Raw genomic sequence first — 54,192 nt, 5'->3', positions numbered from 1 at the left:
AGCCAGTTGCCACCACACATCTAGTACTGGTGTTCACAGTGAATCGTATCGCCCTATGCCTCAACATGCTGTCTATCCACCCGGCAATTGTAGGATCTACATCATGAGCGGCTAGCGCTCGGCCTATGCTAGTGAAAGAGGTTTTGTCGAAGGCGCCTTCGATATCAATAAAAGCACCTAAGGTTGATTGTTTACGTGATAATCCTTTCATTGCGAGAGATGTTACGCAATAGAGTGCGGATTCGGTTGATCTGCCCTGAGTATAGGCGTGTTGGTTGTCATGTAGCGGTTTTTGTATGAGGGCATTTTCCCTAATATCCCTATCGCAGAGTCTCTCTAGAGTCTTCAACAAAAATGATGTGAGACTGATTGGCCGGGCCGGGCTTAGGGATAAATACCACTTTTACCTCCCTCCACTGGAGCGGTATGTATTTGTAGGCCAGGCATGCCCTATAGATAGCAGTTAAATGCGCTGCTAGCGGCCCCATACCGCTCCATTGTAGCAGTCCTGGGAAGATCCCGTCCAGGCCTCCTGATTTAAATGGAAGTTGCGCATAAACTATTAAAAATCCATTGATATTATCAGCCCTTTTCGACCACACTCCCCTTACTACCTCGTTTATCGGAATACTGGGCTCGGCCGGCATCTCGTGTAATTTCTATTAAGACGGTCAAATGGAAAGCAAAGCAAAATTGACGTCGAAGAAATCAAGAGTCATTAACAGAACACATCGGCGGTAGAAAGGAAATTGTATTATACCGCCACTTAGGGCCATATTATATATGTCGTAGATGTATTGTCAAAGCCGTGACAACATTATAACTGTCGATACGATAACGATTATAACAATTAAAATAAACTACCGTTTTATTATAATATCACTATAGTTGGGCCATTACAAACGAGAGAACTGAGTCATAAAACATTACGTCAAAGGGATGTGACAATGCCGCACAATTCGTTATCGATAAAGGGATGCCCTTCGGACCCAGGTAGCTGATGACTAATGCAATAAGGTCAAATGAAGGTGTTTGTGAAAATTGTGTTATAATTGTCATTAGACTTTCATAAGCGAACCATGGACGCATTATTCTCCAACATAACTTTGTTAAAATTAAAGGGCGATATTAACGCCCAAACTCGTACCTACGGTTATTCATAATGTGTTAACAGTGTTTAATGAATTGAAAAGTGACCCGGTAAAGATATCTTCTCTAAATTTAAATAAACCACGAGATATTTCGGCGCTTCTTTGTAGAGTTTGTTCGAGAACTGTAGTCAAGAAATAAATACTTGAATCTGGCCATCCATCTAGGTACACCAACAGAAACATATGTAAAACCATAAACAGTTACAAGTATCGACAATTTCGATGTTTGTTTGTTGCAACGCGCTATTTATTCATTTTATGATAATGGGGAATACCCAACAGTGACTAAGATATTAGAAAAAATTTAAAGTACAAATGCCTGAATTTAAGTGCGGCAAGTCATCATTGAAAAATATATTAAATTAAATAGGTTACAAATTTAAAAACAACATGGATGGCCGAAAATACCTAATGGAACGAATTGATATTGTCTGCGCTAGACTGGAGTTTTTAGGAAACCTTGATACATTAAAGAAGACAGACGATACCCGTCCTCGGTTTTATCTGGACGAAACCTGGGTCAATCAAAACTAGTGCAGAAAACGAATGTGGCTTGGAGAAAATGATCGAGATGGCTTTAAAAATCAACCAGTGGGGAAAGGACAACGTTTGATTGTAGGAATGTCACGCCAGCTCCGCTAAGATAGGCTTTGTACCAGAGCTGTGAAATCCAAAGACATATATGGCGTGATTTAAGGACTTTTTACGAGTTTTGGAGGAACCATCCATTATCATTTTAGATAATGCCAGCTACCATTCCAAGAAATTAGAACCCATACCGACAATATCTTGGAAAAAAAGTGGGACACAGGAATGGCTCCAACAGAAAAACATTCTCTTTGCAAATGCCGACATAAAAGAAGAATTAATATTTAAAGTACAAAGAACAAAGCAATACAAAAAAGATTTATGCTATTGACCAACTGGCAATTGGGCATGGTCACGAAGTTATTCGGCTGCCACAGTATTGCTGCCAATATAATCCTATTGAATTTATATGGGCACAAGTAAAAGGGCGAAGTATGCCACTTCAAAAAACAATACTTTCAAAGTAGCAGACGTCGACATCCTTTTACATGAAGCTATCGGGAATGTATCCAAAGAGGACTGGGTAAAATGTGTGAGGCATGCAGAGGAGGAACAGGATCCCGATTTAGCCAAGGCCATTTTAAGAAATCAGAGAATACAGCCCATAATAATAAATTTACATTAAGATGTCAGCGATAGCAGCTCAGACGATGACATAGACGTAGATTAATATTTTAAGTTGGTCTTTGATTCTGTTTAAAATTTGTTTTATTTATAACTATATTAAGTTGTATAACATTTAATACATTGTATGTTTTAAAAGCAGATATTAAAAATACACCCCTATTGCCAAAAGAAAAAAAAATAAAAATACACCCTAAAAATATTTTGCATTATTTAATAAACCTTTCCTTAATTACCTTTACCTGCTAATGACCATCGACAAATCCCTTCTTTGTTGCACACAACACTAGCAGTGCGAGGAAGAGATCTGATAAAAATGATCTATGACTCAGTTCGCACGTTTGTAATGGCCCAACTATAGTGAAATTATAATATCACGACTTAAACCATATACACCGTTAAGGCATTTTACCTCGCTTGTTGTTTTGACTTCGTTTGTGGACATAGACCATTTTTCCTTAGCTATTGTGAAATGTTAGCAGATAAAACAGTATCTGGCCAGACCAACCATGTCGAAAAATTTCAATCGGAAGTATCTATAAGTAACCCTGCATGATTAACAAAAGAGTACACAGGTACAATAAGCTAGTCAGAAAAGTCGAACTTTTAATCAATTCAAATTCAAATATTTTTATTTAACATAGGATTTAAAATCACTTATTGAACGTCAAAAACTACCACCCATTCAAAAGAGACTGCCTCAGACCTGAGAAGAATGGGCGCAAGAAACTCAGCGGGATTTTTTTTGTGGTTTAATTGGTGGACAAACCATGCAAAATAGTCTCTGGTGCCCTGAGTGTGTAAAACAGATACATTTTATAATCGTGGACAACTGTGGGCGCTTCAGTCAAGTAAGGGAGAAGAAGGGTGTTTACACGTGTTTATTTCAGAAGAGCAAGTAAGTAGGTAATAAAAACATATATTCTATATTTAGAGTAAATTAGATAAGTATTTAAATTGTTATTTTTACACTCTTTCTTCTGCATAACAATTATATGTTGGACTCCTCCTAGTATCGGAATAATGAGTCTCGAAATCTTGAGCGATTGCAAATTCCGCAATCATGTGGAAGGAAAGGCAAATTGGCTTCGAAGAAGCTGGGCGTCATAAATAGAGCACGGCAATACTTAAAGCCCGCCCACATTCTAGCGCTCTACAAATCCCAGGTCCGTCCTCATATGGAGTATTGCTGTCATCTCTGGTCTGGCGCACCCCAGTATCTGCTCGATCAATTAGACCGTGTGCAACGCAGAGCAACTTGAATTGTCCAAGACCCAGTGCTCTGTCAACGGCTGTATCACTGGAGTTGCGTAGAGACGTGTCTTCTACCGCATTTATCAGCGGGGAATGTTCCGAAAAGCTGTTACACCTGATTCCTGCCGCCGAATAGCACCTTCGCAAAACACGTCACAAATTAGGACTGCACTTTTCCCGGGGCGTAAAAAGAATTGGGGAGTCCCAGGCCCATGGGTGTCGTAAGAGGCGACTAAGGGCTTTTTAGAAGTGGGAGAGTCACGCTACCGTCTTTTGACGTCAGCACAATCGGGCCAGACTCGTCCGGGTTTATTACCACACTCGCACAGAATACCGGCGTGAAGTAGCGGCTTAGTGCCGCTATGTTTCACATAGGTTAGTGTCGAGGACCGGTGGCCATTCCCCCCAACCCCTTCACCCGAATATGACAGCGGTACTCAAAAAGATTTTACCCCAGGAGGGTACCGGCTCTACCAGAGTTGGAGAATCCCTCCCCGGGCACTCTAGCTCGGGCTGCCCTTCGTATTCTGAAGAGGGCACAGAACCGCGCATGACCAAGGACAAACGAGGCAGTATCACCACGGCACCCCGCTCCACACTCAACGTGGACTTTTGCAATATCAGGGGAATTCACTCCAATTTAAACGCCGTCCACCACCACCTTGAGACGGCGCAGCCGGCCTTGTGTTTCCTTACTGAGACGCAGATATCTCGACCTAGCGATACGTCATATTTAACGTACCCCGGGTACAAAATTGAGCACAATTTTTTGCCTCATGCCGGTGTATGTGTGTACGTTAGGGAGGATATCTGCTGTCGCCGTCTCGGAAATTTTGAGGGTAGGGACCTGTCCACTCTCTGGCTCCGCGTAGATTTAGAGGACCGCGTCCGCATGTGTCTACAGGTCCCATAGTGGTAACGCAGAAACCGATCACCTCATGGGCTGCGTTCAAGCGGCAATTGACGACGTACTTGCACAGATCCCCTCCGCTGAAATCGTAGTCTTGGGTGATTTCAACGGGCACAATGCCGAATGGCTTGGATCACGTACCACAGACTACGCAGGGCGATCTGTTTTTTCAATTTTGCATTAGCGTATGGTCTGTCCCAATTGGTTGAGTCGCCAACGCGGCTCCCGGATGTGGATAGCCACATGCCGTCCTTATTGGATCTTCTGCTGACTACACATCCCGATGGTTACCAGGTCTTTGTCGACGCCCCTCTCGGAACGTCCGACCATTTCCTGGTTAGGAGTGTAGTGCCTATCCGACGCCAACGTTGCAGACCACCAGCGACCCGCCGCGTTTGGCACTACAAGTCAGCAGATTGGGATAGGATGCGTTCCTTTTTTGCATCCTACCCTTGGGGCAGGGTTTGTTTCCCTTCGGATGATCCTAGTGCCGTTGCAGTAGCCGATGTGATACTACAGGGTATGGATATTTTTATACCAAACTCTGTAGTACCCATCGGTGGTAGATCACAGACCTGGTTCGATGCGTCAGTTAAAGCAGCATCTGACTGCAAAAAACAGGCGTATCGAACTTGGGTTGCGGCGCTGGGCACAAAGGATCCGAACTGCACAGTTCTTAAGAGGAAATACAACCGTGCCTCCAGATTTTTTAAGCGGCAAATCGCCCGTGCAAAGTCAAAACACGTCGTCAAAATCGGCGAGCAGCTTTCCAGTTACCCGACCGGAACACGCAAGTTCTGGTCGTTGTCGAAAGCTGCTCTTGGTAACTTCAGCCAGCCGTCCATGCCGCCGTTGCACATGAGGAATGACACCCTGGCCCATACGGCAATAGAGAAAGCCGATCTCTTGTGCACTCTTTTCGGCTCCAACTCGACTCTTGACGACAACGGAAAAACACCGCCGACCATCCCGTGGTGTCAGAGCTCTATGCCTGAAGTACAGTTCAGACAGAAAACTGTTAAGCGAGCTCTGTTTTCGTTGGACGTCAGAAAGTCGAGCGGGCCGGATGGCATTTCTCCAATCGTGCTTAGAACGTGTGCCCCGAGTTGACGCCGGTGCTAACGCGTTTATTCCGGCACTCTTATTCTAAAGGCGTAGTCCCTGACTCATGGAAGTCAGCCCTTGTCCATCCGATCCAAAAAAAAGGAGACAGTTCGGATCCGGCAAACTACAGGCCTATTGCTATTACCTCCCTGCTCTCCAAAATCATGGAGAGCATAATTAGCCGTTAGCTCTTGGTATATCTAGAGGGTCACCAGTTGATCAACGACCGACAATACGGGTTTCACCATGGTCGGTCGGCAGGTGATCTTCTGGTATACCTATATAGCGAAGGCCTTTGATCGTGTATGGCACAAGGCGCTCCTCTCCAAACTTCCATCATTTGGGCTTCCCGAGAGCTTGTGCAAGTGGACCTCCAGCTTCCTCACTGGGCGCAGCATACAGGTCGTTGTCGACGGATATTGCTCGAACCCGAAGCCCGTGAATGCTGGAGTGCCCCAAGGCTGTGTGCTGTCTCCCACGCAGTTTTTTCTGCATATCAATGATATGTTGGACACCTCCAACATTCATTGCTATGCAGACGATAGCACTGGTGATGCCGTATACACTGGCCATGCAGGTCTCTCTCGGGCGACCAGTGCCGGGAGAAACTTGTGTCTTCTATCGAGTCCTCTCTTGAGAAGGTCGCGGAATGGGGTAAATTGAACCTTGTCCAATTTAACCCCCAGAAGACTCAAGTTTGCGCGTTTACCACAAAAAAAACCCCATTTGTCGTATCACCGCTCTTCGAGAACACTACTCTTAAAGCCGCGTCTAGTATCGGAATACTGGGTCTCGAAATCTCGAGCGATTGCCAATTTCGTGGTCATCTGGAAGGCAAAGCCAAATTGTCTTCAAAGAAACTGGGCGTCATTAATAGAGCACGGCAATACTTCAAGCCGGCCCACATACTAGCGCTCTACAAAGCACAGGTCCGGCCACACATGGAGTATTGCTGTCATCTCTGGTCTGGCGCACCCCAGTATCAGCTCGATCCATTTGACCGCGTGCAACGCAGAGCAGCTCGAATTGTCGGGGACCCAGTGCTCTGTGAACGGCTGGATCACTTGGCGTTGCGTAGAGGCGTCGCTTCATTGTGTGTCTTCTACCGCATTTATCACGGGGAGTGTTCCGAAGAGCTGTTTAACCTGATTCCTGCCGCCGAATTCCACCTTCGTACGACACGCCACAAGTTAGGATATCATCCTCACCATCTGGATGTGTGGCGGTTCTCCACAGTGCGGTTTTCAAGGAGCTTTCTTCCACGTACTACAAAGCTGTGGAATGAGCTTCCTTGTGCGGTGTTTCAGGGACGATACGACATGGGTACCTTCAAAAAAAGCGCGTACACCTTCCTTAAAGGCCGGCAACGCTCCTGTGATTCCTCCGGTGTTGCAAGAGATTGTGGGCGGCGGTGATCACTTAACAACAGGTGACCCGTACGCTCGTTTGTCCTCCTATTCCATAAAAAAAAAATAGGATATCATCCCCACCATTGGATGTGTGGCGGTCCTCCACAGTGCGGTTCTGTAGGAACTTTCTTCGATATGACTATGATACATACGACATAATGTGGGTGGCGGTGATCACTTAACACCAGATGACGCGTACGCTCATTTGTCCTCCTTTTTCCATAAAAAAAACTAAGATTAGTTTAAGTTATCGCTTCTGTCGGGCGTACCAAGACGTACACGTTTTTTTTTAATAAACAGGATGTCCCAAAACGAAACGGTATCCTGGCACCGGGGGAAAAGTCCTCTTATGATGAGTCCTCTAGTACCAACCATTTTATTTAAAAATTAAAATATTTCCACGCGGAGTTGAATTTTTCGGCATTGTGACTGAATGTTTCGAATGAATTTTGTATTGTTATAGCTTTTAATGCTGTTGCGGCCTCGCAAGAAGCCAAACTAGTTATCCTACTAATATTATAAATGCTAAAGTTTGTGTGTATGTTTGTTACGTCTTCACGCAAAAACTACTAAATGGATTTTAATGAAACTTTATAATAATATAGCTTACACATCAGAATAACACATAGGCTACAATTTATAAAGATATGGTGTATATTATCAAAAAACGTCGAACAGTTTGCTGTGTCAGCTAGTTGGCAGCATTACAATACGGAAACATATTATGTTTTCTTTAAGAAAAATAAGTAAGTTTCATCTTTAAACGTGCTATAAATTTACTAAACCTTAAATTTTACTAAAAAATAATACACTAAGTTGAGCAGGCAAGTTTCATTGAGATCCTAAAATGCTATCACATGTACTGTAATACAATAATAATGCAGTCGTGTGAGTAAACTAACTTGTAGCGACGTTTCTATTGTTATAAAGAGATGGTAATGGTATGGTACTCATAAGGAGACTGATATTGACGCCTATGACTCGGCCATTTTGTTAGTTTATTTAATATATTTTGTCAGTTCATGTTACTTCGTTTTTTACTGTACGCATTGTTCGTATTTTGGTATTCTGGGCTCCCCTTTGAATAGGCTATGCTTTGTTATTTTTTAATATATACAAAAATTATCGTAAAGATTCGATAGACAACTGGTATTTTTAATTCCTCGAAATAAATTCACTTTGTGCTAAGAAAAATGGTTTTACATTTCAACGATAAATATCGCGCCAAAAAGGGAGCCGATCGTGACGACTGACGTCTTAATAACATAAACAAGTCCAGTGTAATCCTTATTGATTTTTATAAAAATGAAAATGACCTTTCATAGTCCGTATCGAAGTGTTAATATTCTATGGTATCAATAGTGTGTTGCTAAAAAGTAAAAACATGTTTCTACTATAGTGACGTCACAAAATGATGGTGGGTGTTTTCGGTAACATGACATACAGATAGTCAAACTATGATTTTAAATTTGAAAATTTAAATCATTCCTATATTTTTATAACAAATTCCGATTGAATTCGTATTTCGTATGGTAAAAACTATAAATAACAAACCACAACTTAATTTTGATAGAAAATGTAACTAACCCAGCTTGTTTAGTCAACTCAGCAAAATACACCATAAATGGACTGTCTAGACCAGACATGCTTTAGATGAATTTGAGTAGTAGTCAATTCTCAAAATCGAACTTTTTATCAATTCTAAAATTTAGATACCTAGGTAGGTATTAAAATAAAATGAAACACCAATTCTTAAGACGTGTTGTTGCATTTTAAAATGCATTTATTTTATAAGTTTTAAAACTAATTAGTAATTGTTATATTATTAAGCTACCTTAGGGTTAAACACTTCAAGTTACATTATATTGACATAGTGGCACATTGAGATGTTGTGTCGTTGATAATTACTACACTCAAGCTCGTCACAGAACGTTGCCATATCATGGCATATTGCGGTGACATATCATGTTTGTTTTCTCATCCTTTCGAACATATCTTGCCTATTTAAGTTGACTAGTATTAAATTTCTCTTTGGTTCCATAGCTTTCCGTTGCAGTCTTTTGTTATATGTTGTCACAGCCTTAAATGGCTTTAATCCTTTTGCTTTAACAACTTTTGCTTTAATCCTTTATGTTTTTGTAATTACATGTCAATTTCAACTTGATTACTTCATGTGTTTTTGAGTAAAATGGCCTCGACAAACATATCTTAATATTTTTTATATTTAAATCTTGTAAATGTGTAGACAGAATATAGGAGCTGATTAATTATAGGTTCATATAGGGCTAAGCTCATTCCACAGGGATATATTTACGCAGTATTTATTTTGGGGCTGTGTTCTGATTGATCCAGTCAACATCTTCATGAAAGCGAGGGTCACTCATAAGCAGGGATGTGCGTTTGTAAAAGTAATAATAGCCTGGTGCCACTGAAATAAAGAATTTACTTTATTATTTATATTTTATTTTTATGCCTAAACAAAAAGATTATTCTTTCAGCCTTTGAGAGCTTCTCTTTCTTGCACTTGCAACCAAACTATGAAGAAAATTTGCTCCAGAATTGTTTTAAATTTTAAGGTAACAGTCACAGTAGGTACTTCTTCAAGAAAGATGTTCTCCCTCTTTAGAAAGATTGACATTCCAGTACCCTGTACCCACAAGTCAGATGGTATTGTGGTAGGCCTACTGAGCAATGGAGTGTACAATAAATCTGGAAAACATTACATATTTCTTTAGTGTCTGGGTAGTGGGAATGTTTTAATATATAAAATGAGTGGGTGCCAGCAGTGCTGACTACGTATATTTCTGAGTATTATTATTCAAATGACTGAAGTTTTGTGTTTGCGACTTGACTCATGGAGTGAAACAGACACTACACAGAAACATGCCAAAGTACATCAAAATCTCATTCAAACCCATTTCCAGTCTACGAAAAGAAAGAAATAATGTTTATTGACATCATTATACATTTTGATTATAGTTCTAAAAGTTATACAATTCTAATTATGATCAAATGACGCCAATGCACCCCCCAGTCAGCATAGTATGGTTTTGAAAGAATCCACAAAGCTGGTCTTCCGTGGAAAACCAGAGAGTGCTACTAACACACAGTCCTATCACACTAAGGTTTACAAACTATTCATTCTCTATGAGCACAGAGCACAAAAAATAATAAAACTAGGATCTAAAATTAAAACTAAGGCCACTTGCTTTAGTGCACAGTCCATTAGAGTGCACATCATAGATAAAACCTTTAAAAACAATAATTAAACATAAATATTTATGCACAGGCTTGGCACACCAAAAACTTTATTACATGTATAAACAGTACACTAAACCATGATTCACATTAATTTGAAAGTTTTCTGTATATATTGTACCGTTTCACATCAGCCTGTCAATTCCTTATGCAGTAGACATTCAAATAAATACTTTTGGTGAAACATTATTAATGATGTTACAGAGGGAGATATTCAAGTGGGCCCCATGTCTAACAGTTGTTACCAGACATATAATTGTTAACATCATATGAAATAATAAAAACCTTTGCAGCATTATTGTTTCATTTTTTTTAATGAGGATGAGATGAGCATGATGTTCAAATGATGGTAATTGATACACTCTGTCCATTACAATGCAGTGCCATTCAGGAATCTTCAAAAAACCCAATCATTCTGAGTGGCATTACAATTGTGCTTGTCACCTTGAGACATAAGATGCTTAGTCTCATTTACCCAGTAATTTACTACCACTAGCTATGGCACCCTTCAGACTGGAACACAATAATGCTTACACATTACTGTTTCACAGCAGAAATAGCAATTGTGGCCATCTAGCCAGCATCCTATGCAAAGGAGCCTCCAACTGGTAAATTTAATTTATTAGCATTTAAATTAAGAATCATTTACTTACTGCATCTATGCACAATAAACAATGTCATGACAAGGGGTCTTGTAATGGATTCAGATTCATCCCATTTTTCAACAATCCAAGCTGACTGTAAGGCAATTGAAACTAGAAAGTAAGCCAATGTCACTCCAGCAGCAACTTTAAATTTGCGCACCAATACCTCAATCAGTCCTGCCTGAAAATTTATTATCTTAGGTACGCGAAAAATAATTAAAATTCACCCAGAGTCCATATAATATTATGATTGCAAGTAATAATACCTACTATTATAACTTACTTGGAATAAATATGTTGAAAAAAATGAAATACTTATAGATGTTATTGCAAGAATGAGGCACAAATCCTGAAAGCTAAAATTTTAAAAATCAATTATATTATTATGTTAATACTGAAGTATTTATTCTATCCAATAATTTTTATCTTACAAAAACAGAAGAAGTAATCCACCACGAGTCTTGGGAAACAAACTCCAACAGTTAAATAATAAATCACAGCACATAAAAAGCATTTGAAATGCTAAACATATTGAATATTTTGGAACTGACACTTTCATCTTAATTTCTTCCGCAATTAGTTAATCAATAAATAGGATTGAGAGGAATTAATAGGTAGGTTCCTGTTTCATATAATATCATAAAATAATAATTATTATTCTGAGGCAAAAACGAAATAAATGATAAAATCAATATCGAATCAAAACCACTATCCGGCGACCGGCAACCACAGAATGCAAAATGCTAATATCAATAATCAATTTATCAAAGAGGATGCAGGCTAGCAAACACTAAGAAAAAAGCGATTCACTGATCACTCGATTGTATGAAACGTGCAGTTACCCCCATAATAAGTTACTCTATGTCAATCAATCAATGACTGCACCAGCAGTCATTGATTGATTGACAGATGACGGCTATAATCTTGTAAAAAACAGAGATAGCCCAAAATCCACTACGTTCTAAGCAACTGTTCGCTTTCAAACTTAGCCTTAGGGTCTTCGTCGCCAATCACCATACTGAAATCCTCCAAACAGGATGTAAATACTATGTAATAAGGGATGAGACTGCCTTAGTAAACATAGAGATATAGTTTAGTGTGAACTTAGAACGTGAAACTTGCAATCATTTGACTTAATATGTCTGAAATAGTAGTATTTTTTTAAATTTATTAACGGCTTTGGACACAAGTCGTAATTAGCACTCCCACCGTTCACAAATCAAAGAACAAAGTTCAAAGACGGTTCACACAATTTTATTCCATTGTACTTAACAAAAGTTTACATTATATCTTTAGCCTAAAAACAGTGGCAGTTATAGAAAGTAATCTCAAATTGAGGGGATATGACAAAGGAAGACTTTATTAAAGTTTGTGTGATCAACACTAGTTGATCCCACAAACTTGTGTCTTAGACTCGACTAAACTTTGCCTCGATATGATACACAAATAGTTCCGGTTCTCTCGTTGCCGCTATCCCGAGGGATATTAGCACGACCGGTGTAAGAGGCACTGTGTTGTCGTCTGTATAGCAATGAATGCCACTAATCTGCAAGATTTCATTTCCAAGAAGACCAAGAAGAGTTTTAGCGATCTTGTCGGAAACTGCTGATCAGCTGGTGCTTGTCTTAGTATCCCAAGAGCTGGCGGCTTATAATCGACTCCATAACTTGGAGAAATTCGAGGTAGGTAATAGAAATAAGAAGGCAGAATATATTATAATAGTGCGACAGATCCGAGCATGCACTTTCCTTTAGGATCTGGTTCTATAAAGCCACGTTCCATAATTTTGGGACTAAACTGAAAAGACGAGTAAGGACTGGCTTCCTATCTTCTTCACGCAAAACTTCTCTGGCGGCAGTGAGCGTAGTTAAGGTATTGCGATACAACGAGCACATATCACAGGCACAGACAATATTATTGAAGGATTGGATCGTGGTTTTTCCCGAATATTTCGAAATCATATTATACTGTCATATTCATTAGTCATGTCATATTCTAATTACAGTTACAGTCCCCCTGAAAATGAGATCTGGAAAGGTCTTGAAACGTCGGGTTAACTAAAATAAAAATGTAACTTTTTACGCAAACATCTATTGTAAAACCGTTACAATTACACGCGTTTTAATCCTTTAAAAAGTGTTTTATTTAAATATTCTGATTATATTGTCAATACCATCAATATTCGATCACAACAGGACCACAGTAGACACATGTACGTCTACTATGACTAGGACTAGGACTTACGCTGACATATCCATAGTTGCGGAGTTAGGACAATGCCATCACGATAAAAATTAAAAAAAAAAGTATAATACTTGACAATTTAGTTAATAAATTTGGCGGTACTAAAGAATAGCATAAATCTTTGATTAATTTAGAATAAAAATATTAATTAAAATGGCTAATTTTAAATAATTTGCAATGACTTTTGTGCTCATTATGGTTATAAGTCAGATCAGAGTAGTTTTTACTACAAAATATTGACTTCCGTCAGTACAGGAAAAGGAAGTGGTATGAGAGCTCACAGTAGGTAGGTTTAGTACAATTTCCATATCCTGTTTGAAAAGTTTGTTATAACTTATTTGATTTGTGTGTTTAGAAATATTTATTTTAGGAAAATCTGAGAATGGTACATCATTGGATTCTTAAAGATTATGTTCAGCTATGAACGTTTTTTGGTTAACCATAGACGGTACTACACGTATTATGGTTTATGAGTCTTGCAATGTATTTAGATAAATATTAGAATTAAATTGTGTTTTTAGCAATTCCTTATTTTCATAGAATTTGGATCTCAGCAAAATGAATACAAACGATGTACATAGTTGTGCAATCTCGTCACAATCCTTACAAGTAAGTATAATTCAGATGAAAATAATCATTATAATATAGTAAGAAAAGTGGGATGATATCAAATAATATTTTATTATAAAGAAAAATAACTTGTAATTATTCCTTAGGTACTAGAAAAATGTTACTCAAGTGTAAAAAATTAATGGTTTGAAAAGGTTTTGAGAAAGACTGGGTTCTGACTAGATTACTTGAATATATAAATTGAGTTCTTCTGTATCTGAAATTATCCAAGTCTTTTAATATTTTCAGCAGACACAGTGTCGTGTTCAGCCCTCAGTGGCTGTGGAGCTCGGACGACAATTACTGCTTGCCTCCCGTACTGGGGACACTGAACTAATAATGGAACTGATGGCCAAAGGAGCACCATTTGCCACAGACTGGATGGGAACCTCTCCATTGCACTTTGCTGCGTCTAATAACCATGAGGAAACTTGTGCTGTGTTACTAAGAGCAGGTGTCAGCAGAGATGCCAGGACTAAAGTGGAAAGAACTCCGCTACACATGGCAGCATATGCAGGGCATGCTGGGGTTATCACATTGTTGCTGTCACATGGAGCTTTGGTGGATTGTCGGTAAGATTCATTCTTTCGTTCTTAATACACATTTGATGACACAATGTTTAAATTAAAATTGAGAAACATAACATTATACAATACTAGATTACTTATGATGGTAACTGTGTTGCTTGTCATATTACTTCACATCATAAAAAATAATATATTTTTTTACATTAAATAATTGTAATAAGAAACTATGGAAAACTTATAATTATTGAGTAAAACTAATAATGTGATCTGTATATTATGTCTCAAAATTTAAGCAATTGAGTAAATAGAATAAACCAAAAAATGAGTTTAAGCTCTAAAGGTAAAGCATCCAATATACGATAATTTATATTTATAGAGTTTATTATTTATAACTTTTTATGAAATAATTTATATTATTTAAACATAACTCATACATGGGATGCAGCACCTTACAAACTAATTTATTATGTATATTATAGCCATTGTAAAATACTCTATTTAATCGAAAAGAGTGTTCATTGAGTTTCTTATAATATGTTCTCACAAGCTCAACGTTTTACGAGCTCGAAATGGAAACGAATATGGTAAACTCAATAACAGTAATAACTCAGTAATTTAAAAGAAATATTAGTAGTGAAGATTCAAAAGTGCTTAGCTTAAGCCTAATTGATTAAAGTTTATTTGACTTTGAAAAATAAACTTTATTTTATTAGTGGATTATGATTATTGCTGTTTTAAATAAAATTTGAATATATAATGAATCCCATACATAAAGATAAAGTATCTAGCCTATACAAATAATGTGTTAAATATTACATATTTTTTTTATAAGATGGAGAATCTGAATTGCATATCCATAAAGCTGATCAGTAGATTACCATAATCTTGTTTTTATTAAGAAAAAATACAAAATTAACTTAGAAAATTATATAGGCATACCAGAAGGAGGCCTTTGCCAAAAGGGGCCACAATCTGAAATACTTATTTACTAAACATAGTCTTCTCAAATATATATTATTTAATGTTATGAAAATAAAAAAGCTTAATATATAAGTGCTTTTTTAGTCGGTTGAGACCATAGTTCTTTGAACTATTGAGTTAAAATGAATCTCAATGTTTTATAACACACACATAGTTTTAAACTTTAAGAATATTTTCTGCAATTTAATTTCCGTATTTTATGTAATTGTGGTGCCTGGAATAGGCATATATCATAATTCCTTGTTGGCAGTTCCATATTGCTCTATCAATATATCTTGTTAGTAAATAATTGCTTTGCATTGAATTAATGTAACTGATAACCAAATAAAAAAAATTAAATAATATAAAAGTGTCTGTTTCTTAGTTACATCTAGTCTTCAATGGCACCTACACTTGCTACAGTTTATTATCAGCCTGTTTGATTTACATTGATGCAGAGATCAAGTTGTACTTGATCTGGAAATTTTTCTTTTGCTTGTCAGAATCTAGAAATAATTTTGGAACTAACTTCCTTGTGCTATGTTCCCACAACGATATGATTCAAATTCAAATATTGACCGTCAAAAGCTACCACCCATTCAAAAAATTTTGCCTCAAGCCTCAGAAGAATGGGCGCAAGACACTCAGCGGTCTTGTAACGGCGTCGTTGAAGTGCCCCTCAGAATTTTTGGGTTTTTCAAGAATCCTGAGTGGGGCACTGCATTATAATGGGCGTATTAATTACCATCAGCTGAACGTTCTGCTCGTCTCGTCCCTTATTGTCATAAAAAAATACAAATAAGAATATTAATAGTAAATTAAAAATAAAATAGAAAGGTATCATACCCGAAGGCAATTAAACCAACCACAACAATAATCATGGCCACACATGGAGTATTGCTGTCGTCTCTGGTCTGGCGCACCCCAGTATCAGCTCGATCCATTTGACCGCGTGCAATGCAGAGCAACTCGAATTGTCGGGGACCCAGTGCTCTGTGAACGGCTGGATCACTTGGCGTTGCGTAGAGACGTCGCTTCATTGTGTGTCTTCTACCGCATTTATCACGGGGAGTGTTCCGAAGAGCTGTTCAACCTGATTCCTGCCGCCGAATTCCACCTTCGCACGACACGCCACAAGCTAGGATATCATCCCCACCATCTGGATGTGTGGCGGTCCTCCACAGTGCGGTTTACAAGGAGCTTTCTTCCACGTACTACAAAGCCGTGGAATGAACTTCCTTGTGCGGTGTTTCCGGGACGATACGACATGGGTACCTTCAAAAAAAGCGCGTACACCTTCCTTAAAGGCCGGCAACGCTCCTGTGATTCCTCTGGTGTTGCAAGAGATTGTGGGCGGCGGTGATCACTTAACAACAGGTGACCCGTACGCTCGTTTGTCCTTCTATTCCATAAAAAAATAATCCGTATATTCAAATTCAAATATTTTTATTATAAAGGATTTTACGCCTATTGTACAGGTATCAGCTCGAACCATTTGACCGCAGCGCTGTCCGAAAAGTCGCTTCGTTGTGTGTCATACAGCTGGTCAGGATGATGTTGTGGGTTATGGAGTGTGGTGTTATGTCGGGATTCGGCGGCAGTAGGTGATCACTGATCAGGTCAAACTCAGACCATCTGGTTGAAACACTCAGTGATAAATGTGTTACAATACTCTTACGAGGCCTCGTAATAGGAATGAAAACACTTTAAATATTTTAATGAATAACAATCGGAGGGTAAGTCTGGTGTCAACAGCCGCGGTAATTCCAGCTCCTCCTGTAACACTGTTTAATGATTAATCATTCATGTCGCTCCAAGCTAGTTAGTTTTGCACGTGTGTGCGTAGCAGGCACACATACACAACAATCCTCCCCCACTAGTCTTTTAAAGTTTCTTCAATATTATTGAACTGGCAGTGCCGAAGCAAGGCCACGTAGTCTCGCGGCCCACTGACACGCCGACTCGTGCGGTTGTCGAGTAGAGGCATAAAACTTGCGACTTTCACCAAATGTCTTTGGGGTGAAGTGACCGTCCAGAATGGCAGCTATATATCCTCATACGGCACCTCCTGTATTTCTTTAGGTAGCAATAGGTCCGCCGCGAGTTTGTATGTACCCTCACTTGAGAGTGCTGAGCATAAATAAGCATAATAAGAGCATAAAGGCGCGTCTATTTGATCCCACCGTATCTTTCACCGTGTCGATTATGTTCGCGATAAGCCATTGTGTAAGTCTACACATCCTTGTCCTCCATGATTTTATTTGTGGTCAAAGTTTGGTAAGGTAAATTTGAACACATCCTCGTCGCCAATATTTGGTACCAGAACGGACACAACAAAAAAGCAAGGCGGTCTGTAGCACACTGTTTAATCATTTATGTCTCTTCACGCTTGTTAGTTCACACGTGTGTGAGTCGCAGGCACACATACACAAAACTTACTTATACTAAAAATGTTGAAAATGACTGAGTCCGGTGTCTGTGTCGATAGGGACATGCTGGAGATGACCCCGCTGCACTGGGCTAGCGTGCGCGGACACGAAGACGCGGCGCGCGCTCTGCTTCAGGCGGGCGCCGACCCGCGCGTTCTCTGCAGGTTTCGCAAGTCGCCGGCCGCTCTCGCTGCCCGTCATGGACACACGGAGCTGATGCAGCTACTCACCGACGCCGAGCGCTCTGCGGGTGAGTCACCCACGCACAGGACACAACATTGTTTATTGACACGGCTTTACTCACTTTTTATTACGGGTACCGACTAGTTTCGAACCATTCCGAGGTCCTTCGCAGGGCGTTTACGAAATTCCCTGCGTGTTTATTGACACGGCTTTACTCTCGTTTTATTACGGGTACCGACTAGTTTCAGACCATTCCGAGGTCCTTCGCAGGGCGTCTACGAAATTCTCTGCGTGTTTATTGACACGGCTTTGGCTTTACTCACGTTTTATTACGGGTACCGACTAGTTTCAGACCATTCCGAGATCCTTCGCAGGGCGTCTACGAAATTTTCTGCGTGTTTATTGACACGGCTTTACTCACGTTTTATTACGGGTACCGACTAGTTTCGGACCATTCCGAGATCCTTCGCAGGGTGTCTACGAAATTCTCTGCGTGTTTATTGACACGGCTTTACTCACGTTTTATCGATATCGGTACCGACTAGTTTCGAACAATTCCGAAGTCCTTCGTAAGGCGACAAGGAAATTCCTTGCAAGTGCGGCAAAAGATACATTGGTGAATCGGGACGCAACATAAAAACCAGAATCACTGAGCACATCCGCAGTGTATGCTAATTGGACAGCAACACCTCGGCAGTGGCAGAGCCCTAAACTACGATACCTCATATTATATTAGGTTCGATTAGGTGAGAGGATTAGCCCGCGATAACGTAACAATGTCTCACGAAAGTTTTAATAATTTAAGTACACAATATATCACGCCTGGGAGCTTGTACGGAATATTCTAAAAGGAGACAGATAGTTTTTTCACTTCGCCCATGATGGTTTCAAAGCGGAGAAAGTGACGTTTTCTCTCGCCTATTTAAATGGTGAAGTTTCCCAATAATTTTGTTTGCCCTGGAACTATATTCAGCTCCTTACTCCGTATGTATACCTTCGTTTTACTTTTCTAACTTTACGCGACAACTTGGTTTTTAGTCATTGGTCAAATTATAAGATATCCATCTAGTTCGAAGTAACATTCTTCACACATTACTCATAGGTACTAATTTCTAAGATTATCAGAATCTGCTACAAGGTCATTCTCCACGACCCTCTATCACTAGCTGCACAGAATGTTATCATCAGTTGTCGCCGATGCACTACGCCCCTCACGCAGGTAAAGCTCACCGGTAACATTGATAGATTGACATATCTTGATATTAGATTGTCGGCTATAGTCTTGTAAAAACGGAAATAGCCGACAGCTGATATCCACTACGTTTTAAGCAACTGTTCGCTCTCAAACTTAATCGTCATACTGTAATTACTACTATTTCACACTTATGTCAAATCATTGCACGTTTCATACTAAACTAAATTTCAATTTTTACTAAGGCAGTACCGCCCCTTATTACGTAGTATTTACATCCTCTTTGACACTGATTAAACAAGTTGTTAACTTTAAATTAATTTTTCATTGGATTTGTATCTTTTCAGCCAGTTCTAAAACTTTCCCTTGCAATCATAAGCTATAATTCGACGACCTATATAGCGCAGTGGTTAGTGACTCTGCCCGGGAGCTGCCGTGTGACGGAGCTTGAGGTTCCGGGTTCGAATCCCGGTGGGTGCAATCATTTATATGATGAATATGTTGGATTCCAAGTCATGATTTTATGTATGTTTAAGTTTATTATCTATATTTATATCTATAATATATAAATATGAACCCCTATTTCTCCTGGTCACGCTATAACTTGAGAACAGTTATACCAATTTCATTCTTGCTATTTTAATGTTTTCTTATACTTTGTAGAAGGTAAACATTTAAAATAAGAAAATTGCGCAGAAACTTTAAACTAAAACAAAAACTAACGACTATTATAGGTAGTCGTTAAGTTTTTTTATTTATTTATTTAGAAACTTTTTTAATGTAACCTCATCCTTTTTTTAGAGTAATGCTGGTACATGAAATAACTGTCAGTTGTTTGGGAATAAGAGACAGATAGCACACTCATTTTTTATGATACATAATACCTTTGACGTACTTTAAACAACTAGACTTTCAATCGCCTATTAAAAGTTTTTCACTGAATACTTTGTCATTGCGTGGCGTTGTATTTAAAGCGCGGTCAACACACAACTGAAAACTCTGCGTAATAGACGCGTAGGCAGAGTTTAGACTTACTTAGAGTCTTAGCCTCTATTGTTCGTCAATGTTTAATACATAAATTGGTATCCTTTCCTACTCTGTGTCTATAGCTTACACGCAGCCCCCTTAAACTTATAAAAACAAAATCGTTTTTTTTATTTAAGAGACAAACCGTGTCACCTGGTTTTAAGTGATCACCGCCGTCACTTTACTATCCTATATTAAAAAAGTACTGATATTATTTGTTGAATTAAGTGTCCTTTTGCGGAAATCCATAATTAAATGTTATAAGTTATCTCAAATGTTAATTCCGTGAACGCCTCGTGGAATAATTAACATAATATTAAGAAAGTACTAATAATATTAGTACTTTCAATAGTATTAGTACGGTCAATAAGAAATAGTCCCATGTACCACCATGTTTAAACCTTACCAATTTTAAGTTACCTTAACCACCTTTACTTTACCAATGGTGATGAAGTCAAACGGAGGAGAAACGAGCGTACGGGTCACCTGGTGTTAAGTGATCACCGCCGCCCACATTCTCTTGCAACACCGGAGGAATCACAGGAGCGTTGCCGGCCTTTAAGAAAGTTGTACGTGAATAGTGGCAATAATTCTTTGGCGGCGTTGTGTGCCGGGTCGTCTCCTTCCTTCAAATATGTGCGAAGGGAAAGATGGCTAATCGTCAAGTCGTGAACGGGTGCTGCTTGTGGTGCCAGATCGACCTGTTATAGTTAATAAATCATTGTATTTGTTGGATGCAATTACAAATGATGACAATAATCACGATCATCATGTTAACGAAGTATCCTAACACAAATAATGAATTCAAATTATATTCACACAGTTTATTCTTTATTAAAGGCCGGCAACGCTCTTGTGATTCCTCAGGTGTTGCAAGAGAATGTGGGCGGCGGTGATCACTTAACATCAGGTGACCCGTACGCTCGTTTGTCCTCCTATTCCATAAAAAAAAAAATACTTTTTATGAAATATTTGATAGTATTTAAACATGATTCATATATTGGATGCAAACTAATTTGTTATGTATTGATATTACAGCCATTTTAAAATACTCTGTTTGATTGAATAGAGTGGCCGTTGAGTTTCTTGTATGTTCTCTAGCTCAACTTTTCCCGAACATAATATGGTAAATTCATAAATAATTTAAAAGAAATTTTTATAGTGTATATTCTAAAGCGCGTAGTTCAAGCCTAATTGAATAAAGTTTATTTGACTTTGACTTTGAAATAATATTGTTTTTTTTCCAGAGCAGTTGGTGGATGAGAACGATCCGATGAATATTAAAGAGGACATTTCTACAGTAGAAAGTGAGTGATAATTAATTATTGATTAAAAAGCTTTTGTTATAGAATACACGTCAAAGTACAGTTATCAAATCTAATGGCTTAAAACACTTGATCGAATGTGGTGCAGTCATACAATCGGACAGTGCAATGGACTCCGCCCACTAACTGGCACGTGCTAATTGTATATTTGATTAAAAAGAGCGCAAAAAAATGCTGGCAGAATTTCTTGCACCGCTTCTTCACTCTCAGAGCGCTATTTGTTTCCGAAGCGGTAGTAGTGTCTAGTATATTAGAAATGATATCAAAAAGAATTCTAAAGGAATCAATTTTGAGAAAATAACTATCTTATTATTTTATCGTACAAGATGTATAACACAACATTTTTTCCTTTCCTGGTAAAAATTTGACTGTAGGGACTATAATTAGTTCCGTATTGTTTCGTGAGAGAATTTGGGTTTTGGATGCCAATACCTTAAGTTTTGGCAGTGTTTTTCAATCTCATTTACTTCTTGACCTCTTGGATGCCAGAATTTCTCAAGCTGCCATTCAGATAAATAATTTATAATTAAATTTTAAAAGACTACCATTATGATTTTATGCACAAAGTGTTGACGTGTTTTGAATGAAAAGAAAACAAAAATATGAGAGCTGGCAAGGAAAGCTCTAAAGTCTTCTAAGTTCACACCTGTGTGAAGTGACATTCTCTTCAATGGTGGACATAAAAACTAAAAAGAGCAATAGACTTCAATTAAAAAATGATTTAATTTTAACATTTCAAAAATAGCACCACGTTTTCTCTTTTGAAAATAAAACAAGTCCACCCTTCTCACTAAAATTCGGTTTTTGTAGTACCTTGACATTTTCCTTTTGCCGGCGACCTCCCAAGTAAGGCTTTGCGACCCCCCTAGGGGCTCGACCCATAGATTGAAAAACACTGCCTTTAGATATCTCATGTCAATATACAAACGATTCTAAAATGGCGGCCACTAATGATTCGCTCTCACTCGCTGATGTATCAATCATCTATCTGCTATCCCTGTTTCGCTGTCTGTCCCACTTTCTTCGTTTCTTTAGTGGCAGGAGTTATACCTAGCCTTATTGTAATGTTGATCTGTGGCAATGCGCGCAGCAGTTCTTGAGGTCATGCCCTGGCTGCTTTTAGAGGGAGTTGCCGATTCGCGTCAGACAAAATATGGAACAACATCCCTTCTCCAATAAGGAACCTGCAATATATATCTTCCTATATGGTTTTCGTACTAAAAACTAAAAATCTTTAAACTAAAAATACTTTTTACATGATAATAGTGGTATTAAAAAAAATACATATACTAGTGCCATAAAAAACATACATTGAAAGTGTTTTGAAATCCAAGATGGCCGGCGCTCATAATTATCGTCGCAACAGTATGGATTTCGTTTTGGATAAGACAGGAAACGAATATATTACATTCATCACAATAGCAAATCGCAATTTAATTTTATTTATTTATTTAAATTGCGTTACATGCGACTCAGTTACTAAACAAAATTGTAGTACTAAATTATCACATGCACCTCGTAAGGCATAGAAATAAATAAAAGAGAGGCAGACATTCAAAATTTATTTTCCTCTATGTATTCATTAATAGTAATTTATTTGCAAAAGTAACTAATTCAAAGAGCTTATGAATTTTTGAATATTGGTTTCGGCTTTTAAGTGTTCTGGTAACTCATTATAAAATTTAATTTGCAAAAGATTATTTTTATAGCGAGGTGTGTTGTGGCGAGGCGCGTCTTTGATTTTGGTGTAAAGATCTGGGTTTTGGTGGTTTTCTTACAAACTTAGATATTTCGAGTCATCTGCACGGTAATGTTAGGATATTTAGTTTTTGAAAATCTTTGTTTAATATTTGAAAGCACACGAATACATTTTCTCTGTAAAATTAAGAGTTTGTGTGCATCTACGATGTTGCCCCATACATTGTTTTTATGTCTTATATTAAAAATTCTGAAAGTAGTTAAAAATATTGAATGTGAACGGAATTTGATGTGTTGCAGTGATACCAGAAATCAAGGTTTCTGAAGAGACAAAAGAAGACGAAGCACCTGCTGCAGCAAGTACAACAACAGAGGTATTAATAAAATTATTACATATCCACTTAGGAACAATGTGCAACCGTCCATTTTCAAGTTGTTTTCTTGTTCAAATATTAAAAATTTACAGTTATATTTAATATTTATTTATTTAATTCATATCTATAAGAAGACTTAAATAAAAGTCTAATAGTGACAAAAAACCAATTAAAGGTCCTCACGGATGGCAAATTACTTGGTTAATAAAGTTAACGAACACTTAATACTGTCAACGATAGTGGTATATATAAGTATGCGCTAACAATTAAGTCAAAGGATTCATTACTCAACATCTGCCTGGCCTGCCTTATCAACTTTATTAAACTTACTGCTCACCCGCCCCACACGTAGGAATTTTGCCTGTGTATGGTTTTTCTAATGGTATTTATAAATATATGTATGTTTAAATTTGGAATCAGTCATTCTTATTTGATTATTAATTAATATTATTTAAAAAAGAGTTTGGCTGTGAACTGAATTCCTGTACCTGTACCATCACACAAAAAAAATACCGACGAATTGAGACTATTTTTTGAAGTCGGTTAAAAAGTATGAAGCTAAATACAAATTTATAATTTCTTCATCATATTGGTATAATTAGTAGAGTGTTTCCTACTAATATTATAATATCACTAGTGAAATTGTATTATCACGGCTTTGACAATATACCTGCGACATATATACCAGGCATGCCTGTATATATATGAAGTATGTACCTGCAATGAAATATCTATTTGTGACAAAAAAACATCTGGCCGTCCATTAGAGTTTGTACTAAAAAGCCGATCTAAATCAAAATCAATACATTACGTACAGCTGCTCTTCACTGTTTCGCCCTCTACCCTAACGTTAAAGAGAGATAAGTCATTTATGCAACTGTTGTGTCATAAGAGGTATTAAAACACGAATGTTGGGAATGTGATAATAGTATCACATGAGTGTTTTAATACCTTGTTGTCAACAGTTGCATACAAGACTTTATCTACACCAATAATATGAATCCTCTAAAAGATTTTGAAACAGCTTACTGCTAACATTCCAACTTATTTCAAAATTATATAACAGTAAATTCCATAGTAATAGTAGTATAGATATAAATTTTAATACATTTGGAATTTTAAAAAATACGCTTTTGAACCCTTATAATTTGGAAGTATAAAATTATAGTTTTTAGTAATAGAAAACACATATTGTAGTAGTATTACTTAACTTACAATAATAAATGTAGGCAACGCTGTGCATACCTATAAGTTAGATATACAAATATAAATATAAGAAATTTTATATTATAAGTAGTCATAATATTAATTGTGTGTCTAGTTGGTAAGCCTTTTCTAATAAATAAATAAATAAATAAACATTAAAAAAGCCAGTCGAACGAGTGTTGTAATGAAATTTTGTACAACATTACAACACTCGTTTAGATGATGTAATGGTTATTAGGACATTGGGTAATTTAATGTTGGCAATTATCTAACTGTTTGATAATTGTATTGTAAGTGTCGCGTGTCGGATGTTACAGACGGCGGAAGAGGTTCGCTGTGGGGCCTCCAGCGAGCCGGCTGAGCAGTTGCTGCGGCGGCACGGCATCACGCTGCTGCCGCGCGACACCGGCAGTACGGTGCTGTCCGCGCTGCAGAGCGGTCGCACCGTGCTGCTCTCAGGTAACCCCACCAGGCTACACCAGGGTGCGCCGCTTCATCATACTGTTGGTCTAATCGTGATGTGTCATTAGAGCATAAAAGCACAGGCAACTGATTTTTTTCTATGGAAGAGAGGACAAACAAACGCCCGGGTCACCTGTTTGTGTGTGTGTATTATGTGATAACTGATGCCCACATTCTCCTGCAATACCACAAGAGCCTTTCCGGCCCTTAAAAAATATGTACGCGCTTTTTTTTGAAGGTACCCATGTCGTCCTCCTCCTCGCGTCTTTTTTCCTCATTACTGAGGGTCGTGACTCCCCCCGGCATCAGATTCTCCTGTACGATTTCCCTCCGTTTTCTGCGATGCGTATCTTTATGAAGGGCATTATGGAAGTTGATGTTCAGAGATGATCGTATTTGGTACGACATCTCGTGGGACTGCGTTCTCGTTTTAGGCTTTGATATTCCGAGTTTTCTTGAATCTACACGAGGCATCCTCTGAAGATATTGACGCGCCAAATTCTGGAACGAGACATAATTAAATTAACTTATCTATTTGGTAATCAGACTCTGATGTTGTCTCATTAGAACTCCGCAGCCCAAGCTCGTACCTGTATATTAGTATTGTAGCTCGTGTCGGTTCGTGTCTGTCGTGGGCTGTGTTCCCTTCTTAACGTACGTTTTTTTATGGAAAAGGAAGACAAACGAGCGTACGGGTGTTAAGTGATCAGTGCCGCCCACTTTCTCTTGTAACACCAGAGGAATCACAGGAGCGTTACCTTTAAGAAAGGTGTACGCGCTTTTTTTGAAGGTACCCATGTCGTATCGTCCCGGAAACACCGCACAAGGAAGTTCATTCCACAGCTTTGTAGGACGTGGAAGAAAGCTTCTTGAAAACCGCACTGTGGAGGACCAGATGGTGGGGATGATATCCTAACGTGTGGCATGTCGTGTGAAGGTGGAATTCGGCGGCAGGAATTAAGTGAAACAGCTCTTCGGAACACTCCCCGTGATAAATGCGGTAGAAGACACACATTGCAGCGACGTCTCTACGCAAGGCCAAGTGATCCAGCCGTTCGCAGAGCACTGGGTCCCCGACAATTCGAGCTGCTCTGCGTCAAATGGATTGAACTGATACTGGGGAGCGCCAGACCAGAAAGGACAGCAATACTCCATATGTAGCCGGACCTGCGCTTTGTAGAGCGCTAGAATGTGGGCCTTCTTGAAGTATTGCCGTGCTCTTTTATGATACTTTGAAGCCAATTTGGCTTTGTGCTCCAGATGGCCACGGAATTGGCAATCGCTCGAGATTTCAAGACCCATTATTCCGATACTAGGCGAGGTTTTGAGGGAAGTGTTGTCGAAGAGCGGTGATACGACAAATGGGGATTTTTTTAGTTCTGGTCTGTGTTCCCTTCTCAACGTACATTGTCTGGAAGTCACGATGTACAAGTGGTCGCTGGTCTCGATACTTTGTTGTGTTGTCAGACGCGGGAAAGCTGATGCTGAAGGAGAGCTGCGAGGTGGCTGCGACGGCCCCACCCCCCCCTGCCGCGCCCCCCACCTATCAGGTACCAGCACTCATATTGATTCAGGCACAACGTGTAGTAATACCAACTTATCTTAGAAGTGGCAATAATAGGTACTACGGTCGCCATGTTGAAATGTCAATCGACTGTCAGTGACTACTACTTTCGAGTGTTCAGTGTGTTGCGATACGTATGAATTTTAAGAGTTAAATATGCCGAAAGCTAATTAGCAACACTGAAACGACGATGGCGACACCCATCAGTTCACAGATAAGTTGGTGACACTGTATTGAAGGTGATTAAGTCACCCTTTTTAACGGCATTCAAAATAAACCTTAGTTCCAGTTACTCTACCATAGACCAAGTATAGAAACTAGACATCGGTTTGGCGTGGCCAACATGAGATAGATAATATCCTGTATATATAGATACCTACATAATATAACACAAGTGTTCTTTCACTATCACTTTTACATTGTAAAACTCAACATCGCACCATATTTCCTTCGATTCTACTTAAAATTACTGATGTTTAATAAATAGTGGTTATTTCACACGTTTCACAACAATAATAGTTTATTTTAGCTTGTTTAGCACACCGGGTGTGCTGACCTTGAAAAAAACCGGCACGCATGGCGAAACAAAAAATCTAATCACTCTATCTCATTTCTTTACATAAGACTCGCATAAGTTGTTCTTTTTTTCGTGTGAGTGAGACGGAAGCTATCAATTAGTCTAGTTACTATACTTGGTTTATGTACTCTACCGTTTTTCATTAAAGCTCATCTTTTCGGAGGTGGTGGTAAATGGTAAAATATATAACTTTGACACATTTAGTTTTTTAATACAACAAACTGTGTTATCTAGATTAAAAACCACAGTGATATTTTGTTAAATTCAGTTTTTGAATAACCTTCATAATAGAAAGTAATGTAACAGAATTGTTCAATATTAAACTTTACAGAAAAATCCCGCTTAAAATCATGGTTTTATTAATAAAAGCGATCAATGTAGGAATCGATGCAAGAGTAACACAGGCTGAGTAACTAGCAATTTATGAATAAAATTATGAATTGAACGAAATTTGTTGAATGATTTGCTATTTTCGTGGCTTACTTTTCATATAAGTGTTTATCAAATGGTAACTTATAAACGAATAAAGTCGAGAGACTTCAACATTTCATTCGAATGACAAAAGAACTCGATTATTAATTTGAAAATTATACTAGTATATGGCTGGAAATATCACACGCAAAAGAATTTGTAAAAGTAGTGGGGAGTAGGGAGGCTGGGAACTGTAACTCTCTGGCTGACTGCGACGGACTGAGAGTCACCCTCCGTATTGCATACTTTGGGACATTAACCAGCAGGTGTATGATCCACAAGTGGGAGTGGCCAGCCTAGCGAAACTCTCTAAGAAAATGCGATTAACACGTGAAAAATTGTATGAAACGTGCATTGACAGATGACAGATATAAAATGGAGATAGCCGAAAACCACTACGTTTTTAACAAATTTTCGCTTTCAAACTGAGCCGGATTATACTTCGTCGCCAATCGCCATACTGTAGTTACTACTATTTCAAACTTATGCCAAATCACTGCACTAAATTTTAATTTTTACTCAGGCAGTTCCACCTCTTATTACGTAGTATTTACGTCTTCTTTGGGAGTGGCAGGCTTCTCTGTACTTGTTTTACCGTCAAGCTACTGCGTATCTTCTGAGTGATACTACTGACTCAAGGTGACGAGCGCAATTGTAGTGCCGCTCAGAATTTTTGGGTTTTTCAAGAATCCTGAGCTGCACTACATTAACGGGCAGGGCGTATCAGTAACTTCACTAGCTACAGCGCCCTTCAGACCTAAACAAAATAATGCTTACATATTACTGCTTCACGGCAGTAAAAGGTGCCATTGGCACCCATATCATAGTGATATGCATAATCTAGCCGGCATCCTGTGCAAAGTACCCTTCCATTGGTAAAGTTCTAACAAACCTACAAATCACTCTCGTGATAGGACCTAAATCTACTTAGTGGAACCAAAGCGCAGTCACCCTTGTTCCTAGTGCATATTACGTCCCACAAGCAGCGGCTCTGTGGTATGCGTCGGTCTGTGGTACTCGACTCGACCGAGTAGTGGCATAACAAGTTTATGTTTGTTTATTTGTGTACTGTTATTATCTCTAGTGGTCAGCTTCACGGGTATTAATTTAAAAATAAAATATTACAGCAAGTGAAGATCGTTCAGCTGCCTGGTTCCAATAAACCAGTGGTGTCGACCGGCAAGCGAAGGATCGTGAGCCGTGTGGGTAAAGTAGGGGGGAGCGCGGCACAACCGGTGCGGATTGTACTCAACAAGGAGAACTTTAATAAACTGCTGTTGTCCGGCAAGAATACCGTCACCACCGTAATACGAAACGGAAACTATGTAAGTATTTAAGTTAAATTAATTAAATTTAAGTTTCAGGAGTACGATCGAACATTAAAGTGAACTTAAAGCAGGCCGCACACCAGGCATACATTTGTAACTCGATAATTGTAGAGCCACATTTGAAACCCGACACATTTAACGCCCCCATACATTTGTACGTGAGCACGCACACCGAGGAAACATTTGTGGCTGGCGCATATGTAACGAGACGTTGTCCGCGCTACACGAATTTAAGATCGAACATGTTCGTTTTTGCTGTCGCGTTGGTTTGCAAAAATGTTTTCTGCATTGAATTTTACGTTGAGTTTATTGCAGAGGTTGAAAAAAACCATGTATTATACAATCATACGCTCAATGATTATAGTAACGGACGGATTACAGAAATTATTTGGACTAAGATTGGCGAAAAATTCATTGAAAAGAGTAAGTACCTACATTTGTACATTTAATGGTCTACCCAATAACGTCTTTTTTTTTCTTATTTATATTCTCATTAATCGCCACATCAAGAAATCGTCGTCGTCAAACGATAATGTCGACATTCTCAAAGCAGTGCCACGCTCGATTGCTGCCAATGTGCGCGTGTACAATACATTTGTAGCAAGCTGATTTGTGGCCTCACTAAGAGAGACGAATGCGAGAAATAATGTAATGTTAATATAAGTGGTCAAACAATCAATAGCCGTATTGTACTGAACAATTCAATTTTTTGAAGTGAAAACTTTTTTTGGTGGCGTTGAGCACATTGGCATGGGAATAAAATGTTAAACTCGCGTCAGGACACGTATCCTGATCGAAAATTCGTAAGGCAGTCGTCTTGAAATTTATCGTATATAGTATTTCATCCTTAAAGTTTATTTTTCTGAGAGATTTTTCATTCAAAATAATTGTAATAGTTCTGAAGTGTTAAAATAATTTGTGTACGATAGCGCAACAAATGAATTTTGTATTTAACCACATAAATGCTAGTACTTGTATACTGATAAATTCATGCGAAATTATTCGGTAACCATTTCAAAATATTCAAAAAAGGACTACGTTACTGTTCATGTTTTCACTTCTGCCAGCACTCCCGGAGTGCAATCCGTTATTCTTCTTAAGTTAAATATTCCGATCACACGGGATGACAGTAGAACTCTAGTGTCCTAGTGGACAAACTCTGTGAAATCTTTTTTTTATTGTTAAGGGTAGTTAAAACTGTTTCTTGAGCCGTGTGTGAGTGAGATTTGAGTAGAGAGCAATAATAGGGAAGATCGGTTGACGTGTCATTGTTAGAAGTTCAGTACTATAAACATCAGCAACAACATCATCTTTTTATGGAAAAGGAGGACAAACGAGCGTACCGGTCACCTGGTGGTAAGTGATCACCGCCGCACACATTTTCTTGCAACACCAGAGGAATCACAGGCCGGCCTTTAAGGAAGGTGTACGCGCTTTTTTTGAAGGTATCCATGCCGTATCGTCCCGGAAACACCGCACTGTGGGGAACCGCCACACATCCAGATGGTGGGGATGATATCCTAACTTGTGGCGTGTCGTGCGATGGTGGAATTCGGTTATTTCTTGACCGAGGCAGCCGTAGTGAATTACACCGTGAGGTTTCCATCAAATTGAATCACTTATGATTATCATAGGTATAGGATCCACTTTTCGCCACACGTCACAAGCGGCTCTCTGTTGGTGAGTTAAATCATGGGACACCCATTTTTCAATTAACTGATTTGATGCATATTGTTTGCCACTAGGCTGAAGCGGCAATTTCAATTCTTAAAGCCATATTAATAATATACTAGCTGACCCGACAGACGCTGTTCTGTCCAAAGAAAAAAAAAGATGTAGGTAGATGTAGCCAGGTATTCGGGAATAATATAGTCTAAAGCCATAAAAAATTTATTATTTTATAATATTCTTAGCTGACCCGACAGACGTTGTTCTGTTCATAATAAAAAAAAGTCTTGCGGATGGGATTTTAGAAAATCCGTTCTTAGCTGACCTCTACTCGGCGAAAAGAATATTCATACCAAATTTCAAGTCCTTAGCTCTAATAGGTCTAGAGATATCGTGATGAGTGACTATATACGTGGAAATCTCTTATATGTTTATAGTTTATGTAGTAATAAACTGATAAGGATTAATATCGTATTTGTGTAAACAGCTTTTACATTACCGCTTTTGATATAGTATGTTATCCTTAAGAGATATACGTATGTACGATTCCACAATATATATTATTTTTTTATATCTCAATAGGTTTCGATAGAGTTTTCAAAACTCCCAGACGGCTCCAACAAATATCGTTAATGTGTACAAAATATATACAAAAACTAAACAAATTATATACTTAAACCTTTCTCGACAATTACTCTAGACGTTGGAGAAAAAAGGATTAAAATCGATGATGTGGTTTGCGAGTTTATCACGAACAAACAGACGCAGCGGAGGACTTTATTTTATAATATGTAGTGTACCGATAGAACATATTACAATTAAAATGGCGACGAGTGGCACATACAGAGAGGAGTGATATAGACGGACGAATGATATAATTAATATCTGATTTGAGACAAGATAAAATAACAACTGAACGCTCGGTCTAAGTGGCGTAGTACCCAACACAATATTAAAATTGGGCAAATAATGTTATAATTAGTGACACCAATCTCCCATCGGGAAAGTGGGCCCTGGGCGGAGTCGTGGAGTTTCAACCGGGAAACGATGGGTGGGTCAGAGTAGTAACTACCAAGACTAAAAACGGTACTATGAAAAGACCTGTCGTAAAGCTATATTTATTGCCAGTAGATCAATTTACAAACCATAATAACCAGGATACTAATTTGGACCCCGAAACACTACCACAAAAATCATCAATCGATTGTCCGATTGGATGAGTACGTGGGATTTGCTTAACGCTGCAGCGTTTGTTCTGATCGCTGCTATTACTGCATACAGCTCTTTTTTGTTGCTGTGCTATCTTCGTTGCCGAGGAGACTACGTCCCCAACATTAGACGACCATTTAGATGAGCACCCCAACCCAAATCCGAAGCGTCCGTCCGAGTGGCAGGCTTTTTGTGTATTACCGAAGAGTGACGTGTGGCGCCGAGCCACCACCTCATCTCTTGATACACCTCGTCGGGAATTAGTTGTCTCTGTCGTTGTTGCCTCTTGTTGAAATGCCGAAGAAATATTTGTGCTTTCCGACAGTGTAACCTGCCTCGGGGCTGGCGAAGTTGAGCTGTCCAAGTAAACTTTGTAGGTCGCGAAGCGTGATCTGGCTTCTTAATAACGATCGATCTATGGTTGCTTTGATACTCTGTATCCTCTTTTCTGGCAATGACATTCTGTTCCTCGCGGTTTGCCAGCGGATATCCAGATATTCTAAGTCTTGAGTCGGAGTTAAGATCGATTTTTGGTCATTGAGGCTCCAGCCCAGCCCATAACTTGGACTGGTCTTGGTTGACCAGAAGGTAATCGTTGAGGTATACTAGTACTCGACATCCCTTCGCACGCAGGGTCTCCGCGACCCAGCATGTTATAGAAGAGAAAAGATGTGGTGCTGAGGCCAGGCCAAAAGGCAGACAAGTCATCTCGTACAGCTGACCTAGGTAACTGATTCGAAGGAAAGGGTAGTGAGATTTTGCTGCAGCCACATGGAAGTATGCCTGAGAAATGTCTAATTTTATCATCCAGTCTCCCGGTTGGAGAAAATCTGGCACTGAACTGTGAGAGATAAGGCGAAAATGCTTTATCCTTACGAATTTGTTTAATTCTCGTAGATCGAAAATGGGTCGCATCGACCCGTCGCTTTTCTTCCGCAGAAATAGCTTGGAGATAAAACTGGGCGTTTCTTTTGTAACAGGCTGTAGTATTCTTTGATCCAAGAGGTCTTGCACTATTTGAGTCATGGCCGGTGACGATTTGGTTGCAAATCGATTCATAACGAGTCTTGTTGGCATTATTAGAGGAGGTTTCTTGTAAAACGGTATTCGAAACCCAGTTGTTGCAGATATTATAAATTTGTTCGCGCCAAGCGCCTGCCAACGATTTTTGAACGATTTTAGCCGACCTCCCATGAATTGTGTCGGATAGTTTTTATTTCGAAAGGACGGGTTTCCCTGTTGTTTGTAAGCGTCTTTCTTTTATAGGTTTGTTTAGATTTTTTGTGGGTGCTTTGAAAATAATTTTTTTCCTGTGTCCAGAACACATCTGGATGTGGATGGAAGTGATTCTTGGTACTTCCTTTTTATTTGGTCCCTATTTTTGGAGGTTTGTGGGGGTGATAACCAATAATGTGTTAATGTGTTTTTTCCAATAGAAATTCCTCGCTAGGAGGTATGTTAACGAGAGCGGATTGAATGCTTTTATCAGAAATTTCGCTTATTAATCTTTTGCGCCTAGTTTCTATGCACTCCGCTCGTTTCCCGCACACGATTTGTAGTGTTTGTTCAGATAATTTATAAGATGGCGACGAATTACCGAACATGTCGCTTATTTTATTAAAAAGGTTAGTAGAAGTTAATTCTTTAGGATTATTATGAGACCAATTAACAATTTCTTGTAAACCTGACTGTAGTAATTGTCTTTGGTATAATAAAGCATTGGTAATTGCAGCCATTATTTCCTCAGTTGAAGCCAGGAAATCTTTCCCCTTATTAATAAAGCATTGGTAATTGCAGCCATTATTTCCTCAGTTGAAGCCAGGAAATCTTTCCCCTCATTTAAGCAGCATATTTCGTCATTGATTTTTAAGCTACAAAAACCTGGGAACGCAAGCATGTCTGTCAGTGCTTTTTTATGTGTTGCCACGTAGATGAATTAAAATGTTGTAATTTTACTAACTGCTTTAAACGTTGTTCATCGGCAGTTTTAAGAACTTTTTTCTCATCAAAATCAGTTTTACAAATACCTAAATCTAATGACTTTGGTGTAATCGTGCAAGGATTGGTCAAAAAATTATCATTATGATGTTCAGGTTGCTCAATCACGTCAGTGGGTTTCGCATTGATATTTGTATTTGATGATGACGCACATTGTTGATGCATAATTAAATTTGTAAGGAAACTGTTCCTGTTCGTATAACGCGTCGATCCGGGGATCGACGGTTACCTGAGCATCTCGTTTTGATCTCTTGCGCGGAGGTTCCTCTTCGTCCGACGCACTTGACGAACTGCTAGAGCACGAGGAGTCCTCCTTCCCTTGTCCGTCCCTCTCGATCGTCGGTGAATTAGAAACGATGGGTCGGTTTGCCTCGATGGCTTCATCGACCTCGCTAGGCGCGTGATTCATTACGGTAGATTTCCGGTATAAGTACACGCACAAATACAGTAATATAGATATGTATTTATGCAATATAAGTTATGCTAACACTTTGTAAAATGATTTTTCAAAAATATTAACGGATTATTATAATATTTATGGATTACGACCACACGCGGCGAAAGTACACAACGCTATGATATTCAAAGTGACAACGGTTACCCGTGTCCTAGCTGGATTGACATTTGATGACATTTTGACACATGAGAGCTTAGATAACATACTCCACAGAGAACATAGACCGTAATTAGATGGAAAGTATACACTACTTCTTCATAAACCGGCGTGTGCCTCGTTCAGGTCGATCGTGCGCGCCGTTCTGTTTTAATATTATTTCAATTTAATTACAAGTTAGCTCAAGGGATTATCAACTTAACACAAAGATTATAGTGACCAGTGTTGCGTGATAACAAAGTGTCTATCGCAGTCGCACTCGATAGTAACGCGTTCGTGGGTGAGTGAATAAGATATACGTAGTGCTTACTTCAACTCATCATCAGTGATAAGGTGTGTACGCTATTGTGTGTGTACCGTGTATCTATTACCTACACTGAGTTGGGTTTTTAACGTATTGCATTCTCAAACGGTCGGAGTAGTTTTCTTATTTGGTTACAATGGAACGTACACCGCCATCCAGATACGGGTCGGACCCTGACATTGCTCGCCACAACATGGACATAAGTAACGTTAACCTACGTAAAAGAAAACAGCATGATATCGGATGTCACTGTGAAACTACCATGTTAAAATACCAAAAAGATCTAATGGACTCCATCTCTGATATCATAAAGTCGTCAGTCGAATCCGTTATATCAAAAAAAATGGAACAATTCTCATCTGACTTCGTGTTACTTAAAACGGAAGTGACAGATTCACTTAAAGATATTAAGACTAGATTAAATGAGATCGAGTCCGGAGCCTGCTTTGCCGCTGATCGTCAGGACAAACTGGACTCTCGAGTATCCGTCCTGGAAAAACAGTCTGAGCTTATTAGCCAACAGGAAAAGGATATAACTATTTTGAAAACTGAGTGCGCTCGTCTCAGCGCGCAAATACAGAATAAAGAGCAGTGGGACAGACTATTAAATCTAGAAATAATCGGAGTTCCAGAACACAATAACGAACAGCTCAATAGCTTAATTATCCAGTTAGCCAAGTCTATCGACGTCACCCTAACCACACAGGATATAGAATTTGTAAATCGCATACAACCGAAGCAATCGAGGCCCGGTGTACCGCGCACTATTATCGTCAAGTTCAAAAACCGTGCTATTAAGGACAACATTTTAGCGGGCGTACGGCGCTGTCGCGGTATTACTCGTAAACACATGCGACTACAGGGCGACCAGCGCGTATTTGTCAATGAACACCTCACGCTTGAAAATCAAAGTCTGTTTTATAAGTGTCGAGAGCTTACAAAATCAAAATCATACAAGTATATATGGATTCGAAATTGCCAAATTTTTGTGCGAAGGGACGACAAATCTCCGAAAATACCTATAAACAAAGAGGTAGATCTCTCAAAAATAAAGTGATTTGTTGTCCATCACTTTCAGTACCGATCTGCATATTTACTTTTGCGATATTTACAGTTAACTATTGTATACATGCATTACACACCAATGCAATCACCCAGTCATATTATCATGTATATATATATTCACACTATTTTTACTCGTATATTAACAATACATATTATAATAATCACCAAGTAACAAGGAACTCAAACACAACAAAATTTATTTATCACTATACTGCTACCACAATTATTATACTTTATACAAAATATTACATTATACAATATTTAACATTATTATGCTTTTACTGTCGATTATGTCTGATAGATAATGTAATGATCATGCTAAAGCTATATAGCACTCTGTTCATACGATATAATAACGCATTTTTTGTTTTATTATTACACTTTTTTTTGATTTATTATTACACTTACTTACTATAAATTTTGATAGCTGTATTAATTTAATGGCGTCTAACACTAGTAATTTTTATTTGTATTTATCGTTGCATCTTTTTTACACAATTTGTAATTTTGAACTAAATAATGACTCATAAATCGTTAGTTATTTTTTACCAAAATATTAGGGGCCTACTTACAAAGACTTTAGAATTTTACATGGAATTAAATAAACATAATTTTGACTTAGTGTTAATCACAGAGACTTGGTTACACGACGGGATTTTAGATAGTGAATTCTGCGATCCTAGATATGACGTGTTTCGAATAGACAGAGATTTAGCTCTTACGAATACATCCAGAGGGGGTGGAGTTATGATACTTGTACGCAGTGAGCTAGGGGCATTTCTTTTGACTAACAACAATGTAGTGCAACCAACCGAAATGATATGGGTTACTATTCCGGCTAGTTCATTCAATACTTCAGTTGGTGCGAACTTACATATCGCAGTAATATATGCGCCACCTAATAATAACTTACCTCATACTTTAGAAAATGTTACTTCCAGTATCACATATGTCATGAATTCACATAAAAATGATAATTTTTTGATTGTAGGTGATTTCAACTTGCCGTATATTAATTGGGATAACTGTCTAGGGCCAATTTTTACTAAGAAGGGTTCTGTAGAAATTCAAAATGCAGGGCAATTATTACTAGATGAATTTAATTTATTAGGTTTAGAACAAGGAAACTTTATTAAAAATTCATATAATAATAATTTAGATCTTGTATTTAGTAACTTTTCTGCCTCCACCACTCGTTCGTTGATCTCATTAGTCAGTGAGGATTCAGCGCATCCATGTCTAATAATTGATGCTTCAAATATATCACTTAATTTCATGGAAGAAAATTCAATAGAGAAGTATAATTTTAAAAAATGTAGTTATGATAAAATTATAGATTACCTAAACAATCTTAATTGGCATAATATTTTTGAATCATGTGACACGGTAGATTGCGCATTAAAATGTTTTTATGATGAAATTTATACATGCATCAGCCTGATGGTACCTAAATATAAAATAAATAAGAACAATCACTATCCCATTTGGTACAATAATACACTCAATAAAATTATCAGAGAAAAATCTAAAATGCATGCTAAATGGAAAAGATTTAACAATCCACTAGACTATATTGAGTTTTCTTTACTTCGAGCTAGATCGAAAAATTTAGAATGTGAACTTTATAACAAATTTATAACTAAAATTCAAAAAGATATTAAAACTTGTCCTAAAAACATGTGGCGTTACGTGAAACTCATGAGACGAAAATCTAATTACCCGAAGACATTATCATTGAACACCCAAGTCTAACAACGGCCCGGATATATGTAATGGTTTTAATACTTTTTTTAAAAGTGTTTTTGTCGAACCCGCCTCAAACTATAACCTTGACAGTCTTCAATTACCCAAATGTAATGACGCATATGCAATTGGTAAGGCTGGCGTCTGTAAAAATAAATTATTACGATTACTCAAAACGATTAATATTAATAAATCCAGCGGACCCGATAATATTCCTCCTATCTTTATTCATAATTGTGCCAGAGTGTTAGTTAAACCTCTCAAATATATTTATGACAGATCTTTATCAGAGGGCATATTTCCATCTAAATGGAAAGAGGCTAATGTCATACCTATTCATAAAAAAAAAACGAAATCCAAAATTGATAATTATAGACCTATCTCAATGCTTAATACATTTAGTAAAATATTTGAAAAACTTGTCTACGATCAAATTTATCCCACAGTTATGAATGGAGTAAGTCATTCACAGCACGGTTTTCTTAAACATAAGTCAACCCTGACGAACTTAGCTGCATTTATACAGTTTGTCCTTAAAAATATGGAAAATGGTGGTCAAGTTGATGTGGTTTACACTGATTTCGAAAAAGCCTTCGATCGCGTAGACCACATCATCTTGCTAGCCAAATTAGAAAGTCTAGGTATACATGGGGATCTGTTAAGATGGATTAAATCATACCTGTCTAATCGATCGCAGGCAGTGATAGTAGGTGGGTACAGATCGGATTTTGTGAAAATTCCATCAGGTATTCCACAGGGATCTCACCTGGGACCATTGCTTTACAACGCATATATTTATGATATATACAGATATTTTAATCCATGCAACCATCTTTTATACGCAGATGATAAAAAAATATTTTACAAAGTACACAATCATAATGACTGCATTGAATTACAAATTACTCTTAATAATCTATCTGAGTATTATAAAAACAATTTTATTTCAGTTAATGCACCTAAATGTCAACAGATATCGTTTAGTCGTAAGGTAAATAAGATACAATTTACATACTCGCTAAATGGAATTCCTATTAATAAAGTAGGTGTTGTTAGGGATTTAGGTGTTATTTTTGACAGCAAGCTAACTGTTTGTAACTACTAAATGTTTGAGCATATTGATTACGTTGCGAATAAAGCATTCAAGAGCTTAGGTTTTGTGATACGTACCTGCAAACCTCTTAATGACCTTGAATGTATTAAATCTGTTTACTATGCATACGTGCGTAGTGTCTTAGAGTACGCAAGTTGTATCTGGTCGCCCCATTATATGACATATATTGAAAAACTTGAAAAGATTCAAGCTAAATTTATAAGGCACCTTAACTTTCGTCATAAAATTTTTTCCAACTACAAAGATGGCTGCATGCATCATAATATAATTTCACTAGTAGACAGACGAACGTTATTAGATACAATGTTCTTATTTAATATAATAACTAATCTTCTGGACTCCCCAACATTACTTGCTTAGTATTAACTTCAATGTACCACTAAAACGAACGAGAAATACGCCTCTTTTTTCATTATCATTTTACACTACGAACTATGGTAAAAATTCTCCCATTAACAGAATTTGTAAGCATTACAACGAAGTTTTTTCGAATGTCGACATTCATAATCGCAGTAAAAATAGCTTCAAAACAGAAATTATTAAAATATTAATGAATACACTAGATACAAAAAATGTTACTGGAGCAATATAAACCGAACAAATAGGTACATTAACACACGCACATATACACAAACCACACTACACGCACACATACACATCCAAACATAAAATAAACACTATAACCGATAATAACATAATATAATAATAGATATATATATTAAATTCGCATGCATACACATAATATTATTCTTTTAATGTTTAAACTATACATATTATTATGTTAAAGTAAATTAAGTTGAAATTCATTTAAGTCGATTTTTTTGTTTATAAGTTAAAGTAATTTAAGTTGAAAACTCATTAGTTGATTTTTGTTTATATAGAGAGACCTGTAATTGGCTATTATATGTACACTAATTTTTAAGACTAATTTGTAATATTTATGCTGTTGGTCTTTTCAATAAATAAATAAATAAATATACAATGCTGTATGTTTTCCGGAGGCACATCAATATAAAAGTACTTGTGGATATTTGATTATCTAAGGGAGCAAAAATTGTGTAACTGGTATACCCCGTAACCTCACACACACTAGCATAAAGGTGCTTCACTTGCTAAAATCACGGCGCGGAGTCCTTCTTTTTTTAACTAGTCCATGTGATGGAGTGGGTTATGTTGCACATTCGTTGTTCGGTGTACTCGATGACCATTTCGCTGAACAATATAAATTATATAGGTATAAATCTTGTAAGAACCAACAGAAACCATTTATTTCAACTTTGGAAGAATCAGACATCAGTTATAGAATCAGAATATATATGTTCTAAAGAGAATTCTCTTCTCTTCCGTAGACAAACAACACAAATTGTTTAATCAATATCTTAACCAATTGCAAAATGATACCAATGACATCAAGACGCAAATGCAAGATATAGTGACAACAAATGAATTTTTATTATCATCTATAGCCCTTAACGGTGTTTTGAGTAAGTTAAAGGGGATACAAGATATATTACTAGATACTGTTTCAGAAATTAATTAAATTTTATTAATTTAAATAAATTAATGGAAATTAATTCTGCATTTATTTAAACTATCCCAAGAATTGAATTTATTAACATTTTTTGTAAATATTTTTTCCAGTTTACAACTGTAATAAAACCGTCGATAGTTAATTATTTTATTGTATACAAATGATTTAAGCTTTCTTTAGTGTTAATTCCGTCAATATTTGACTTTAAAAAAATTCGACACGTGTTTCGCCTCTACACGAGGCATCCTTAGGACATGTAGAGTCGCCAAACTCTGGCACGAGACTCTCATGTCTCGTGAGGTGAAACACGTGTCGAATTGTTTAAAGCCAATTATTGGCGAAATTAACACTAAAGAAAATTCAAATCATTTGGATAATTCATGGACTAGTAAAAAAATAATGATTCCGTGTCACCTTACATAACAGTGTAGCACCAAAACAAGTACATACAGCCCTACGCACAAACTTACACTACTACAGGCCGATAGGCGGTCATGAGAATTGTCATCGTTTTTGACAGATCAGTTTGCGTCTCAATAAAATATTTTAAATATCGTGCGTTGTGAAAAAGTGAAAAAATTGTGTAACTAGTATCCCCCGTAGCCGCACACACACTAGCATAACGGTGCTTTACTTGCTAATATCACGGCGCGGAGTTTTATTTTACTCGTCCGTGGGATAATTATGGATTTCCGCGAAGTAAAACGCCTACTTCAATAAATTTTATTTTATTGTAGGTTTCGGCTGTGAAGCCGGTCACGGTGAAGACCGAGCAGCCGTCGCCGGGGAGCGTGGGGGGCGGGGCAATGGGCGGGGCCTCAGGTGAGTGCGGGCGGTGCGCGGGGCTCCGGGCGGCGCTAGGCGCGGCGAGGGCCTCCGTACAGTCGCTGAGGCACCAGCTGGCTCGCTGCCGGGAGCGACTGGCGCTGTACGAGGACACCTAGCAGGCCGCTCACTGGTACTGAATCACAATAGTCATTTGATACCACCTCGGACACGTGTAGTGTGTGCTTTGTAATGAACATATTGATTTTATATAAGTGGTAACCCTCACTTCTAGAATTAATACACAAATAAAATTTGAAAACAATTATGAACGATGCGGGCCTCCGGACTATAAATCCTAAGAAGTGAGGGTTATCACTTTAAAAAGTACGTGTGTCAGCTCTGACGCCCGACTGGAGTTTACTCCTCACGAAAGATTGTCTTTGAACAGGTACTGAACAAAATCAAGTCCAACGGAGTCGATTACAAACAGACATAACATAAACATAAACAGCAGGAGCTAATAAAAGCGTATTAATTAAAAAAATCAAATAAATCCTTAACGCTCAAAATATGTCAGGATGTGCCCAAACACAACTCCTGTTAAAAGCGGAACTCAAAAGTCCATCAAGGAAGTTACATTTTGGCACATCCTGATAGCTACATACCTAAGCTATCACGTAGTATACTGTGTATGCTGGCTACACACAAGTATATACACACACACACACACACACAACTGAAAAGTGAAAAGTGCGCGAGAAATGATGTGCACCAAAAACGTTACTATCCTATTTGATGAGTACGTTTTACTCTCCATATTTTTCTCATACCGGACGCCTTATATCAAAATCGATTCTTAAGGAGTAAACTTAACAAATTGTTTAGATTTACAAAAACATAACAAATTGTTTAGATTTACAAGAGCGATATCGCAAGTCAATTTCCTAATATGCAAATATTGAGCAGGTTATCAATTATTGTAAAGTAGATCTTGTAGATGAAGCCACAACCTGAGAGTTGAACAAAAGCATACAAGATTTTATGACGATACGTCACTCGAACGGTTAGCTCAGTTGGCAGAGCACTCGCACGGAACGCGAGAGGTCGTGGGTTCGAGTCGCGCATCGATCATAAAATGTTGTTTTCAAATTTTATTTGTGTATGAACATATTGGTTGACTGTTGTCTCTCAATATGTTGAAAATCAAATAAATTTTATTCAATTAGGCTTAAACTAAGCGCTTTTAAATCGTAACTTTAAATATTTCTTTTAAATTACTGAATCTACCATATTATGTTCGGAAAAAAGAGCTCGTGAGAAGAACATTTTACAATAGCTGTTATATACATAACAAATTTGTTTGTAAAGTGCTCCATGCAATATATTAATCGTGTTTAAAAGATCAAATATTTCATAAAAAGTAATAAATAATAAACTGTATAAATATAAATTATCGTATATTAGATGATTTACATTTCGAATTCATTATCAGTGTAAAAGGATGCTTCGGGAACATAACTATAACTGGTCCACCTTATATAATGTAATGTTACCACAATCATGTGACCGGTGCAGAGAGCTGCTCGAATGTGTGTCATGTTCTCCTCACTATGTAGGTGTTTACCGTTCCTCAAGTGGATTATAAGTAACTTTCTCCCACGTCCAACCAAACTATGGGTTAATTACCTTGTACTGTACTCCCAAATCCCGTCCCTGTTGTTGTGGATAGGAGAGTGGGTGGAGGTGATCACTTCCCAGTTGTTGATCCATACACTTGCTTGTCTTGTATAATAAATTAAGCTTCATTTATGCATTTTATGTTAAACAACATAGTTACTTATATCATACCAAAATTTTTAACTTTAATGTAAGGCAGGGTTTAATATAGCAGTATGTACAATAATTTGTTGTAATCTTTTTTGTAAATATGTAATTATGTTGTTATCATGTATTTACTGGAACACATTCATCCAGTCCACATCCGGCATCATTTTATTAAAGTTGAACTGTGGTCATTTCTGCTTAGCCATACCGGTTATTGCCATCTGGGGCTATCAATGATTGTAATTTGCATGTAAATAATGTTGTTTGTTAGTAATTTTATAAATAAAACATTATAAAATATAGCTTTTGTTTTTTTCCCCAAAACATACCTATATGTTATAAGTGCTACGGTATCTTCATTAAAACCAAGCTAATTTTATGTATGAAACAAATTACTGTTTAGAATACTGTATGCTTGATTAAAAGCAATTTTAAATTGAAGTTTACAACAGTAAAACGAGTGTTGATATTATTAATTTACATTAAATATGCAGGGGTGGTATAAAGGTATAGTCAGACAGCCGGAGAGTCGAGTAATGCGATAACGCACTGGGCGTGATATCTCGAATATTGAGCTGCAATTCAACAGCGGTGGTCGACATGAACGCGAATAATATAGAAAAAACGATATGATTAATAAAATATATTTAATTAAACAATTTGTTATTTTTAAAGTGATATCCCTCACTTCTGTGAGTGTGTTGAGGGATATCACTTTAAAAATAACAAATTGTTTAGTTTTGGAGGAGCAACATATAAAGTCAATTTCCTAATATGCAATTATTGGGGCTCCTGTAGATGGAGCCACAACCTGAGAGTTGAACAAGATATACCAGGATTTACGAACCATACGTCACTCGAGCGGTTGTCTCAGTTGGAAGAGCGCTCGGATGGAACCCGAGAGGTTGCGGGTTCGAGTCCCGCATTGCTCATAAGTTCTGGTTACAAAATTAATTAATTAACTAAATTAATAGCCAAATGAGGACTTCTATCTTAAGCTTTAGGGGACGCTAGATCGTATCACATTGTGCAACGCCTTAGGTCGTCTGGTAATGCAGACTCGAATAATATCATTTGAGTCAGTGTTATATGTAGGCGATGCCGCTTAACATGAGGCGGACATTCAATATAACTGGTTCCATAACATACTAAATACATAAAAAATAACAGCACGAAATTATAGGGCCATGTACCTGTAGGTGCTATTCAAATATTTCGAAGATCTATAATAATAGTTTTTATTAAAAAGTAGAAACCCAATACTTAAAATTGGTCGTACCTGTTGTATCAGGGCTATTTTTTGTTCGCCTCCCGGTGCACTGAGTGCCAGTGCCTGAAAATAGAACAGTTCAAATCCTACGCCAATGTACTGAGAATCTCGTTACTAGAAGTACGGAGACTACTCCAAAAAGATGCTGTTCGTGATCTTATGGTCGCGAAGAAGTCTGGTACTCCGGCCTTAGCGAACATGTATGCCTCAGAGCTGAGAAGAACGGGCGCAAGAAACTCCGCTGAGTTTCTTTTTTGCCTGCTTTTTTAATAACAGATTTTTCCACCAATGCAACTTTTTTTTATGAAAATAAGGGACGAGACGAGCAGGACTTTCAGCTGATGGTAATTCTGAGAATTCTTGAAAAATCCAAAAATTCTAAGCGGTACTACAATTGCGCTCGTCATCTTGAGACATAGGATGTTGTCTCATTTGCCCAGTAATTTCACTAGCTACGGCGCCTTTCAGACCGAAACACAGTAATGTTTACACATACTACATATAATACTGCTTCACGGCAGAATTAGGCTCCGTTGTGGTACCCATAATCCAGGTGGCTTCCTGTGCAAAGGAGCCTCCCACTGGTAAACTTGAAACAAGAAATAGGTACATTCAAGTAATTTGACGTTTTCATTACTATTCTGTAGCCATTCATTAAATTGAATGATTGCAGGTGAATACAAACAAATAGAGTATTAAACATAATATCTCCTAAAATACGGACACTGAAAACGAACTTTGAAAGAATTTCATGGAGGTTTTGTATTGTTCATTTCATAGAAATAAACATGGCTTTGGCATCTACAAATAGAGATAAATTACTACCTTCTACTGTCAGTAGTTAGCTGTCAATAATCTGAAGCTGTCCCAATATAGCCGTTAAGTCATTATTATCGCCTTATATTGGGACGTGTGAATTGCAATTTCCATACAAACTTCTATTGCTGTTAAGCTATACGTCCTCGCATTGACAGACAGCGTGAACGGATAAGGTGAGTTACCGTCGATAAGTTTATTGGGACAGAAAAGTCAATGATAGTTACGATTTTTATCTCAAGTAGGCCACAACCGGAGATACACTGAATATTGGGAACGGCCGTTAGACGAGTCAATAGAGTTTAGCTGGTTTTGCGCCAGGTGCACACGTGGTTGTCATGCCTGCAGTCTGTATACACAGTACCTACGTGTTAAATTAAATTTGTAATTGAAGATCGTTGCGGGACTCGAACGCGCGAATCTCGGGTCCCGTCCGAGCGCTCTTCCCCTGAGCCAACCGTTCGATTGACGTATTGTTCGTAAATTTTGGTATGTCTTGTTCAACTCGTAGGTTGGCCTTACCCCTAAATCTCATGAATTTTGGTTACAAATTTAATTTTAATAATTCCAGAAGGGAATATCACTTATTTTTTTTTACCTACAACATGTAGGTGTACTTGATTATATTATTATTTGTAATTTGAATCATTAAGAGTAAAAATACATTTTTATAAAAATACCATTGCAGTTTTATTCAAACAAAATATATCAACATGTATTTTTTTTTGTGAATGATACAACATGTATATTAATCAAATCTAAATGGGGTTGGCTGTGTAGGTTTATCTGATTCTAGATCCCTTGTGAAAGTCATGGTCCATGTGTCTCTATATCTTTCAGAACAACTTGTTGCCAGTGAGTCCATACAGCTCTAGTTATAAACCTCTTAAAAGGCTAATGGTTACTGACAGGACTGGGTATTCTTTACATGTCAGATTAGTAGTATATCCATAGTAGAAATAGACAGCTCAAAGGATGAAGAACTCCTTTCTTGTAGCTTTGGATAGGACCAGATGGTTCTGGAGTTATGGCCACATAGCAAGTTGTTTCCTTACAAAATTGTTATGTGTGGTCTCTTCGCTGCCTAGCGGTCAACACTTCTCTGAACTGCGACAGTATCGCATTCTCTCTTTTAGATCGCTCCTCTTTGCTGAAGGCAGCCAATGCTCGCTTCTCATCAGCAGAGTAGATCTGGTTTTCTTTGCGAATACGCACAGCCTCCATGCGACGGTGTCTGTAACAATATTTGTGGTTAAAGATACCAAAAAGGAGCCATTGAAAGAAGATATTGTGTGCAAGTGTTTTTCCTTATGATTAAACTGATGGGCTTATCAGGTTAGGTCTGTTAAATGCCTCTGCACACACATACGTATGTATGTTACGCAAGAATACCCAGGACTGCTAAAAAAGAACTCTTTCTGGTAATGGAATGACATGTTGATGAGGGATGAGATAAGCAGGACGTTCAGCTGAAGGTAATTGATACGCCCTGCCCATTACAATGCAGTGCCACTCAGAAATCTTGAAAACCCCAATATTGAGTGGCATACAATTGTGCTCGTCTTCTTGAGACATAAAATGTTAAGTCTCATTTGCCCAGTAATTTCACTAGCTATGGCGCCCTTCAGACCGAAACACAATAATGGATACACATTACTTCTTCACAGCAGAAGTCGGCTATGTTGTGGTACCCATAATCTAGCCGGCATCCTGTGCAAATAAGCTTCCCACTGAATTATTCCCCCATTATATATTGTATAAACTAACTTCACCATCTTTTTTTTAAATTGCTCATATTCATGCAAAGTATACCGAAAAAAAGCAAAACTTTGTATTTAACATTTTAGTGACAGAGAGTGTTTAAATTTGTGTGAACATTATCTAATTTTAATGCCACATAAATAAAATTTAAAAAATTATAGTAAAGACAGTATATAAATTGATTAATATTAATGTTCATTGTGTAATAATAAATATAAAACAATTATTTGAAAGACATGTCACTTCATTTATCATCATTCTTTAAGGCTGTCCAGTAGTATTTTATAACCACTGGTTCTTACCTGCTTCCACTCATGACATAACCTACAGACTCATAAGAGGCAATCTCATCTGAAGTGAGTCCGATCTCTCCTCGTCTGGGAATCCTTTTGCCCTCAGCTACATAGGCTGCCATGGCCGCCCCCTCACCAGGCAATAATGCTCGACCAAAGTCTTTGTGACCAAGTGCTGGACCAACTCTTGGTGTTGGACCATATGCCTCCGTGGCCAACTCTTCTTGATCCTTTTTATGATTAATAATTGTTTGTACAGTGTCTTCCTCTGCAATAATAAAAAAATAATATAGGAATTGGGTTTGATGTAATTAATTCATATTTGAAACTACATTTATAATTTTAATAGCAAATAAAATTCTGAAAAATTAATAACAAAAAAAATGTTGATTTTAATATTTCTGATTAAAGAGAGATAATCAAATGTGAAATGTGTTGTTTAATAGATAGGGACAGAAGACACTTTGAAGCCTGAAACTTTGAAGAAATTCAAAGTTTCAGGCATGATGTATGATTTTTTACTTGTATATTCAGTGTATTTCATTATTTTACCCAAGTTTAAAATGAAATAATAAAGAAATAGTGAAATTCCTAATTCTATTGCATGTCTGCAAGAAGTATACAAAACCCTGCGATTGGAGGTACTGGAGGAATGAATGAGTGTAGACACATTTGTCCTCTTCTCCGATATGGAGTGCACTAAATCAAAATTGTGTTATAGATATTACCAATTTAGATACCTATATAATAAATTTATGATTCTCGAATTGAATAGATTCAGTCAATTTGAACATGGATTTTACTTACACACCAGAAAACCTTTAACAAAAATTGTCTACCTAATATCCAAAACAGTCAGACCAATTTAAAGAGGTAGGAATAATTAAAGCTAGTTCTATTTTGAAAAATAAATTAGGGTTCCACACAAACATTTTGACTGTTGCTAACAAAAAACTGTTAATGGTCATATTTCCACATGAACAAACTCTACATTAATTGCAAGTTAAACAATAGTTTAAATATTATGACTGAATAAACATAACTGTATAAATATATCAGTTAGCAGTATAAATGGTTGTCATTTTGTTTCTAATGCCATTTTTATAATAACTCATCAAAACATATTGAAACTGTATTCATTAAATAGATTGATAAGGTTATCTGTAAGTGTACATCAAAAGAGTGTTAATACCAAACATAAAACCTTGATACTAACTTCCTTGTTCAACCCACAACTCTTCTTCACTACTTGAACTGGAATCATTGCTAGAACTTTTAGATTTCTTTTTAGCCTTTTTTCTGACTTTCTTTATTTTCTTGAGTTTTTTCTTCAACTTTTTTAACTTTTCTTTTGTACCATCCTTAGAACTCTTTGATTTTTTACTCTTTTTCTTATCCTTTCTTTTCTCTGATATATTTGAATCAGCTTCTTCTTCTGAACTGTAATCAATATAATAACTAAATGGAAATGTGAAAATAATACTAAGTAACACAGTCATAACAATCTTAATGTACGTACTCTGGCCGAACTGGTGACTTTCCCCATACTGAAGAAACTCCCACTTCTCCAATTCTTTCTCTCTGCTCTCTTCTTGCATCTAAGAATTCTTCTTCTTGTGGCTTATACCGACCCTTTGTTGCTGGCCCTCCACTACCTAAACCTGTAACAGAAGTTTGTGAATCACATGATTGATCTAAGTACCTACATAATTGATACAATCTGTTCTCCATGAAGTGATTAGAGGGTTATTAAGTGCTACTGAAAGTTTACCTCCTCCCAATCCACCGCCACTGAACTGTCTGTATGAGCTCCTGCCTCTATCGCGGTCATCTTTGTCTTGCTCCCAAGTGCGACTTTTATCTTTGTGTCGTCGTTCCCTGCTGTCTGCTCTTAATCTGTCTCCCTTATGATCCTTCTTTCCTCTGTCTCTACTTCCGCTTCGATGTCTTTCTGTGCTGCGATGACGACTTCGGTCGCGATTTCCACCCATTATTTATGCATTATTCTGAGTTATTTAATATTAACGCGCTCAACTATACTCAATTAACTTCCTACGAGTACTTTGTATTTTACTAATGTAATGTTAGGTTGCGACTTACTTTGTAGGTATCTATTATTAAAATAATGTCTAGTGTCTACTAAGCAAAGATAAAAGAATAAATAATAACTAGGTATTCAATGTTTTACTCGTTTTACCAAGCATTTCACCAATGTGAACGAAAAATTGAGAATTGAGATTTTATTTGTATTTAGTATTTACTTGATGTCATGATCAAAACTGACAAATTGATAACTTGACAAGTGAGAAGAATCGTTTGGCAGTCGAATGACATTAACAGGGGCAGTTTTTTTTAAATTAATTTTGTGGCAATGGGGTGCAAGTCCATAGATATTTATTTATTTAATTAGTTTAAAAGCCACCAGCTAATAAAATCTTGTTGGGAATGTACATAGATATTGAACGTTGATTTTTTTAATATTTATAATTTAAGTTTTGTATTAATTCCACGGATTAATTAATTCCACCAGAAAAAGCATTAAAAACCACAGATAGGTGATGGACGTGCATGATTTATATTTTCATTACTTATTTATTAATATAGCCATAAGATGCAAACAATTAATGCATGCTATTAATTCTTCTCTATAAAAGAATAAGAGAGTACTGTGCGTCTAAAAAAACAAGCCGTGACTTTGGATTTTTTTATTATTTGCAAATTAAACTTATGAAACACAATATAATATTTCACAAATTCCCACCATATTTGAGTACATGCCAATGAAGCGTTTTATTTTATTTTATTTTCATAGGGTGGCTAACAGCCGTCAATACAAAAACATATATCTACATGTTTATATATAGGCCAATTAAAAGCCTCCACAAATAGGTATTAAATAGTATTTTTTTTCCACGTTTTTACAAATGCTTAAACTAATTAAAGGCATTACTATGTACTAGTTAACTACGCTTTTTTGCAATTTTGTCATTGTATTACTTTTCTGTGACTTGCAAATAATCTTGTATAATATGTTTCTTAACACTACCTAAACTGGAACAAAAAAGATCTATTTCGGATGATTTTAGTTTGTTAAAATTATACGAAGTACGTGGTATAAAGGAGTGTGATCTATAGTTTGTGCGCATGAGTGGAATATGGAGGAGATTCTTTTTTCTAGAATGTTGGTACGGTATATTGAGGTTTATTTTAGATAACAAGGTTGGACTGTCAATCTTACCCTGAGCAATTTTCATAATAGTCGTAATATCAGCCATGGATCTACGGAGTGTTAATGGTAGGAGATGAAATCGAGTACACCGAGTCTTGTAATCTGTTTTGGGAATTCTGAACTTATAATTTAAAAATCTCGTAAATTTTTTCTGTATTTGTTCAATTCTTTTACTATGTATCATATATACCGGATTCCAGATTTGACTAGCATACTCTAAATGACTACGAACATAAGCGCAAAAAATAATTTTTAATGTTTTCATTCTCTTGAAGCAGTTCGCTGAACGTATTATAAACCCAAGTGCTTGTGATGCCTTATTTGCAATATTGTCGATGTGACATTCGTAAGTTAGCTTGCAGTCAAGAGCTACACCTAAATCTGTGACACAATCGACCCGCAATAGAAATTGATTATTTATAGTATAATTAAATTTGATGATTAGCTTTTTACGGGAAAAACTTATAAATAGACATTTAGGTAAATTAAGCCAAAGCTTATTATTACTACAATATGTTGCTAGTCTATTGAGATCTTCCTGAAGGAGATCAACGTCATAGATATCATTGATAGGCCGAAATATCTTCATGTCGTCAGCGAAAAGTAAATAATTGGAATGATGAAAGCATGTATCGATGTCATTTATGAAACAGATAAATAATAAAGGACCTAGGAGTGAGCCCTGAGGAACTCCAGAAGGTATCGTGATCCATGAGGAGGTATAGCCATTTAAAACAACTGCCTGAGTTCTGTTTTTTACGTACGAACTTAACCATCTAAATAAGTTACCCCTAATACCAAGACCAGCAAGTTTCTGAAGAAGGATTCTATGATCTATGCGGTCGAAAGCTTTGGTGTAATCTGTATACACAACGTCAATTTGTTGACCACCGTCCATGCAATCAGTTAAGAAGTCAGTGAAAACAAGTAAATTAGTAACCGTTGATCTTCCTTTTATAAAACCATGCTGTTGTTGGTTTAACACATTTTTAAGGCTAGGGTAAAGTTGACTATAGATGATGCGCTCAAACACTTTGGCAAGAAGACATAATTTTGAAATCGGTCGATAGTTTTCCACTTTGTCTTTCTGACCTTTTTTATGTATAGGTGATATGAATGCCGCCTTCCACCTGATCGGCATGATACCTTCATTAATTGATCTCTTAAAAAGCAAGGTGACAGGTAATGCCAATACTTCAGAACATTTGACGAGGAACAGTGCTGGTAAACTATCTGGCCCAGGTGATTTATTTAGATCAAGTGATTTTAAGAGCTTTTCTATTTGTTTATTATCAATTTCGATAGAACTTATATTACTAATAATAGATTCATCTGAACAATTATAGGATTTGGATGTGGTAGTGGATTCTTGGAAAGTCGAATAAAAATATCTTGAGAAAAGCTCACAAATGTCCTGTCCTTTATTGCCTTCAGTGTCTCCATAGATCATATTAGATGGTATATTTGAACAATTACGTTTACTTTTCATAAAGGACCAAAATGCCTTGGGATTATTAGATATATCATTTTCAATTTTACTAATGTAGTGATCAAAACAACTACGCTCAATAACTTTAGCCCTGTCTCTAAGTAGGTGGAAAGTATGTAAGTCATTGAGATTATGATATATTTTATATTTCACAAGATATTTATTTTTCTCTTTGAGGATTTTAATTAAGGCCGCGTTATACCAAATTGGATATTTATTATTTTTAATGATCCGTTTCGGCACGTGACGGTTTCTTATATCATAAACTATTGAATAAAAATGATTAACGGCATCATCTACAGAGTTTTGAGTAAGAATATTAATCCAGTCAATCTGACTTAGTTCCGCACTCATCTCCTCAAAATTACCTTTGTTATAGTTAAAAATTGTCCGCTCAGCTGGTTTCAAGTGTGGTATATATGAAAAGTTAAAGTGCACAATTAATGACTTATGATAGGGATCTTCTGGTACTAACGGATCAGTGCATGCTGACACAGTGAGCTCATTGTTACTTAAAACTAAATCTAATAATTTGCCAAATGCATTATAATTACTATTAAATTGTCTAAGTCCACACAGACTGAGTGTATCTACGAAGTGCAAAATGTGGGACGTGGTTGGTGCAATTGGATTTAAGTAAGTTTCGCATGGAACCCACGATATGGAGCTCATGTTAAAATCTCCCATAATAATAAACTTATCAAGCGGGTTGTTATTAATCAAAGATGTTAGTTTACATAGAAAATTGTTAAGCTGAGCAGCAAAATTATTCCCAAGGTTCTGTTCGCAAAGATAGAGAGTACATATGTGTATTTTAAATGTTGTTCTCGGACTAGATGCAGTTATCAACAGTGTAACCCACACATCCTCGGCACACGACTGCCATTCAATTCTGGGTGTAGCCAACAGATCACGTCTAATGGCTACAAGGACACCACCTCCACGTGATTGCCCTTGTGCTAAGTAATCACGGTCACGCCGAAAGACTAAATACCTACTATCAAATAGCTCACTGTCAGAGATGGATTCAGTCAGCCATGTTTCAGTGAGTGTTATCACATCATGATCGCTCAAAGACATATTTCTTGAGAATACCTTTGTTTTAGTTCGTAACCCCCGTACATTTTGGTGATAAATACTAAGATTAAACACTGTTACCGACAAGACAATTTCTAAATAGATCAATGATATACTGGAATAAATCATTTGTATACCGAACCATATACTCCATATACCAGTCAGCGCTACCCGAAATAGATAAATAACAAATACAAATATACTCATGAACAACAATAAACATAATTATCAGCAAATGGAAAAAACACGCAGTAACTTTTTTAGCGTAGTAATGACATATTCTATAAATACTACAAATAATACTAAAAGCAGATACAATAGTAATGCCAATAGCATAAATAATAACATGTTTAAGTATGGTAGAAGAAATACAAGTAATGTAAAATATTAAAATAAAAAATCTTATAAGTAAAATAAGTAATTCTGGCAGTATTATTATCGTATCTTTTGAATATCCTGTTCTCTTTGTATGGTAAAAGATTTTGAAGTAGAGTCGCGCCGAACAAAAATTTTTGAATGTTTGACCCACACGAACTGAAAATTATGTTGCGAGGCGAGTGCTTTAGTTTTCGTAAGCAGCATTTTGTTTCTAGTGGTGAGGTGGTCATTTACAAAAATTTTTCCAGATCCAGAAATCTCAATATCCTGAGGTGTGAGACGGTCTTTAACGGAGCGTGCAGCAGCAACAAAATTTTCTTTGCTATACCGGTTTGTGAATGATAGTACTATATTCTTGACGTTGTTGGTGCCTGTGTGAACTCTATGTACAAAGTTTATTTGATCTTTAGATACAGGACATGAGATCTTATTACCAATTTTATTAACTACATCAAAAAGATTTTCTTTGTCTCTGATCGGTACGCCTTTTATCTCCACATTGTTAGAGCGAAGCCATTGATCTTTGTCAGCAAGCTCTTCCTCTAGTTTGGTCACCAGAACCTTGAGTGGTTGCAAACATTCTTGATCCTTCTCTACCCTGGCGAGATTTGCTTCAAGTGACGAGATTTTCTTTGAATATTCAGAAGCAGAGGCTTTAAGGTCACTAAGCTCTTTTTTTACGACCTGCATATCCGCTACAAGGCTGGAGAGTGGCGCCAGTTTTAAATTGATGCTTGTTAGTTCCTGCATGATGGTTTCAAAGCTTATCGATGATGGCGATATCGGTGAAGAAACTGGGGTAGGAGTCACAACACTTAAATTGCCTGGGTTTTTACAAGCCGGACACCGCCAAGATGCCTGCCGATCACCGAGTCTGCGATAGCCGCGTTCTGTAATTCCAGAGCATTCAAAGTCATACTGTTTC

General features: G+C 37.3%; 3 protein-coding genes across 4 annotated transcripts; 1 reads left to right on the top strand and 2 right to left on the bottom strand.

The window, feature by feature from the left end:
- Positions 1-8,789: 8,789 nt before the first annotated feature.
- Positions 8,790-12,060, bottom strand: LOC126976977 (transmembrane protein 138). The gene is made up of 4 exons (XM_050825612.1): positions 11,374-12,060; positions 11,226-11,298; positions 10,952-11,123; positions 8,790-9,468 (listed from the first exon to the last, which is right to left on the bottom strand). The coding sequence occupies exons 1-4, from the start codon at positions 11,499-11,501 to the stop codon at positions 9,362-9,364; spliced, it is 480 nt and encodes a 159-aa protein (XP_050681569.1). The 5' UTR covers positions 11,502-12,060; the 3' UTR covers positions 8,790-9,361.
- A 1,209-nt stretch (positions 12,061-13,269) lies between these two features.
- Positions 13,270-41,306, top strand: LOC126977147 (GA-binding protein subunit beta-2). The gene is made up of 9 exons (XM_050825849.1): positions 13,270-13,472; positions 14,045-14,367; positions 17,771-17,961; positions 21,360-21,419; positions 23,436-23,509; positions 25,033-25,174; positions 26,645-26,727; positions 28,917-29,114; positions 41,100-41,306. Exons 2-9 carry the CDS (start codon positions 14,135-14,137, stop codon positions 41,304-41,306), a joined length of 1,188 nt encoding a protein of 395 aa, XP_050681806.1. The 5' UTR covers positions 13,270-13,472; positions 14,045-14,134.
- A 4,399-nt stretch (positions 41,307-45,705) lies between these two features.
- Positions 45,706-49,367, bottom strand: LOC126976965 (NKAP family protein CG6066). Of its 2 annotated transcripts, none has more exons than XM_050825595.1 (5): positions 48,866-49,367; positions 48,614-48,755; positions 48,311-48,552; positions 47,104-47,362; positions 45,706-46,274 (listed from the first exon to the last, which is right to left on the bottom strand). In XM_050825595.1, exons 1-5 carry the CDS (start codon positions 49,083-49,085, stop codon positions 46,103-46,105), a joined length of 1,035 nt encoding a protein of 344 aa, XP_050681552.1. In that variant the 5' UTR covers positions 49,086-49,367; the 3' UTR covers positions 45,706-46,102. The 2 variants fall into 2 exon arrangements, with proteins under 2 accessions (XP_050681552.1, XP_050681554.1); XM_050825597.1 differs by having other exon boundaries at positions 48,311-48,534; positions 48,866-49,365.
- Between the last annotated feature and the right edge of the window lie 4,825 nt (positions 49,368-54,192).

The sequence above is a fragment of the Leptidea sinapis genome, chromosome 43 (genome assembly GCF_905404315.1).
Source record: "Leptidea sinapis chromosome 43, ilLepSina1.1, whole genome shotgun sequence".
NCBI classification, from domain to species: domain Eukaryota; kingdom Metazoa; phylum Arthropoda; class Insecta; order Lepidoptera; family Pieridae; genus Leptidea; species Leptidea sinapis.
The sequence above is the reverse complement of the archived record's forward strand: the minus strand, read 5'-3'. Positions and strand labels throughout refer to the sequence as shown.

Coding starts and splice junctions, on each gene's coding strand:
- LOC126976977 (XM_050825612.1), bottom strand. CDS start 11,501: ATGAAAGTGTCAGTTCCAAAATATTCAATATGTTTAGCATTTCAAATG. Junction 11,299..11,373: donor GGATTACTTCTTCTGTTTTT/GTAAGATAAAAA, acceptor TTAAAATTTTAG/CTTTCAGGATTTGTGCCTCA. Junction 11,124..11,225: donor TTTCAACATATTTATTCCAA/GTAAGTTATAAT, acceptor ATAAATTTTCAG/GCAGGACTGATTGAGGTATT.
- LOC126976965 (XM_050825595.1), bottom strand. CDS start 49,085: ATGGGTGGAAATCGCGACCGAAGTCGTCATCGCAGCACAGAAAGACAT. Junction 48,756..48,865: donor TGGCGGTGGATTGGGAGGAG/GTAAACTTTCAG, acceptor CTTCTGTTACAG/GTTTAGGTAGTGGAGGGCCA. Junction 48,553..48,613: donor AAGTCACCAGTTCGGCCAGA/GTACGTACATTA, acceptor ATTTCCATTTAG/TTATTATATTGATTACAGTT.
- LOC126977147 (XM_050825849.1), top strand. CDS start 14,135: ATGGAACTGATGGCCAAAGGAGCACCATTTGCCACAGACTGGATGGGA. Junction 25,175..26,644: donor TCGCACCGTGCTGCTCTCAG/GTAACCCCACCA, acceptor TTGTGTTGTCAG/ACGCGGGAAAGCTGATGCTG. Junction 26,728..28,916: donor CCGCGCCCCCCACCTATCAG/GTACCAGCACTC, acceptor AAAATATTACAG/CAAGTGAAGATCGTTCAGCT.